Source organism: Magnolia sinica, chromosome 7 (assembly GCF_029962835.1).
Source record: "Magnolia sinica isolate HGM2019 chromosome 7, MsV1, whole genome shotgun sequence".
NCBI lineage: Eukaryota > Viridiplantae > Streptophyta > Magnoliopsida > Magnoliales > Magnoliaceae > Magnolia > Magnolia sinica.
The window spans coordinates 55,417,878-55,489,966 of NC_080579.1; the positions used below are offsets into that span (position 1 = coordinate 55,417,878).

Sequence of the window (72,089 nt, forward strand, 5' to 3'; positions counted from 1 at the left end):
TCGGCCAATTTTAAATAGTAATTTTAAACTGTGATGTTGCCCCCTGATTCCTATTGTTCAATGTGAACGCTAAAATTTTTCTTGTTGGTTGGTAAACAACCATATCAATGGTCAGAACCATCTTTGTAGGTGTGAATTTTTGAAAATAGTGCATCCAAGGTAGCACTCATAAGATGGACAACTATAGTCATCCAATCATTTTCAGTACAACAATGGACATTGCCACCATTGGTGGATGAGCTGTCGTTGTCGTCTAGAGTAAGGAACCTAATTTCTTGAGGCTAAAAATCGTGCACGCCTGAAAAAATCTACGTGAGTGAAAGAGAATAAACTTACTATTATTGGACAATAAAAAGATCTCAAAGAAAGAGTTAAAATAATTAATTTTTTCATCAGTCGTTGTCCCCCACGTACCAAGTTATGAAAACCCTTTGAATAGCCAAATATGATTCTCAATCAACGGCTATAATCTTCATATATCCTACAACAGTAAATTAGTATTTATCTAGCAACCTTTTTTACTTCTAAGCTAGACATGGACTTTGGTGATAATTTACCACCATTTAAAAATGGTGGCAGTTTATCCCATCTATGACCATACATTTGGTATACATGTAAGAAATTCAAACCCTAAACATTACGAGGTTCAATGTGAACAGAGCATAAAAGTCGTTTTCACTAATGGTGTTCTTTGATTAAATTGTAAATGATGTAACATGTAGAGGGGGTCGCGGACACTTTCATGGCCAAGGACTAGAGAATGCCCAATTGGAGGTGGAAGTGATCAGGACTATCAGAACCTCAAACCATTCATATCTCGCAAACCGGAATGAGTTTTTGGATATATCATATATGATTTTGGGGTATGATTTTGATGTTCTATTAGATCCACAGTTGAATGTCCAGTTTATTTCCATTTTTACTATAAATAATAACTTTTAATTCGATCATAACTTTTGATTCTTTGCGTTTTAGGAGTTGTGGCATACATGAAAAGGGCTTAGAAAAATTAGGAGAATAATGTGGTAAGGTAAAATTGGATACTTACTATTTTTGGCCAAAAACCATAAATTCTAGTAGGAATCATGACTGTCTATAAATAGTTTACTATTTATAGTAAGTCACATTTTTAGGGAGTTTGAATTGGAGTTTTATTCTAAAACTTCGTCCTAGGTTTGAGTTCACTACTCAAAGGATTGTAATTTTGGTTTTTGTTTTTTTGTTTTGTTTTGTTTTTTTTTTTTTTTATTATTATTTAAATCATCAATCAATTTATTTCCAATTATTAGAAATTATTTATGTCTTCATCCCTCATGGATTCAAGGAATCTTTGTGAGGATATTAAATACATACATCAATGTGAGCCCCACAATAAAGGCCACACCGTCTCAGGTGATGTTTGGGCCACCCTTAATCCGATCCCTGGATTCAAACTGTCTATCTTGTTGGTGCAGATTTGGATCGGCCAATTTTTTATTTTTTATTTTTTTTATTTTTTATTTTTAAAGAAAAACGGAATATATTATGAAAAAGGGGAAGATTTACAACCTTTTGGGTTGTCTCCAAAAAAAAATACAGGAGCCACACCTATCATATACTGACTCTCCTACTACTAAATAGAGGATTGAACAGAGGACAGCACCAGAGGGGCTATACACAGGGAGCCACACTGGGCCCAGACTCAAACTGAGAACCGAGAGGAACTGGAAAAAAAAAAACCCTACCAAAAGGGACTGCCTAAATACGCAGATTACCTAGGCCCGCCTTATCCAAAACCAGAAGGCCTCTAACTCTCCTCGGTAAATCAGATGAAGAATGATAGAAGGAATTAGTGTAGCCTGCAGATGCCAGCCTGGCTAGCATGTCTGCCACTGAGTTACCTTCACGATAAATATGCCGAAAAATGAGGTTTAGGTTGCTTTTAAGGCGTTGAATGGCCCCCAGTCTGTACCAAATGCTCCAAGGGCAATGAGCCGAAGGAGCAGCTGCAGTTTCCACCATGACTTTAGAGTCTGATTTAATGATGATTCTTGAGAACCCCAACTTGCTACATAAAATGATTCCATCCAGCATAGCCTGGACCTTCGCACTCGTGGCGAATATGACCTTGCCATGGGGGTCTCGAAGCACCCCCCCCCCCCCGGATTCCTACGAGAGGAACCGTCAACATTGAGTTTAACCCAACCTTGAAGCGGCTTTTGCCATTTGACAATCTGAGGAGCAGCTTCAGGAGGACCCCTTCTGCAATCCAGATTCAAAGCCTGAATGGAGACCGAGTCCTTAAAAGATAGAGATTTGCTGTCTGGCAGGAGGTTTCCAATTTCACGCAGTCATCTAGACACTCAGGCAATAACCAAGTTGCTTGTCATCTTGATCCCATCAAAATGCGAAGTGTTTCGGCTTAGCCATAACTCCTAGGTGATCAACGCCGGAGCTAGGCCCATAAGCTTCTTGAGCCGAGAGGAAGAAGAGGCCCTCGAAACCGAAAAATGAATCTTTTGCTTGATGGTCTGGTCGTGGATGATGGGAACATCAAACAACCTATGATAGTGGGCCCAAACCTCTGAAGCTATGATCCCATAACAAAGAATATGGTCCAAGCTCTCCACTGCATGAGAAGGGGGCGAGCTGATGCTCTGCTGAGGGCCATCAGGGGGCTGAATAATGGGATGATTGTTCAACAACGGCTGGATAGGAGCAGTCGAATCGTCTGTGATTGGCGAGTCTTGGAGGTCCCAGCTAGGCACCACAGCTACATTGGAAAAAGCTAGCGAGGGGCCAGCCACATCTCTGGCTCGAAGGATAGAGTGCAGAGCATGGTGGGGCATCCCATCAGGACTGGGAAGGCCCGAGGACTCCAGCCGGATGATTGGCTGCTGCGAGATTCTTCGAGATTGGGATGAGCGGGTCCCCAGCTGATTACTGTTTTCGATGATGCCACTGGCCATCACAGGATCATAATACCCTGAGCAACATTCGCACCTAGACGCTGGGCTGACACCTGATTTCTGCAGTGCTGAATCAACTGGAATAGCTGCATGCATTATCTTCCAAAGGAAGATACCAATTTTTGGGGGGAACATATCATTCCAAGCCCACTTCGACCGAGGGGCCATTTGCCTCTGCTGCCGAATGCTGTGCCAGGCAGAGTTTACAAAGAATCTGCCTGATGAAGTCAAGTCCCATGGCAACACATCTTCCCTGGTAAATAGGGGAACTGGATTGTCCTTGATAGGCTGAATGATGGATTTGGGGAGAATTTCCTGGATGAGGTGCTATACGGAGCTGCCGGCCTGAGCAAATAAATATTTAACCATTACTTCCCGTAAATGAGAGGGAATAGGGCCCGTCACTGCTGAAGTAAGGAAACCCTCTCCTGACCAATTCTGAGACTAGAAGTTTAATCTCCCTTCTCCAATGAGCCATTTGGAGTGGGAAATCACAAAAGGGAGAGAATTGGAGATGTCCTTCCAGACTATTGATTTAATTGTTGAATTCCTTTCGGAAGAGTGTATGAGTTTCTTATTATTATTCACCGCCATGAGTCTCACCCAGAGGGAGCTCCCTTTAGGGAAACTTCTGCCCATTTTGATCCTGCAGGCTTCCATCTTATCGATCATGCTTCTGATACCAAGTCCTCCCTCGGACGTAGGAAAGCAAATCTTCGCCCAAGAAACCTAATGTTTCTTCTTTTTATCTTCTGCGCTCCCCAAAAATAGTTGGCAAAACCAGATTCAAGAATTCTGTAAGTGGCTTTGGGGATGTTGATCGATGATAGGATATGAATTGGGATGCTAGATAAGACATGCTTAATTAGGGTTAGTCTGGCAACAAGGTTGAGAAAAGAAACTTTCCAACCCTCAATTTTGCCCAGGGCCTTCTGGACAAGCGACATCAAAAGAGAGGCCCGAACTTTACCCTTAGACAGAGGAATACTAAGGTAGGTGCAAGGAAGAGTAGCCTGATTGAATCCTGTGATTGTTTTGATTCTCTGAGCTTTAGTAGATGACGTATTCGTGGAGAGAATAAAAGAAGTTTTGCTTGCATTCACCTTTTGACCTGACACCTCTTCATATTCCCTGATAAAAGAAAGCAAGGAATGGATTGTAGCTAGCCTGGCATTCAAGAACAAAATCGCATCATTTGCAAAAAATAAATGAGTTAGCATGGGACAGTTTTAGGGAAGTTTGAATGGCTAGCAAGTGCCACACAGGAATAGGTTACGGATTCCTTGGCTCAAGACTTCTGCTATCAGGATGAACAAAGAGGGTCCCGTTGTCGTAAGCCTCTGGATGAGGGGAATAAGCCAAAAGCCCTACCATTTATAAGGACTGAGAACCAGCTACCCACCCAACAACGCTGGGCTTGTTGGATCCACCCTTGGTGAAAACTGAATTTTTGGAGGACTTGGGTTAGAAAAGGCCATTCCACTCGATCATAAGTTTTTTCCATATCTAATTTCAGGATCATGTTCCCTCCAAACGTTTTACGATCGAGATCGTGGATCATTTCCCTCGCAATAGAAATGTTTTCCACTATGTATTTGCCCTTTACAAAGGCTCCTTGTTCTTTTGAGATGATGGAAGGAAGGATGAGGGCTAGCTTACACGCTATGGTCTTGGAAAAGATCTTTAAGATGCCATGACATAGGCTAATGGGTCTATCGTCTGCGATGGTTTCAGGGTTAACCTTCTTTGAGATGAGGCAGATGTTGGTGCACTGGAATGCTCTTGGCATGGGGCCTCCTGCAAAAAAAATCCTTGGCCGCTTCAAAAATATCACTAAGAAGAGAAGAAAGCCCCACCAAAACCACCAGGCCCAGGAGTACTATCGACCGGGATGGATAACGTGGCAGCCTTCACCTCTTTAAGCGTGACCGACCTCATTATATCCAGGTTCATCTGCTCTATAACTATCATTGGGATACACGATAAAATAGCCCCGTTCACTGCCCTGTCTTGAGATGTGAGAAGGACCTTAAAATAGTCCTTAGCCGCCTTACCTATGTCCTCGCTTGTAGTCAAGGTCTCTCCTGATGAAGTTATGATTTTGTTAATCACCTATTTTCTGTGCTTCTCCTTAACTGACCCATGAAAAAATTTTGTATTCCTGTCCCCTTCTTGTAGCCATATTATTCTAGATTTTTGCTTCCAAAATAATTCTAGTTGAAGTTTAGCTAGCTTGTGATTTTCCTGGGCTACCCGCAGCTTGTTTAGATTGTCAGTGGAATTGGAGTTAATAAGGTCAGTTTCAGCTCTTGATATCTCATCCTCTGCCTTTTGCACATTGTTATGGACGTCCCCAAAAACAGTCTTGTTCCAATCTTTAAGGGCCCTTTTTAGATGCTTCATCTTGATGTACAGTTTGAACATTGGAGCGGCTGCCACCTCAGCATCCCAAATTTCCTTGACCACCCATTTGAAATCGACGTGCGTGGTCCACATTCGTTGAAAACGGAAGGGCCGAGGGAAATCAGCACTATTATCCTTGAAGCTCAAAAGGATCGAGGTATGGTCCGAGAAGGAACGAGTAAGGTGATCGATAGTGAATCTCGGAAGGGAGCTTATCCAAGAAGCATTTACTAGCATCCGATCGAGCCTTGCCCATCTGCGGCTCCTGTCAGACCTGTTGTTACACCAAGTGTACATGGATCCATTAAATCCTGCATCGATGAGAGTGGAATCGTTAATGGTTTCAATGAAATCACGCATCGATTCCATGAAAGATGGATCGACCAATTTTAAATAGAAATTTTAAACTATGACGTTGTCCTCGGATTTCTATTATTCAATATGAATGCTAAAAATTTTCCTTTTTGGTTGGTAAACAATGGTATCAATGGTTAGAACCATTCTTGGAGGTGTGAATTTTAAAAAATGGCACATCCAACAAAGCACCCATAAAACAAAGCACCCATAAGATGAAAAGAGTTAGTCATCCAATCATTTTCAAATAGAACCCCATGCAGTGGTCGTTGCCGTCTAGAGTAAGGAACTCTAATTCTTGAGGCTAAAAATCATGAATGCCTAAAAAAATCTTCATGAGTGAAAGTGACTAAACTTACTATTATTGGCCCACAAAAAGATCCTGTGAGTGCTTATACTCAAACACAAATTAGTTGTCAAATTTCGTAGTCCTGAAAGGATCGCAAGGTCTTACGAAGATTCTCATCGACAACTCGTGAAGATATATCATCGACTCGATCAAGCGTCCCAGGAAAGACTCAACATCTCAACTTATGAAAGTCCATGGTTCAAAGATTGGAACACTCCATATGAGTCAACCATTAGGTGGTATAACCTTAGATTGACCTTAGGTTAGGTGTATTTTTCATAGCATCTTTATGATCATCTTTTATATTAAAATATACTCAAGTTAGGCCAGCCCAACATCTGGTTCAGCCAGCCTAACTGTCTTCGGCTAATCTTATATTATTCAGGTAAGTTTACAGATTGAACAAGATTTTCCGTGGCATGTTCGGCCAGCCTGACCTTGGATTCGGCCAGCCGAACATGACCGTTCAGCCAGCCCGGACTTGTTCGGTCAAGTTTTCAGCAATGACATATATTTAGATTTCAGGCATATTGGTCCAGCTAAACCCTTTGGTCGGCCAGCCGAACTTGGGCTTGGGCCAGCCCAATTTTTGAAAGATCTTATCCTATGAAATCCGAGTGTCATTGGAAAGAAATCGTTGGAATTTGGCTCGCCGAACAGACACTTGGGCCAGCTGAATTTCCAAATCCTTTGGCTATAAATAGAGGGCTTCTCTCATCCATTTACACAATGAAAGTTAGTGAGAAAATCCATCTTTTCAAGTGATAAAGCCATGCTCCTCTTAAGCTTTTTGAGCATAATTCTAATATTCTATTTTAGCTTATTTTTAATTCTCTCTCTCAAGACGTTTTAACTATTTTTAATAAAGTAATCTAAACTCTATTTGAGATCTAAAGAATTGAATTTGCAGCACCTAGGGTACTTGTTTTATATTAAATATTTTATAGATCCATATATTCTTTTGGGTTGAACTCATGTACGACTTCATCAATATCCCAAGAAGAATATCGCTACATTCAAGTAGCAGCTACGATTTCGACTCGCCAATCAAAGATAAGTACTGATTTACTTTTATTTTAGTTTGGGTCTTTTCTTAAATAGAAATTGAGTTTATTTTCTTTATTATTCCACATTGTATCGAAATATTTGGCATAGTCTTATTCATCCCCCCTATAGGACATCTATAGCTTGTCCTTTTAAGTGGTATCAAAGCGAGATTGCTCTTTTTGGGATTAACTTCCTACAGCTAGATCCAGGGCTATTGAAATGTTAAATTTCGATAGTTTATCTATTTCCATGCCACCTCCATTTGATGGCTCAAACTATTCTTATTAGAAAGCAAAGATGAGGATCTTCATTAAGTCCATTGATGAAAGTGTGTGGCAAGCTACCATGACCTAATGGATCCCTCTAATGATGGAAGTAGTGGCTGAAAATGGAACCATGTCCATGAAATAAAGTGCTTATACCTTTTGGACGGCAGTTCAAAAAAGTGAAAGTAGTGCTAATGCAAAAGCCCTTAATGTTATTACTTGTGCTCTATCACCAGATGAATTCAAAAGAATCATTTCTTGTGATATAGCAAAACAAGCATGGGATATTCTCGAAATGACACATGAATGGACTAACATTGACAAAAGGTCTAAGATTCAAATCCTCATAACAAAGTTTGAGGAAATCCGTACGGAAGAAAATGAATCATTCATGGATTTCTATACTAAACTAAATGACATTGTTAACTTTATGTGGGGTCTTGGAGAAAAAGTCTCAGAAAGCAAAGTGTGCGCAAAAGTACTACGATGACTTCTTGACAGGTTCAATTCTAAAGTCACAGCGATTCAAGAATTGAGGGATATCGATGCAATGAAGGCAGAGGAATTACTTGGATCTCTACAAACCTATGAGTTAAATTTCAAAGCTCCTAAGAACAACTCCATATCCCTTAAATCTTCTAAATCGAAATCTAAAGACTCAGATTCTGAAAATGATGAGAATGAAGATGATATGACTATGTTGGCTAAAAAGTTTTATAAAAGTTTCAAGAATAAAAATAGATCAGATTTTCAAAAATGTTTTGACAAAAGAAAAGGAAACTCAAATGTTTGGAAATCAAAATCCAAAGACACCCAATGCTTCAACTATTCTGAATATGGACTTGTAGCTTCAAAGTGACCTAAGAAGGATAAATCCAAAAGAAGATGTATGATTGCCACAAGGGATGAATCATTAGAATCTGAATCCAATTAAGAAACTGACGAATCAGACCAAGAATCTGAGAAAGTGCAAAAGGCATTCGTGACTATAGATAGAATCACTTCATCAGATGATTGTGAAATTTCTGACTATGAAACTCCTGAAAGTGATTTTGAAAATGAAGAAGATCCTTAAATTGCTTATGATGCCCTATATAAAGAGAGTTGTAAGATTGTGACAATTATTTATTTATTTATTTTAAATTACTGATCTGAAATTAGAACTTGAAAAATCCATTTTGGAAAAATCCTAATTTTCTAATTGTTTTGAGAAAACCAAACTAGATTTAAATCTGAAAATTTTTAAAATTCAAAATCTCAAAACTGAAAATAAGAATTTAAAATTAGAAGTTTCTTCTCTTAAAAATTTAAAAGAGACTTGGATATACACCTGAGGTGACCAGAGACTTGAAAAGTTATTAACTGCATCTCGATGAGGTAGCGACAAACCTAGCTTGGGATATATCAAGAATCACACAGAAAAATCTAAAACTTTTACTCCTATATTTGTAAAAGGTGAATACTCAAAATCTAAAATAGAAATTATAAAGAAAATAAGGAAGAATGAAAAACCTTTCCAAAGAACTTCTAATCCAAAAACTAAGGCCAACTATCACAAATATTAAAGGAAAAATAATAACTCTTCTCTAACTGATAAAATTGTGGACTTACTTAAAGAGCTCTTGAAATCCAACTCTAGAAATAACAGAGCAAGTGGAAACAAGAACAACTCTTACTCTCAAACACAACGAATAGTAAGAGATCCTTCTAAACCCAAAACCATATTAAAATGGGTTTCAAAAGATAAGTACCTTGTTATCCACACAGCCTTCAAAGCAAGTTTGGGAAGTAAAGTTCAGGAGCATTTGAAAAAGACGGTGAGTAAAAGGGGGGGTTTACAGTTGGAAATTTCTCTTAATGGTACAAACAACAAGTGATTTTGGAGAAATAGCTTACAAGTAACATTTTTTTAAACCATACCTACGGAAATGGTAGGCCGCTCATGAAAATTTTGGAAAGTTAAAATTTTCTTAAACGTTTTACGGTGTGTTGATTGCTGGATATGGCCCACTCATATAGAACCATTGAAAAACATTAACACGTCAGCTACAATGTTCTTATTTCCCTTTTCATTGATGTTTCCACTTAATGGGAAACCTTGTGCTTTGACATAAAATGCCTGTGCACTGTTGGAAAACATGACACGTTAACTATGACATTCTTATTTTCTTTATAATTGATGTTTCTACCTCATGGGAAACTTCGTGCTTTGACCGTATGGTTCTTGGGCCTAAGGAAGATGTGAGTCTCTCCAAGGTTTGCTGATGTTCTCATGGGTGTATAACATGGCCCCATACACAAATCCACATGCACAACTATGCTCCAGCAACTTGTTCCTTCACTGGAAATTTTGGATGTATCTACTCATCCAGTCTTTAAACTACCCTGGTTTATTTATTTGTAAGACCCGACCTGAGTTCCTGTATGTGCATGTGTGTGTGTGAGTATGCATTTAATTTCTTATGGTATCGCAGTCCTACCAGTTGAATTTTGGTGACCCGTGACCCTCGGATTGTGTTTGCGATCATCCTTGAGTCTGGTCACATAGACCCAACTCGGATCGACCCGAGACCTATGCCATCTTGTTCACATCATCGTTGCGGTTCCAACAACGTGTCTTGTGCATCCATCCGATATGTGGATTAAAAGTTATGAACATTACATAGTATGTCCCTTAATCATATGACCCACTTTTGTGCAATACATGTGGACCACCTCCTTAGTACAAGTCCCTATACACACTACAAAAATTCTATGGAAAACACCACCCACTTCAACAAACACTACACAAGCCTACTCTAAGCCTAAGCATTGTAATCTCCTCCCTGGGCAATGATTATTTTTCTTACAAAACAATGATGACACCTCTCTCTCTCTCTCTATTCTCTCCCTTCCTCTCATTTCCCTCCATTGCTAGCAACACCCCACTCCAACGTCCCCTTCTCCCTCTTTTCTCTAGCCCCCTAATCCCCAACATACTCCCAATCTTACCATCAAAAATAGATCTCTACCATTAAAACCTTTTCTTAGGCTCAAGAACTTCATGGTGTAGAAGTTTGGAGGCTTTCCTTGCATGTGGGTGAATATAAATTTCTGAATTCTTTCTTGACCTTTAATCTTCTCTTTTCTTTATGTATGGATCATATGGGACCCACTAATCCATGGTGGGGATCCCATTTGATCCTATGGATGTGGCCCTTTGGCCCATCCTACATTCATGGACCCCATCATGATGTATTGTATTATCTACTCCATTTCAAGGTCATCTAGACCTTAAATACCATGTTGGGATGGCATCTCAACCATCCATTTTAGTTATGGATCATGCATGCATTGGTTTATTGTTTCATGTACAATCAACATAGTCGTATGGATGAGATTGATTCTTGGGAGGGCCCATTAGTGGCGGGGCCCTACCCCATGGCCGGATTGCCTTTTTCTTATTTTATTTTCTCTAATGTGTGAATGATGATGTGTGTGTGGCCCACTTGGTGGGCCTGGGACGTCCCAAAACTCTAACAAGGGTGGGACGCCCCTACCACCCAATCCCATGATTTTTGGGCACTTAAATCAATGCATGCAAGTGTCCTAGCCTAAGTCCATAATCTGGATATGTGTGGGGCCCACTAAGGGAGGCCACACATTCTTTTATTTGCTGTATATATATGGTTATAGGCTGATATGTCCAGCCATGTATTGCTGTCCAAAAATCTGGACAGGTTTCATGGACTGCTTTAGCTAATGTGTTGGTATGGATTTAATATATGATTCTACTATTTTTCTTGATGATTATGGGGTGCAATATGAAGGTGTGGACCCCACCTTGAAGTGTGGTGGATCACACCTCAAATGGCCCATGAAATGGTACCCAAAAGGGGGCCCAAAGAGGGGTGGGTGGTCCACCTTGCTGGACTGTCCAACCCAAAAGAATGAGGGGAAATCCAAATTCTAGATTATTTTTTGAGTGGTGGGCCACTTTTGTGGACCCCACCTTGTTTTATTTTATGGGAGAAATACTAATCATCCATCCCTCCCATCCTATATGAAGTTTGGGCCCACTTTATTGGATAAACATTGAATGGACAGCAACATTTTACTTTGGATAGATTGTAATCCTGAATTTAATTAAAATATTTTTAAGCATTCAAAATTCACAAAATTTTGTGTAGGTATGTCTCACCCATGTTAGGACCAACCTACCAATTTTTGGGGCCAACGGACCCTTGTGCATACCGTGGCAAGGGCTGGACCGGCCCACTAGGCTGGGACATCCAGGTCAAACAGATTTTCTGGACAGTCTGTATTCGTTAAATTAATTAAAATATTTCCGCTATTCCAAAAATTCTAAAAATTCATAGATAGGTGTCCCACCCATTATAGTACCCATATACCAATTTTTGGGGTCAATGGACCACTTTGAAATTCGCGGCGCTGGCTGGACCGGCCTACCAGGCTTTGACGCCCAGGTTGGGGCGTCCAGCCTTGGTTGGCCGTCTAGGCAAATTTGTGGACCCACCTTAATGTATTTTGTATCCCACCATTTATCTAAGTGGGATACATAGGGTGTGTGATCATTCTCTCCTTCAGTAGCATCCAATTGGGATCCATTTGGATGAGTTTTGGGCCAGTTACCTAGGCCCATAGGACTGCCTACCCTTGGGACGTGCAGCCCATTGGACAACTGCTAGACATCTAGTTCAGCAGCATGGCCCACCTGATTTATGTGCTTTAATCACTCCTTCATCTGGTGGGACCCTTTTTGACTTCTATAGACCACTATATATTTAAAATAATTGTATAAATAAATTTTTATTAAATTTCTAACAAGCCTAGATAGTGGGTGGGCTGAAATTTCAGCATTAGGCCTAAAGGTTGCTACCCACAAATGCACATTTTGGGGCCGCATGGCCCACCAAATTTGGAGATATTATTAGACATCTCTTACCCCATTTTTAATTAGATTTTGGGCTTAATTAGTGTATATTTAAGGCCCATTCCAGTTGGGTTCTTATTGGATTAGTCTTCATAGTTATTTGTTGGGTTTTCCTAGGCTCATTGTCTTGAAACTTTCTTGGTAGGCCCCTGACCTTTGGGCCTATATTTAATACACTATTGTGATGGGTTTTATGGGCCAAAATACTCAAGTAGTTGGGCCCTTGCTTTCCTATTAAAATAAACTCATACTTGGGCCGAGGTGTGAGGCCAAACTCACTTGTTTTAAATATAAGGATTACCCATATGTTGGAATAATGGGCTGCCCATTAGGCCCACCACAATATGTGGGTTTATGATCTTCATGGTTGGGCCCAAACCTTGCCTATGGGTCCACCATATTGCTTATGAGTTGCACTTTTTATGTTTGCCCACTAGGCCCATGATTGGTTTAGGCCTTGGGCCTTGATTTGTATTTGGTTAGAGGCGGGCTACCTCTTGGGAACTAGTTGAGGTTGGATGTCCTCCTGGGTGTTCCTAAGGGAGGCTCATGGGTTCTTCTATGGATGGTTAAAGGCCCACCATAGGCCCTAGGCTATTTTTCTAAGGCTCAATGTGAATGTATGTGGAGCCTACCTTAACGCATGTTTGGTCCAGGCCATCCAAGCCTTAGATTGCCCGATCATGGAGGCACTCTCTACCTTGGATTGCTGGTGGATTCACAATCTAGTAGCAAGCCCACTTGATCTTTTCATAATGTATACACACCCTCCATCTGGTGAGGTCCTCTGTGAATATTGTTGGCCTTCATGAGATTGTTTCCACATAGGTCCGAGAAGTCAAATGGGCCAAAAGCTTATTAAAGGGCCTTAAATGTACATTTTTATAGTTAAAACTTTATTTGGCTCTGGGGCCCACCATATTGAGAACTTATGTACGTGTTGCATGCTTATGTTTTCTTATAATCTTTGGGCTTAATCATTGCATTCTTTTGGGTCACTTTTAATGATCACATTAGGACCCCATCTTAGATCAGATTTTTGGGGCATCCCATGGACCCAGAGTGGGTTGGACATCCCAGCTTGGCCCACCCATATATTGGGTTGACTTCCACCATTTTGATGGACTTATAGGCTGAGATAAGGATATTATTGGGTCCTTGGTTGTCCACTTAAATTACTAGTTATTGGGCTAATGTAGTGGGGCCCATTTCATCCAAACTTAAACTTATTTTTGAACCATACATTGTGTATGCAGGCTGCCCACCAAGTCCAACTTAATGTATGAAATTCTACAGCAATTGGGAATTGGGCTTTGGGCCTTAATTCCCCTCTTGGGGCCCATGTTGTTGAATGTAGTATTAGACCCTTTCTTTTATGGCCCATTATGAGGGATATATGTATGTGACCACCTATTTTTATCTTGATTGTGGGCCTTGGGCCTTCTATACATTTAGTTCATGGTTGATATGCCTTTTGGGGGATAGTGGTTAAATGTTCTCATTATGGACCCCTCTAGGCCTAGTGTATCTAAGTGTGATTTGATGCCCATCTTAGACTCTTATTAGGGCCATTTCTGTATTATTTAGTCCTATAACTTATATGCTTAGTCTCATGGACTACCCCAGGTAATGGGCCTCCACTGGAGGTTGGTTCCTTATGGATATTGTCGAAATACCTAGTCTTGGTCCCCTCTTGGATACGAAGAATGTACTGCATTATATATCGCTGCATAATGCGTCTAGATTCATCTTCATGGCTCATGTGCATCATTGTATGCTTGAATGACACTGTGTGTGTGGTTATGATTGTGCCATTGGGCATTACATGATTCCTTCCTCGAGGGACATGGTATCCCCTCTTGAGCACGTTGGATGCTTGGAATTGATGCATGGTTGATTATGTGATTCATGCATCTGGCATTGCATAGCATATGAACATTATCGCCCTTGCTTCATCAGGGCTATAACCTCCACAGACACATCGTGAATGGCCATGTTTGGACACCGAAAATGTTACTTGAGCATATAGGGTGCATAGGATGCCCATGGATGAAATTTTTAAAACTTCCGTGGTACCAAGGATCTACTCTAGTGCCGTGACCGGGTGGAAACATGAGCACACGAGGGCCTTACACCTTTAGGCCGCGACTCCCACTATCATGTAGTCGATTGGATTAGGGTGTGACCTTACCTGTCTGAGGGAAAGAGGGCAATAGCTAGGCTGAGTCTGACCAGCTCATGAATGGGTCCGCTACCGTCAGGCCTTATTGGTGATTGACTGTCCACAAGTAGGTAGTGAGGTCTCCTACGCTCGTTTGGCTATGCGGATCTATAGAGCAGCAGTCATCCTGCAGTGTACTAGACCCTGGTGATTTCCTTATGATTGAAAATGTACTTGATATGTGGATTGGATATGAGCACTGACATCACTTTGCATTGCATACGCATCGAGTACTTAAGCCCCTTTATGCATCGCCTTGGTAAGGCGCCCAGTACTTATTGTATCGTATTCATGATAAGCCTTGGTAATGCTATTGATATTATTATTGATCATGTTTCCCTTCCTATATCGCCTATTATTCTTCTGTGCACTATTGCCACACACTTTCACCACCCTCTAAGCTTTCTATAAGGTTATGCACGATTGATGCGTGTAGGTGATCCTATATCAGCATCGTAGCGGTAGAGCTTGGATTAGAGTTGAGCTGAGGACCCCCAGTGTTGCAGATCTTCTTCCTACTTCTTTCGTTATCAGATGTATTTCTTTTAAGATATGTACTTGTAAAAGTTCAAATTTATAATAGATTTTGTAATGTGTTATTTTGTTATTTCTGAAATTTACTTGTTGTGATCTTGGGTACGCTCATATTGGAAATGGTTATAAGGTTATGAAAATCCTCCCTGGGGGATCATAGGATCAGAACCTGCCCAAGAGTCGAGAATAGGGTACTACAGAGGCTGTTGCAGCCAGAACCAGCTATCGGGTTCCTTGTGAGTCCGGTTATTAAGTCTGGGGCGTGACATTATTTATTTAATCCCTGGTATCTTTATGTTAGGGCATACCGAATGTAAGTCTCAGATTTCCCATTATGCTAAGTTTACACATATGAAGACATGTATGGGACTGGTCTATATGGTCTCCTAGAATTTGGACACCTCAGTTTCCCTTGTTATGGAAACTAATATTATCTAATTTTCCATTACCATAGTATATTTGTCCTGTGAGTTGCATGATACTTAGGCAGTGATGCCTAATATGAAGTTACTGAGAAACTGTAGACTCACATCCCTCAACTCAAATGTCCTTGGTGGTTGAATAGGACTATGCCAAATTTAAAATAATCACAGTGGAATAAAACAATAAGATAGCCAAGAACAGGAAAGATAATAATTCATAATACAGAATGTAAAGCAATCACAAAATCTAGTTGTTCTAAGGACAACCTTTCACCATAAAAACCAAGGGTTTATGGCAGGACAACCTTACTAGAACAATTAGAGAATAAAAGCTAAAACTGTAAAGGAACAAAAAGGAAATAGCAAGAATTGAAATCTAAACTATTACAACATTCCCCACAGTGCTTGAAATGTAAATATTACAACATTCACATCCACACATACATCCCACAATTTTGAATGATAAATGATATAGAAATTAAGCAAATATTCAAACCACAATACACAAAGAATTATAGTGGTTCACCTGTGTGTTCACCAACTGCTAAACAACAGCCACACAGATTGCTACTCCACTCCTAATATCCTCATACAGGGGATATCAGCGTTCATTATGAAAATAAGTTTCATAGGTTCACCTAAAACCTCCACAATTGTATCTTTCAATGGGCTTCCCCAATTCAAAAACCCCACTTCTGAGTTTTCCTGGCTCTCCTCAGATAACTAATAGATTGAGATTTTTATGGCTTAATCTAAAAAAAACCAAAATGAAGGAAATTTACAATATAGTAAAATACCTGGATTTCTCCTTTTGTAGGAGCCCGGAAGAACCAATTGGAGTAGAAGTTCGAATGTGGAAGTTCAATGTCCAATACTCACTTTGAAATGGTTCTAAGTTCTAATTGATTTTAGATTAAATCCAATTAGGGCTAGCTTTATTTGATTTTGGTTCCAATAAGTGGAATATCCCAATTCCTCTTTCAAATTAGATTGGAATGCAAAAATAAAATCAAATAAGAAAAGGCTAACAAAAGAGAATATTAAATATACACAATTAGCTTAAGAATGAACACAGACTTATCTCAGAGTGATGCCTTAATTTTACTTGAATTGAATTATCAAACTCTGAAATTCGTGTTCTATTTATAGTTGCAGAAATCGCATCTACGATTGGTCTTGAGGATACTACGACTAGTCATAGACTGAACAGATTTTGGAAATTTTAAGCACGATCGGATAAAACCGTTCCACAACTGGTCGTAGGGTGTCGACGACCGATCGTGAGCCCTTCACGACTGGTCATGAGCATCCTACGATTGGTTGTGAGGCACCTGATTTGTTCGCTGTAGTTTGAGTCAAAGGTGCACGGCTGGTCCTAGAACGAGTTGACACTATTCTTACGACCGGTCGAGTAGTCTCCAGGACTAGTCATAGCTCAACCAAAAAATTTTGAAAAATTACAACAACTTAAGACTGGTCTAGAAATTTTTTTGACTGGTCGAGCCAGAGTTAGGACTAGTCAAACAGAGTTCAGGACTAGTCTTAGAACAGTCCAAATACATGTAAAGTAATTCAATTTAAATTATGTATACAAAATGACCTACCCTAAGGTCAATCTAAGGTTAATCATACCTTGAAAGTGTGGTATGAACATTGAGACTTCATTTCTTCAGATGATAATTGACCTTTGAAGATTGTGAAGCTTGAGATCTTTCTACTTGATGTAACCCTGAGCTTGAGATCTTCTAGAGCTTGAATTACACTTCATCTTGCATTGTACACTAACTCGAGTCTTTAAATAAGATCACTTCTTTCGTTGTATCTGGTACTTGCATTTCTTGAAATGGTTTGAAGTAGTTCTTCGTTCTTGACTTGAAGCAAAGTGTTTAGAAAGGTAATGTAATGTCTTGAACATATATACCTATGAGCTACACAAGGCATAGATTAAGGTTTTAGCACCACAAAATTTGACAACCAAAGGAGTAGGAAACCATAGCACTTACATAGACTCACATCGATCAACTCAAATAAAACTAAATTGTAGAAGCCAATTTTTAATCCAAAATCAAATTGTTTGAATGATCCTAACATCCAATTGATGACACTTTCTGTTGTAAGAACATTTCATAATTTTCATTTTTAGCCATCCAATAAATTTTATATTAATTTGATAGCTAATGAGCTTAAGTTTTTGTTCATGATAGATCTAAACTGGGATTCATAATTTGGGTGGTTTATTTGACATCTATGTCACATATGTAATTTCAAAGTTATTTCTAAGTGCCTATTTGTCATCCATCATGCTCACCCAAACTATCAGTCTTTGTCTACTTGTGTGTGCTTGAATAAGTCAATTGTACTTTCTCTGAAAAATAAAAAAACATTATTTTGCATAGTGAGGTTTGCTCGAAACATCCCGACGTATTGCAATAACATACATAGGGAATCTAGCTGTCAGATCTCAATGACCTATCCCTTTTATGTGACAGGGCTCCAATTTGATGGGGGATGGCAAAGAAAAATATCATATTGAAATTTTAAACCTTTGATTATACAGTAATCATGTAATCATGTAAGGTGAGACTCATTTAATCATGTAAACTGATTGAATCATTGAAAGATTACTTAGATTCAAAGGGTTAACTATGGGCATACCGTATTGCAATACCTTGGGGGCATAAACATCTTTCATATATAGTTTTTAGACAAGGTTGTTATTGTGGAATTCATTTCCTAGTTTTTATGTTTCCCATAAAATGGTAAAGTTGACCCAATATTAAATTTGGTTTGGCTAACATACCAAGTTCTTATGAAAGTTGGTGAAAAGTCTAAAATTTTGTTTTAATTCCCTGTGATTTTCATTCTCTAGGTTTTTAGTGGAGCATGATTTTTAAAGAAAAGATGGGAACATAATTACTAAGGAATTTAGAACCAACTAAAGTAAAAAACCATACTAGGTTTTCATAAAAATTAGAGAATAACTTTGCTAAGAGATACAAAAACCACAAACCAAATGCCCCTTCAATGTCCTTAAAAAAAAGACTAAAAACTAGGTTTCAAATATGACATTCTATACATGTCAAAGCCACAAGTATCAATAATTGGCCTAACCTACTCTACCTTAAGTTTTGGCTATTAGCACTAAACAAAATAGTCGACAGTCGTATGGTTGTTTCCCTTATGGCTAAAAGCCATTAGTGAATCACAATAATCCATAGGTAAAAACAAGGATTTATTAAACCTTTATTGTGAGTGTTACCCTTACCTTGGGGCCCACCTTGATGATTTAATGTATATCTACAACGTCCATATGTTTTTGCAGCCCATTTTAGAATGTGATCCCAAAATTAGGCAGATCCAAATCTCAAGTGGACCACACCATAGTAAACACTGGAGATTAAGTGTAGACAATTAATATTTAGTGTCATCCACTTGGGCCTTTGATTTGCTTATTGTTTGGGATCATGCCCTAAAACAAACTTTGAAAATGAATGGATAGAGTGGATAAACCACATACATCATGGACCCTATAGAGCCCCTGACAGACCATCCATCTCTAGCTTTGTCCTCATACAAAAGAAGAGCCCGCAAGATGGCTTTCATTCTTGCGGGCTCAAGGGAAGGTTTCTGTAACGCCCCAATTTCAGGAGTCAAGCACGTACTTGATCCCCGATATTCCGGGTATCATTTATGCTTTGCGGAAGCGTTATCTTTTGATATGTTTTAATCTGATATCCAAGCCAGCATAGAACAAAGCTAGACAGTGTAATATACTCTAAAATAAATGCATCAGAAGTAAGTAAAATGTAAGTAAAATGTGTCAATGTAAAGTCCATCTAACACAAAAACATCTGACACTCTTAGTCGAGCAGCGCGTGTTGAGTGTCAAATGTTGCATATTCTTCCCTATTTATATCTTGGTCTTATGATCATGATGCTATTTATAGGTGTATTTTATGCATGTTTGTGTTGTAAGGTGAATCTAAGAGCTTGGATTGAAAAGAATGCTAAAATCATGGAGTTAATGCTCAAGAATCACCAAGGTAAAGGAGAGATCTTAAAAGACCAATAATAAAGAATTCATATACCAAAGATCCAAGGAAACCAAGTATAAAAGTTGAAAAAAGGACTTAAAGGATAGTAGAATATGTAGCAGAAAACATACAAGTTCTGTCACGCCCCAAACCCAGGGACGGACAACTTTCGTGACGCCTCGAATTCGGCACTCGACTTCCATACACCAAGTCCCGAGTTCAGCGCACCACAAGGAAGATTTTTGACTGAATTTTTTTGGGTATATATATATAATAATACCTAAGCATGAAGATCCATGATTAAGGTACCAAGCAACACTCTCCATTATAAATTCTGATGGTTACAAGTACAATGCTTTCCAAAAGGTACACAACGTCAACATTACCAAATCAAAAAATAGATGCAATACATCAAGAAAGCAAAGTCTTCCAAGCTACTCTAGCCCTAGAAAAAAATGAAAAATAGGAAGCTAGGCAAAAAGCCTAGTGAGTACACACGTGTGCAGTGTGTCCTACATGTAAGCAAGATAAACATGCCATGAGGAAATCATATATGTGAAAGGCATGTAGCATGTAAGGTATGATATCAATGTCAATGCAATGCATATACATCATAGTAATACTTTGGGTTAATGCTACCAGCATCACCAAGTCATGTTTTCATTTCTCCCACTTCATTTCTCCTATATCACGGCCATAACCGTATTACACACATCCGTAATCACATCTTCATCATCATATTATCATGCCATAATCATACAATATCAGAGTACACAATACAGATTAGCTATGCAAATGAAGAATCATGAAGAGTCAAATATCATATGCCAAGGATGCAATATACAATCCTAATGAGTTCACGAATGCTGTCAGCCGTATCTAAATGCAAAAGCACAGTAACCCAAAATATCATATGTCGTGGATGTAATGCAATATGCAATGCGAATGGAATGACCATGCTGGAGTGTGAAGTTGGGATGATAGTACGTAGTATCATAGGCTACGGGGTCTATCACAAGGGACTTCTATCCAAACTAGTCTCATACTTAATTTAGATAGTCAAACTCAATGTGGTAAACTCATGATCTCAGGTTAGTCGCGCATCCCAACCGAAATCCTTGCCATTGCGAAGGTACACGTAACAAATAGTTGCGCACTATCAGCCCCAGTGGATAGTGAATAAATGAATGAATGAGTATGCAACTCCTGATTAATAAGTCCACATATCAGTACAATTCCTCTCTGGGATCATTACTGGGGTTTAATACACTCCAAATGGCACTGTCTCTCTCCTAACAGCACAGTCCAAGTGAGAGTAAGAAACTTCACTATCTACCTGGCCAATAGTCTGTCAATACCTATCCGGCACGTCGATAGCGGACCCATTGACGAGCTAGTTAAACTCAGCCAAGTAATGCCCCCTACCCTCGGGCGGGTAAGGCCATACCCCCTCCCAACTGACCACGACACAGTGGGAGACGCGACCTCCTGGTATTTGGCACTCGGGTGCTCATGTATCCACTTGGTCTCGACGTTGGGGCGTCTCCTAGCCTTGGAGGTATAGAGATTTTCACACAGGGACATCAATGGCGCCCGTATGCTAAAACCAAATATTTTCGGTGTCCCATCTGGCCATCCACGATATGCCTGTGGAGGCTACGGCCCTGATGTCGCTAGGGCACACAATGCAAGATGCATGAGTCATACAATACAGTCATACATCAATCCTGCGCATACTGTGTACTCATGTGAGATAACCTCTGCCTATCAGGGAGTCTTATAACAATCTGCCTAATGACATATGCAATGGTCAACCACATCTCATAACAAACATACAGATGATGCGTATGGGCATGTATGATAATGCAATGCTGTCACATACTCATAATCAGTATTAATAACTAGCCTCAATAATCAGCTTCGACAATGTGGACATTTAACCAACATTGCCCCCAAGGAATGGCCCACATAAACATTAATACATACATCATGGTGAAATCACACATCACATCGGTCCTCAGATACATCGCTTCGGGTCTCACACAAGGGCTGCACATTCATCGCATTGGGCCTCACTCATGGGCCGCATATACATCACATTGGGCTGTATCATATGTGTACTACACATCACAATGGGCCTCGGCTCATGGGCCATGAATGCACCACATCAGGCTTCACGACCCATGGGCTTCAAATACACAAGAGGTGAGCCCTACACATGGGCCTCAAATACATCACAATGAGCCACAACCCATGGGCCTAAAATATATCTCAATGAGCCACGCCCATGAGTCTCAAATACATCACACTGGGCTTCACCCATGGGCCTCGAATACATTGCAAGTGGCCTTAAATCTATTTCACGGGTAGACCACATACCTGGGTCTAATACACATCACTATAAGCTGCATCACATGGGCGGAAAATACATCACAATGAGCTTCATCATATGGGCCAGAAATATATCTCAATGGGCCTTGCCCATAGGCCACGAATACATGGCTACACTAATTATGATAAGTCTTATATACAACCACTTCACACGTGTAACGCCCTGGAATTCGGGGGTCGAGCAAAACTCAGCTCCCGAGTTCCAAAACATCACTTATGCAACACATTTAATGATAGATGTCTATTGACTGTATTAGTGCATAAAACATGGAATAGATTAAGCCAAAACACAGATATGATTCAGGGATAAGTGAATAAAGCAAGCGGAAGACTTATAGGAAAAATATGTGAACAAGTGTAAATCCCTGAAGTACATATACAAGCCAGATCGTATGGAAGTATTATTTAACAAAATTATAAGTATCAATTACATCATTTCAGTTCCCAAAATAATCCCAGAGATCCCGCGTATCAGACCGAGGCTCGTTAGAACCTGTCTGAAAACTGCATATAGGAGAAGGCAGCCTCGTCATCATCCAGCTCCCGCTCTACCTCAGACGTTGCATCCACATCTGCAACATCAGGGCCTAAGACAGAGTCTGGTGGGTGTTTAACACCACCCCAGAAATGTGGGAGTGAGTGATCAACTCAGTGGAACAATAAGGCACTGGTTAACATGTTATCAGTTCAATCAAACAGTAATGATAAAGCAGGACAATTAAATAAATCCTAAGTACTCTTGTTAATGCAAGGATGAATGCAATATGATGCGTGCCCTCACGCGTACACCCTCAGCGTCTTCATCTTACGTTACACATGACATCGCCTCAAAGTGCGCCACATCTACAAAGCACATGCAAATGCAGTGCATGGATATGATTACCAAGTTGTTATTAGTCCATTTCACACAGCAGGATTGGGAAGCTAAGATACCTTCCTCACGTCACCATTCAAACAGTGATCCATACTAGGGTCGTCAATCCTAGACATCTCATACGATCATATATTTGAGGTCGTAGCAAAGGGCTCGTCACCAATAAATGCACGCCTTTCATGCCCTTACTACCACAGTTCGGCTCGTCACCTCCTTGCGGTATCCAGGTATGCTCGAGGTCACTACAAAGGGCTCGTCACCAATCAGTGTAGGCCGACAACACAAATATAGTGTCCCATACCACCATAATCGGCTCACGAGTTTAGTTGCTCACTGGTCACTACGGGGAGGCTCGTCACCCCAGCGTAGGCCGACAGCTCGACCACGGTGTCCCATACCACCATGTCCGGCTCATGAGTCTTGGCGGATCAAGTACCATAGTTAATAGAATTTCACTGGTAAGTTCGGTACCCTAGATTCAAGCAATAGCGTCCATACATGGTAAACATATATCGGACAATCGGGTTACTTGACGAACTCGACTAGCACGAGCGCACGTTGAATTGAACGACATAGAGTGCGCAAACACTCCGCGTGGCCAAACCACTGCCGATAACTCTAATACGGCTCGGGTTCGTCTAATACGTCCTACGTGGCGAAAGCAATCTCAACCACGAACATAGGATCAATTACCGATTTCTTAGACTAAGGCATAGTCCCAAACACCTTACACTACAACAGATATTCATGTGAAATGTAAAACAGTAATGGAACAACAACTCAAATCATGGTACATAGGCAATTGAAGAATATCAACTTAACATAAATGTAAGCACCAGTAGTGCTTGAATTTAAATAACATGGAATGTAACTTGCATAAAGGAAATCATGCACATCAATAGGAGTGTTGAGAATCACTTCTCGACGCTCGCAATTAGTGTAATCAGTTACACTTTAGATCATTCATGCATTTCCACAAACACTTAGCATACATGGAACAACATACATGACGTATGTTGAAATACATGCACTTAGACAATTCCTTTTACTAAGGAGTTGTCATACATGCATCTAGCATACATACATGACAAATACTCATGACAAACATAAGTGCATATTTTATACGTATACGGTACTTTATAAATACACATAGAATACACAAATCTCAATATAGCACATGCATATCAGGAAAGCAATGTAAACACAACATTTGACATGTGAAATCTCATCCATAACAAGAATAAATCACTAACTGGGATTGAAAGCCTTGAAAACCATAACCTATACACTTAAAGTCCGCACCTTAAGCAAGGAATGAACACCGAACTAATTTAGACGAGTTGTCTTCGTCAACGGCGCTAGAATACCCTAAAACAAGGATGGAAATGAGATACAACAACACCAAGACTAATCTAAGCTCTAACACAGGTTAGGGTTAGGTTAACTTACCCCAAAAGAACTCAGAACCGTCAGAAGAACGATTCAAAGTGAAGGTTCAAAGATGAAGAAGAACAGGAAAGAAACCAAGATGATTCACCAACTTATCTCTCTCACTTTCTCTCTCTTTTCCACTCTCTTTCCAAGCTAGGGTTAGAGAAAATTCGTATGGAAAAGAGGGCTAGGGTTTAAGGACTATAAATAGGCCTATTCTTGATGAAAATAACCCTAAGGACAAGGTATACTTAGGTTATAACCAAAGTAAGCCTCACTCGATCCAACGAAGCACTTCTGGTGGGCCTATAACCACGAAAGGTCGGACTTAAGCTCCTTGACCATGGATCTAGGTCAAGCTGAGTTTTCATACCGACCGGCTCTTCAGATCAGCCGTGGCGAACTACACTCAATTCAACAGTCACGGAATCTCGATCAGGTCCACAAGCACTAGGATATGCCTGGGCTAACTATCCTGATCAGAGGGTGAAATTGGGTCAGAATCCAATGGTCAGATAGCTTAAAATCGTGGCGCAAGCGACACGACTCAGATTTCATAAAAACATATTAAATTCCAACCGTTCTTACACTCTTCACTCCAAGCTCAAACAAATCGACCCAGAACATCACATGGACTTAATTTTCGAGGTGATAGTCAAGCCCAACTCGGTGACCGCAACAGCCTAAGATCATCGCCATCGGACTTTCGACGCGTGGTCTAGGTCCGATCCAGATCTTCCAAAAATTTTCCAGAACAACTGGATTTAGCGATGGATCCCAGGTTTCAGAGTAACGTAGCGCTCACTAATCTACACGTTTAGAGCCATGCAGATACAATTTAAAGTGATTGATGCGAATTTCACAAGCAATCGAGTAAAGCGCTAATTACCCCAAAACAACTACTTAAGGAAAGATTAGCACAAAAATTCCAAGGTCGTTACAATCCACCCCTCTTAAAGAAAATTTCGTCCTCGAAATTCATACCTTCATATAATCCTCGAGGATCAGAGGGTAGGTCTTTCTGACCTCAGCTTCAGATTCCCAAGTAGCCTCTTCCACACCATGATGTGTCCATACCACCTTCACAAGAGGGATAACCTTGCTACGCAATACCTGCTCCTTCCTGTCGAGAATACGCGTCGGTCGCAGTACATAAGTGGCATCCTCACTCAACTGCACTTGTTCCCAACTGATAATATGCGAAGGATCAGGAACATACTTCTTTAGCATAGAAACATGAAATACGTTATGCACGCCCGTAAGAGGTGTGGGCAAAGCAAGGCGGTATGCTACCGCTCCCACTCGATCCAGAACTTGAAATGGACCAATAAATCTTGGCGTCAGCTTCCCCTTCTTACCGAACCGCAAAACTCCCTTCATAGGAGAGACCTTCAGAAAAACATGGTCTCCCACTACAAACTCAAGTGGTCGACGCCTCGTATCAGCATAACTCTTTTGCCTGCTCTGCGCTGTCAGAAGTCGACGTCGAATGATGTCAACCTTCTCTGAAGTCACCTGCACCAACTCTGGGCCAAGCAAACTACGCTCACCAATTTTTGCCCAACAATGTGGTGCTCTGCACGGGTGATCATACAATGCCTCATAGGGATCCATACCGATACTCGCCTGGAAACTATTATTATACGCGAACTCTGCATACTGAAGACAATCATCCCAACTGTCTTTGAAATCCAAAACACAAGCTCGCAACATATCTTCCAGGACTTGATTCACGCGCTCCGTCTGCCCATCTGTTTGCGGATGAAACGCGGTGCTGAACTTCAGTTTCACACCCATTGCTTCCTAGATACGAGTCCAGAAGACAGATGTAAAATGCGTGTCTCTATCAGACAAATCTCCAGGGGAACTCCATGCAGACGCACTATCTCCTTGATATACAACCTAGCCAACTCGTCTGCAGAGTAAGTGGCTCTGATCGGTAAGAAATGTGCCGACTTCGTTAATCGATTGACGATCACCCAAATAGAGTCAAATCCCTTCCTCGTCCTCGGCAACCCAAAAATAAAATCCATAGAGATGAAATCCCACTTCCATTCAGCTATGGGCATGGGCTGCAATAACCCAGGAGGTTGGCGATGCTCTGTCTTGACCTGCTGGCACGTGAGACAACGAGAAACAAATTCAGCAATCTGGACCTTCATATTGTCCCACCAATAAGACCTCTTCATATCCTGATACATCTTCGTGCTACCTGGATGCATCGCAAGCTTAGAACTATGGGCTAACTCAAGAACCTCCCGTCTCAAGTCAGGGATGTCAGGAACACATAACCGGCCACGAAAACGTAGGCCTTGGCTTGATTTTTAATTCTATGTATGGATGAGTTTTCTCAAGTGGGACTCAAATCATGGTCCTATTATGGTCTAGTTGAATGGACTATGATTTGTGAGCCTGGAAGATGGACCTTTGACAAAATGGGCTCATGAACGATGGGCTTAATCTTGGACCTAGAAAATGGGCTTTGAAACTTGGACTCTGGGCTCTAGACATTGTGCCTGGACTATTGGGCCTTGGGCCTTGATGGGCTTTGACATTTGGGCTTTGATGGGCCTTGAACATTTGGGCTTCAATGGGCTTTGGGCCCTGACCTTTGATTTTGACTTGGGCTTTGACTTTGACTTGGGTTTTGACTTTTTGACTTTGGACTTTGACTTGGGCTTGGTAGGGAGAATGATACTTACCTGTGAATCTTACTTGCACAGCACGCCTTGCCATGGCAGGAACGATGCCGGTCCTTCTCACCAGTCGGTTGATCCCTGTTATGTACCCCAAGAGGGTTGACATTTGTCTGATGTGGCTCAGGAAGGTGGCGCCCCTATGATCCTGAGGGGGCGTGGAGTCAGGACACATTGGCTAGACTAGTTTCATGATCTACAGCCTCTATTCTTTGAGGTGTTGGAGCACACTCCATTTGCCAGTCTATTCTGGGTTCGTCTGAGTAAGAAAAACATGTCCCTTTTATTTGCCTTGATGAGCGGTGGCATGCCGAGACTCATACTTTCCATTTACCCTTTGAGGAATGGGGGATCACTCCATATGATATCTATATGCAGTTGGGCCTTAGGTATGATGGGGGATTTGTTCCTTTTGAGGAGGATCTACTGGTACCTTCTAATGATGATTGGATGAGTCTGCTGGGGATGATGTCAAATGCTTCACACTTTTCTAGCCATCGTTTCAGGCTACTCTGGCTGTCCTCGAACTTTGCTCAATGCATTCCTGAGACCGAGGTGGTGGCTGTGGTGAAGGCTCGTGCCTTGATATTGTACACCATGGGAGCGATGATCTTCTGTCACGTGAATGAGCTGGTGAGTTCCCATCTATCATTGCTTGTGGCTGATATCACCTTTCCCATGCCATACAATTAGAATGTGACTTTCCTCGCCCATTTGTATGAAGGGCTAGACAAAGCCAGACACTGCATCAACCAATCCTTGACTAGTTTTTATCTAGTCATCGAGGTACCATTCAAATCCACTACCTTGTATTCTTCTCCTTGGTGATGGTTGGTTATATTTTTTTTTAATTGCAGCCCCATGTAGGTTTGCTTTTTGGACCATTTTCCCCACCTGTCGCCCACTTTGATCGACCATTCACCTCATTTTTCGCGTATGATGCTGTGGTATAAAGACAATCGCAGCCGTACGCGCATGTTTTCCGATCTCACATGGAGATCGAATGTCCATGCCCTTGTCCCTGATGATGTGAGTGGTTACCCTGCCCTATGTCGCCCTGTGTTGTTTGATTTTCTATTTGCCCTTTACCCCTAATCTTTTCTTTTTCTGCAGTTCTAGACCAGTAGTACCTTCGGTCGAATGCAGCACTTACTCCCACAGCTTAGGAGGCTTTTCAGGCCTCATGACAACGCTGTATCCTGGAAGATCCTCACGTGAAGAAGTGGTATCTTGGAAGAGTGGCTCTTTTGGCAGTTGACTAGTAGTCCACTGGCTCCGCTTAGTCTGTTATCTGGTCCAACTGATTGGAGGTCTGTGCTCGAGTAAGAATTGGCAACCGCTTTGGAGGGTTTTGATGCCAGTGCCTTTGTCGATCCGATGAGAGAGTACAACTCATGGTGTGAGAAGTACAACATTGGCTCTATTCTACATCTTATCTATGCTTCAAGAGGTGGTGCGCGCTTTACTGGAGGGGGACTTATGGGGCCACATCTCCACCAGAAAGATATGGACGATTAGCTCCATCATACTCTATGACCATGTACTTTTGACTATATAAGCTTTTGCATATAAAGAAGCTTTTTGTCGCTTGTTGTCACTTTTCGGGTTGACTTTTGAGCATTTCCTTTGCTATGTGATTCCAAACGAGCTTTTAGGATGTGGTCTATGTTACGGGGTCTTTGTAGTGTGCCCCGCCTTTGATTTCATGATATTGTGGGCCGCTGACTTTTGGCACCCGTTCTGTCTTGTCAGGTGTAGTAGCGATGTAAGACCTAACCTGAGTTCATGTATGTGCATGTGTGTGTAAGTATGCATTTCATTTCTCTTGGTCCCGCGGTCCTACCAGTCGAATCTCGATGACCCGCGACCCTCGGATAGTATTTGCGGTCATCCTTAAGTCCGATCATGTAGACCCGACTCGGATCTAGTAGAAGCCTATGCCATCTTGTTCGCATCGTCATTGTGGTTCCGATGACGTGTCTTGCACATCCATCCAATGTGTAGATCATAAGTTGTGTGCATTTCATTTTCTAGCCCTTGATTATGGTCATGTGGCCCACCTAGGGATGGTGTGCATGGGTTTCTAGGTTGGTCCAATCTCTTGGCACCAATTTCCAACACACTACACACACACTACCTAAAACCCTATTCCTACACCACCTATCTCTAAAACACCACCCAAAGACCTAGAAAGCCTACTAACCCTACAACATTGTTTCTAACTCCTTACTTCAATCATGACCTTTCTCTACCCAAGGCAAGAAAAAAAATGATTGCTAGGCTTAAAACCACCCTCTCTCTCTCCCTCTCTTCTCTCCCTCTCATTTCCTCCCTTTCTCATTCCCATTTCATCCTTGGTAAGAGAGGGTGGGACGTCCCCACTTAGCCATCCCATTCCAGCCTCTTTCACCTTAAATTCTTCTCAATCCAACCATCCATACCCATCTCACCCATTAATACATCATCCTTGGAGGACTAGAAGCTAGGTGATACAAGTTTGGAAGAGATCTAAGGTGGGTGTACTTCTAGGATGTAGGATTTTCAATTCCATGTTCTATAACTATTAATTCTTTCATATGGGAAGTGTAGGACCCACCAATCCATGGTGGAGATCCTACACCACCCCTTAGATATGGCCAAATGGCCAATTTCATGCATGCATATCCCATGCATCGAGTTTTCCCCTTATGGGCCCCATCATGGAGGACTCCTTGGAATTCATTGCATGATAGGTCATCTAGACCTTAGAATTATGGTTGGGATGGCATCCCAACCATTGATCTTGATTCTAGGACATGCATGTGGTTGATCTATGTTGTAACATGTGAATCAATGAAATGTGTGGTGTGATTGATGAAGAGGAGGGCCTCAATGTCACGGAGCCCCTCCTCTTGTGGCCGATTCTTTTTTTTTTTTTTGATGTTAGTATTTTGATCATGTGTGTGTGGCCCACCTTGTGGACCAATAAAAAAATCTAGACCATCCATGGAGGTTGGACGCCCATGACAGTCCATCTTTAGACACATGGCCCAAAAATCCACCTAAATGGAGCACATGTTAGGGGTTCTTGATGATAGGAAAGGTTTGGACATTTGTGGGGCCCACTAGGATGGTCTACAACATGATTTTCTAGGGTTAAATCCCATTGTAAATAATGTCTATATTTAATTCCTTTCAATTACATGTTGTTGTCCAGAATGTTTGGATAGATTTTTGGGCCAACTTGAGGCTAGAATTTGGAACTTTTGGTAAGGAGTTTTATACCAAGTAATATATGATTTTTGAATTTTTAAGTCCCACCTTTGATCATGCCAAATTTCAGCCTCAACTGACCTCATTTAGGGTCCCCAAAAGTGTGGGCAAATATGGGTAAGTTACTGGATTGTTTTTTCCTGTAATTCCAGCAACATTGCAGTCTGGAAACTTAAAAATATAAAATAATTTTTGAACAGGTGGGCCACTTTGGTGGACCCTACCTTGTACTATACATATGTGGGGATGTTGAAATCATTTTTTCCCAATTTTTGGAGACCCTGGGCCCACCCCTTTTAGGTGCTCAATCAGGGTCTATCCAGAATTCTGCACTTAGCAGATTCTCTGGACAGCTTGTATTCGTTAATTTAATTAAAATATTTTTGATTATCCAAAAATCCTAAAATTTAGCAGAGGTGTGACCCACCCATGGTAGAACCTACCTGTAAATATTCAGGGTCAATGGACCCCTGTACCGATCGTGGTGCGGGCTGGACCGGCCCACCAGGATGGGACATCCAGCCTTGGTTGGCCGTCCACCCCACTATGATGCATTTGTTCACCCATCGTCCATCTAACTGTGGTCCATGTGGGACACGACCATCTCCCTCAGTGGCATCCATCTTTTAGACCCATTTGGATGTATTTTTGGGCTAATTGCCCAGGCCCATAACACTTTTCACCCTTGGGATGCCCAGGCCCATTGGACCACTGCGAGGCTTTCAGTCCAGCAGCATGGTCCACCTAATTTATGTGTGTAATCCATTACGCTCATCTGGTGGGCACCCCATGGACATATTTAGGCCACCAATGAACATAAACTTAATTTATATTTAATATTGCTAGACTCCAGCTAGAAATGGGTGGGCTGGAAATTTCAGCAATAGGCCCATATTGGCTGCCCTTAATGGCATGATTTGGGACAGCATGGCCTGGTAGATTTAAGGATGAATTATGCACATAAGCTTACCATTTTCTGAGGTGCATTTGGGCTTGATTGTGCACACTTGGAGGCCCACACCAGTTGGGTTTATCTGGGTCCATGTATATAGCTAGTTATTGGATTCTTTAGGCCTTGTTGGGCTGGAATTTTCTAGATGGGTCCATTGGACCCATGGGCTTATATTTTTTTTTACATATTATGATGGGTTTATGGGCCAAATACATAAATAGTTAGGCCTTTGGTTTCCCACTAAATTAACCTTGCATTTGAGCCAAGTTGTGAGGCCCAATTCACTTGGATTAAGCATAGAAATTGCCCATATGGTTGGAGTAACGGGCTGCCCATTAGGCCCACCACAATATGTGGGTTTGTGACCTTTATGGTTAGGCCCAACCTTGCTTGAGGGTGCACCATATTGCCTATGTGTTGGGCTTTGAGTATAAGCCCACTAGGCCATGGATTGCCTTAGGCCTTGGGCCTTGTTTCATGCTCGAGTAGTGGTGGGCTACCTCTTGGGAACTAGTTGAGGTTGGATGTCCTCCTAGGTAATCCTAAGGTAAGCCCATGGGTTTCTCTATGGATGGTTAAAGGCCCACCATAGACCCTAGGCCATTTATTTAAGGCTCAATATGAATGTATGTGGAGCTTAACTTAACACATGTTTTGTCCAGGCTGTCCAAGCCTTGGATCGCCTGATCATGAAGGCACTCTTTGCCTTGGGTTGCTGCTGGACTCCCAGTCTAGTAGCAGGCCCACTTGATCTTTTATGATATACACACCCTCCATCTAGTGGGGTCCCCCTGTGAATATAGTTGGCCTTCATGAGATTATTTCCACATAGTTGATTAATTTCTAGACCTTAGCAGGTTCAGGAAGTCAAGTGGACCGAAAGTTATCGAGGGGCCTTAAATACACATTGTTATGGTTGAAACTTATTTGGATATGGGGTCCACCATATTGAGAACTTGTGTACGTGTTGCATGCTCATATTTTCTTATAATCTCTAGGCTTAGTTAGGGAATTCTTTTAGGTCACCTTTAGTAATCATATGAGGATCCCATCTTAAATCAGTTTTTAGGACATCCAGTGGGCCCAGTGAGGGCAGGGACGTCTAGCTTGACCCATCCATATATTGGGCCGACTTCCACCATTTTGATGGACTTGTGGGCTAACATAAGGATGGTATTGGGCCCTTGGTTGCCCACTTAAATTGCTAGTATTGGGCTGATGTAGTGGGGCCCATTTCATTTAAACTTAAACTTGTTTTTGGGCCATATATTATGTATGCAGGTTACCCACCAAGTCTAACTTAATGCATAGATTCTATGCCCATTGAGAATTGAGCCTTGAGCCTTCATTCCCCTCTTGGGGCCCATGTTATTGAAGGTAATATTAGACCCTTTTTCTTATAGCCAGTATGAGGGATATATGTGTGTGTGTGTGTGTGTGTGTGTGTGTGTGTGTGTGTGTGTGTGACCACCTATTTTTATCTTGAATGTAAGCCTTGGGCCTTCTATCCATATAGTTCATGGTTGATATGCCTTTTGGGGAATGGTGGTTAAATGTCCCCATTATGGACCCCTCTAGGCCCGGTTGTATCTAAGTGTGATTGGATGCTCATCCTAGACTCTTGCTAGGCTCATTTTTGTAATATTTAGACCCGTAGTTGGTATGCTTAGTCATCGTGGTCTATCCCAAGTAAATGGGCCCCCACTAGAGGATTGGATTCCTTATGGATATTGTCTAAGTACCTAGTCTTGGTCCCTTCTTAGATAGGAGTATAATACTTTGTCTATCGCCGCATAGTGCATCTACATTCAACCTCATGACCCATGTACATCATTGTATACTTAGTTGACACTATGTGTGTGTGGTCATGATTGTGCCATTGGGTATTGAATGTTACCTTCTCCGAGGGACGTAGTATCCCCTCTTGAGCACGTTGGATGCTTGGAATTGATGCATGGTTGATTGTGTGATTCATGCATCTGGCATTACATAGCATATAAACATTATCACCCTTGCTTCATCAGGGCCGTAGCCTCCACAAATACATCGTGGATTGCAATGATTGGACACTAAAAAAGTTACTTGAGCATATGGGGTACATAGGGTGCCCTTGGGTGAAAATCTCAAAACTTTCATGGTATCAAGGATCTGCTCCAGTGCCATAACCGAGAGGAAACATGAGCGCACGAGGGCCTTACACCTTTAGGCCATAACTCCCATTATCATGTAGTTGGTTGGAATGGGGTGTGGCCTTACTTGTCTGAGGAAAAGAGGGTAATGGCTAGGCTAAGTTTGATCAGCTCGTAAATGGGTCTGCTACCGTTAGGCCTTACTGGTGATTGGCTGCCCACAGGTGGGTAGTGAGGTATCCTACGCTCGTTTGGCTGTGCAGATCTATAGAGCAGCAGTCATCCTATAGTTTACTAGACCCCGATAGATTCCTTATGAAGGAACTGTACTGATATGTGGATTAAATATGAGAACTAACATCACTTCGTATTACATTTACATTGGCTGTATAAGCTTACACTGCATCGCCTTGGCATGACGCCCAGTACTCTTTGCATTATTTAGCCTTGATATGGTTTCCTACATTTATTATACTGCCTTAATATAGCTTCTTGCATTCATGGCAGCCTTGGTAAGGCTGGTGGTGTTGGCTTTGATCATGTTTCCTTTCTGTATCCCCTATTATTCTTCTGCGCACCATGTCATACACTTTCACCACCCTCTACGCTTTCTATAAGCTTATGCACGATCGATGCATGCAAGAGATCCTAGGTCGGCGTCTTAATAGCGGAGCTTGGATAGGAGTTGAGCCGAGGACCCAAGTGTTGCAGATCTTTCCTTCCCTCCTTCCCTCTTCTGTTATCATATGTATTTCCTTAAGCATTGTATCATGTATAAAGTTCAAATTTATAGTGGATTTTGTAATGTGTTCCCTTTGTTATTTCTAAGATGTACTTGCTGTGATCTTGGGTATGCTCGTATTGAAATGGATACTTGGTTATGAAAATCCTCCTTGTAGGATTTTAGGATCAGAACCTGCCTTAGGAGCAGAGAATGGGGTACTACGGAGGCTGTTACGGCCAGAAATGGCTATCAGGTTCCTTGTGAGTCTGGTTACCGAGTCTGGGGCATGACAACGATGTAGAGATGTCAGAACCCATGGCGGTACTTAAACTACCGCTAACAGTAATCCGATTATCGCTCTCATCCATCTTTTCTTCCAGCGATTGCCCTTCTTCTCTGTTCATTCTCCCAGTGCCTTTCTGGATATTCTCTTCTCCGTTCAATCCTTCTGATCATTCTGTTTGTCCCTTTCTTCTTCCTTTTTGTCCCCTTTCTTTGCCTTCGTCTTCTTCTTGTCTTTTCCTACTCCTTATTCTTATTATGGTTGGCCATGATGAGAATGTTGGTGGGTCCAACGTAAATGATGGAGGGGTAGGTGGTGACCTTTTCATTTATGATGGTGAGAGCTCATTTATGGGTGAATTGATGGGGATTGCTAGTGGTGTGATGAGCTCTTTTAGAGAGGTCAATGCCTTCTTCCACCAATAATGGTAGCCATGTGGTGGGATTAGATGGATTTGATGGTTCCATGTTAGGTGGGCCATCGAATGTTATGGATGTTGAGATGATTGGGCCATTGGATGGTGTGTATGGTGTTGGAGAGATGGTGGACAGTTCGGATTTTGGTAGGGCATACTTGGACGATGGGGATATTATGTCGATGGGTTTAGTGGTGTGGATGGTATGAATCAGATCCAGATGGATGGTGGGCCCCATTTTGATGGTTCGAGCGACTTGGATCTGACTAGTGATGGGCCTCTCGTGGGTGGCTTGGGGGAGATATTTGGCATGGATTTCGAGGTGGTGATGGGACATGCTGCCGTTGCCGAGGACCAGGGTGCTAGTCTAGTCAGCTGTTGGGGTTCTTTATGTGTGGCAGCTCCTGGTGCATGTACTTTTCAGACTGCTCCTGGTGCAGTGATTATTGGAGATTTGGGCCCGCCTGCTGCAGCTTTTCATGATGTTCTTCGGGATGCGATGGGGGAGTCAGGATTTTTCCGACACCATGAGATTGACTTGTTGGATGAGGGCATGCCTATTTTTGATAACTCATCTTGCCAGTTCAGACTTGTCGGTTGCAGCCGCGTAACACATGTTCTGAGATGTTGCATATCTGGATCGACAGTTTGACCGAGTCTGAGATCTTTGAGTTGGGTTCCTTGGGTTTTCCAGAGATTCTATTTCTCCACAGAGTTCACCTAGACTGACGATTGAGCATGACTTTATATGATTGGGTTCCAGCGTTAAACCTATTTTCCTTTAATGATTTAGAGCTGGGCCCATCTTTGGAGGAGTTTGCGCTCCTTTCTGGTCTTCCTCTTACTTAGGAGCCTTATATTCCTTCATATGAGATGGTTCACCCTGCTATGATGATCTCCTGGTTCAAATTTTTGGTTGCATTCCCCACTATAGAGAGCGGAGCTGATGGATTTTCCCTCAAGCTTCTATATGATCGATGTTCGACTACTTGTGGGGGGCCGAGGTCTGACCGCCAGATTCAGTGCTTGAATGTGCTAATCTTTTGTGTTCTAGTGGAGTTACACTTTTCAAGCTGGTGGCAGTCGTCGTTGATGGCTTTGCTTGATGTGTTCCGCTATGTCCTGGGTCGTCGAAGCATTGTCTCTGTAGTGATGACGGAGCTCCTTTTAGGCGTGACTAAGTGGTCGCTTGGACACACCCGCATCCTCCTAGGCTATTGCTCATTCCTTCAGGTATATTTTGCTACTTCTTTTCTCTTTTTCTCTGTCTTGTTATTTGCTTGCCCCTTTGCTTGACTTGTACCTTTCCCTAGGTATGGATGTGGGAACAACTTTGTATGACTCCTCTGCTTGTGTGGCCTGACTCCCGCTGTGATGATGTGCTCTCTCTATTACTTGATGGCCTTCCCCTTGGTGTCGAGGCCACTAAGTTACTATTATTGCCACAGGCTTTCCTAGCTCCGAGGACCGGAGATTAGCTGGGAGGCTCCATGGCTTTGTCGTATGCCCTTGATTTGTAGCGCAGTTCGCACACCTCTGTTATTGTTAGGCTTTCGGAGGTATTGCTCTTATCATCCAATACGCTTTCTTCGACAGTTTGGCTTTTGGTAGGATATCTCTGACTTTGCCATCTCTGGATTTGGACATTCTTCTCTTCCTTCTAGCCTGACTATTATGTACCAATGGGTTTGGATTTCCTGGCAAGGTTGCTTGGATGAGGCGGCCTTAGAGTTTGAATTTTGGGCTCCTCCTTTAGCGACGGTGCCTTATCAGTGATGGGTGATAGAGAAGTCGCTATATCGTTAGGTCCCTGGTTGGCACTTAGCAGACGAAGCTGATGATCGAGATATGGCTGGCGATACTGCTTCATCTTCCTCGTGTGTTGATGATTCATTTGAGGCCTTCGAGGAGCGGCCCTTCATTGATCCATCCTTCTTGCTTACCACACATGGCCACCTGATTTCCAAGCTTGCCGTCTTCACCACGCATGTGAGGATATGGCCCATCAACTGGCAGTAGGGCGGTGGTACGATAAGAGCATGTTTGCGGCGCATTGCCTGGAGCGGGACAAGGTGTTCTACCTACGCATGGAGGTAGAGCGACTTAGGCAGAGATTGTCAATGTATGAGGGATAGGAGGGTCACTTGGGATCCTTGACCTGATCACCCGCTTGTCCTGTATGCATGGATGTTTTTGTCTTTTTTGTTTTCTGTAAAGAAAAGAAAATAATGTACTTGTAAAAGGAATGTTTGAAAGAAAGGAATGATGATTTTTGTTTGTGCCAAATTTATCAGTGTTTGCTCTTGCTTGGATTTGTGCTTTGGATGACTAGGATTAGAATATTGGGCTTAGCCCACATTGTGTTCAGTAGTCTGGGTTGTGTACTGGAGATCTTGGTTCCCTAAGAGTGTGTTTAAGATCGCGTCCTTTGGATTTGAACCAAGTCTGATAGAATACTGATCCGAAGTTGGTCCTTTCCTTGTATCTCACTATTACTTGTTGCCTTAGCCTCTTCTGTATTGTTATTATTATTATTATTATTATTATTTTATTATCATTATTTTTATTTCTTGTCGTTTTTGCCTGTATTGCCTTTTCAGGTTTTCACTACGACTAGCTTTTCCCATCATTTTTGCCCATAACGTCCTTTCAAAATTTTCACTATGTCCCGGGTTTTTGATCTTACTCGCCCCTTAGTAGCTGTGCTGTTTTTACCCTTGGCACCTTTTCAGGTTTTCACCAAGTCCACTACATGCTTGCTGTTTTTACACGAGCCGCCCTTTCGTGTTTCCAACTCGCCCTTTGTGCTTAGGCATGTTTTTTTTTCTTTTTGAAATTCTAGGAGAGACAAATACGAGAAGACAGAAGTTGCAGGGAGAGGCGGAGAGATCTCCTTCATAGCTGGCCGACTGGTTACCTTCTTGTCCTTGTCTTTGATCATAATCGTAAGCTGTTTTGTGTTGGTGGGAATGTTTAGGGATGTGGGATGATCTTAGTTTCTTCTCCCTTTTGAGGTTTTCCTTCTCTTTTTTCTTTTTTTTTTCTTTGTTTTTTTTTTCTTGTTTGGTGGGGGAAGGGATGGATACCTTTTTTTTAGGAGGGGAATGATGGGTACTTTCCTTGCTTTTTTTTATTGGTGTTTTGTGGGAGAGTGGATGAATTCTCTTTTTCCCTTTTTGTTGGGAGAAAAGATTTTATTTTATTTTTGTGGGAAGGGTGATGGATACAGATTTGTGATTATAATCATTGACAAGGTTAAGTATGGTTACCCTTGATAGATTTTCACGCTATCGGTGTTGATGGGCTTGGGAAGATCCTCTCCGCTCAAATTGGTAAGCCAAAGAGCGCCTCCTAGTAGTACCTCTCAAATGATTAGCGGTCTATCCCACAAGGGTTTGAACTTCCCTCTGGAGTCTAGCAAGTGTGGCGGTAAGATGTGCTTCATGACCATGTCATCGACTTTGAAGCTCCTCTTCCGGACCCTCTTGTTGTAAGCCCATGCGATCCTTCTTCGGTAGCATTGCGAGTGACTTAGCGTACGCATGCGCTTTTCATCTGCCAGGTGCAGTTGATCGTATCTTACTTGTTACCATTCGCTTTCCTCCATTTTGCTTTCCAGCAATATTCGGAGTGATGGGATTTTGACTGGTAATACTGCTTCTATTCTATACGTGAGTTCATGTGGAGTTGCGCCTGTAACAGACCATACAGACGTCCGATAAGCCCAGAGTGCGCATGGGAGCATTTTCGACCAGTCACGATATGTCTTAACCATTTTCTCCAGAATGCGGATGATAGTCTTGTTTGCAGCTTTGACCCCACCATTCATTTGAGGACGATAGGGGCTAGACCGATGATGTTGAATCTTAAATTTGTCGAGGAAGTCACCCATCCTTTTATTGACGAACGGAGTTCCTATAATGATGGCCTGAGGAATCCCATATCAGCTAATGATGTTGTTCTTCATGAACTTGATTACATGAGATGTTGTGATGGTAGTGTAGGATGCTGCCTCTATCCATTTAGTGAAGTAATCTATTGCCACTAGGATGTACTCATGCCTGTTTGAAACTTTGGGGTTGACCTTGTCGATGATGTCGAGTCCCCATATAGAGAAGGGTCATAGTGTTATCAGATTGTATAGTTCGAAAGCAGGCGCATGAATCTGGTTTGCGTGCTCCTGACACTTGATGCATTTCCTGACGTGTTTGCAGCAATCTGTCTCCATTGTTAGCCAATAATAACCAAGCCGTAGGATATTCTTCGCCATCATATGTCCGTTCATGTGTGGGTTGCATAGTCCTTTGTGGATTTCTGACATGATCTGAGCTACTTTTGTTTCATCCACGCAGTAGAGAAGGACTTGATTGAAGGATCGCTTGTAGAGGATGCCCCTGGTGATTGTGAACTAGGCCGCTAGCCATTAGATAGTGCGACGATCGGTTGGTGTCGCTCCTTCGGGGTATTTCTGATGCTCGAGATATTCTTTGATGTCAGTGTATCATGGCTGATCGATCGAGGAGATTTCTTCTTGGTCAATTTATAGGCAGAATTCGGGTTATTCATGGAGTTTGACGGTGAACTCCCATTCAGCAACTCCTTTAAGATTTCCATCATTGAAGTGGGGGTAGTGTAAGTGCTATGGTTTCTAGCTCCTATTATTGTCAAATTTTGTAGTGCCAAAACCTCTTAGAATCTATGTCTTGTGTAGCGCTTCTACAAATTCAAGACAGGGCATCTCATGTACAAGGACAAAGGTCTTTACTTCAAGTACTTCAAATGCAAGATTACATGTTCAAGTTCAAGTACAACACTAAGTATAAATTCAATCGTTCAAGCTTCAATAGTTCAAGTTTTCAACACTTCGTCCAAGTTAAGACAAAGTTCCTATACTTTGAATCTCAAGCTCAAGCTTCGATGTTAGTCATATTCAAGCTTTAGAAGTCTCAAGTTCAAGCTTCATCATATGACAAGATATCTAGCTTCGTAAACTTCAACGATCAACTATCAGCTGAAGCATATGAAGTTTCAATGTTCATACATCATGCATAAGGTATGAATGACCCTAAATTGACCATAGGGTAGGTCATTTTGATTACATAATTTAAATTGAGTCACTTTATAAGTGCATTGACTGTTTCTCGACTAGTCTTGTACTAAGTTCGACTAGTCCTAGCACTAGCTCAACCAATCTAAGAATTCCTCGACCAGTCCTAAGTTTATTACTGATTTTAGGAAAATTTTGTTAAAGCCTTGACCAATCTAATAATTGCTCGACCAGTCTTAAGTTGTCGTGGAGGCCACTCGACCGGTCGAGCAAACCCTATGACCAGTCGCGGAACGACCTTATCTTATTGCGCCTGAATTTTTAAAATGTTGTTGATCCTACGACCAGTCGTGCCGACCTCATGACCAGTCGAGAGTGCGATTTCTGAACTTATAAATAGAGCACGAATTTCAGAGTTTGATATTCAATTCAAGCTAAATCAATATGCCACTCTGAGAGATAAGTTAGTGATATTCTTAAGCTATTTAGTGCTCATTTTATATTCTCTTTAATTAGCTTTCTTTGTATTTGATTTTGTATTCTACATTCCAATTTTATTTGAAAGAGGGATTGAAGTATTCTCATTTCTTAGAATCAAAATCAAATCAAGCTAGCCCAAGGTGATTTAATTTAAAATCAATTTAGAACCTAGAACCATTTCATAAGTGAGTGTGGACATTGAACTTCTACATTGAACTTCTACTTTGAATTGGTTCTTCCAGGCAACATCAAAAGGAGAATATCCAACTAAGTATTTTACAGTTTTGTAAATTCATTATTTTCGTTTCATTGAGATTATGCCAGAAAAATCGTTATTTTGTTTTTTTCGAGGTGATCTAGAAAACTCAGAGTGTTGGGTTTTTGAATTGTGTGAGCCCACTTGAAAGACACAATTGCGAGGATTTTAGGTAAACCTTGAAAAACCTATTTTCATAGTGAACACTAATATCCACTGTGTGAGGATATTAGGAGTGGAGTAGTTGTGTGGCTGTTTTTCTAAACAATTAGTGTACACACAAGCGAACCACTATAATTTCTGGTCTTGTGGTGATTGATTGAATATTTCATTTTGTGGATGTTGTAATTTCCCTTTACGCATTTATGGAGAATGTTGTAATTTCTTTTATGCAAGTGTGGGAATATTGTAATAGCTTAGTTATTTCCTTTGCTATTTATTTCTTTATTTCTCTGTATCAGCTTGAGTTTTTAATACACAGACTGTTTTAGGAATCAGGTTGTCTTACCATAAACCATTGGTTTTTGGTGTATGGTTGTCCTTAGAACAACATCTGTATCAACCTCCCAATACTTGTACAATTGAGGTTGTTTTACATTTCTGCATTATGGATTGTTTAATTGCTATCTTTTATTTATTTGTCTAAATTTCGCTGTTAATTTTTAATTTGGCATAGTCCTATTTACCCCCCCCCCCCCTCCCCCCTTCTCTAGGACTTTAGCTCAGCCTTTACAAGTGGTATCACAGCCTAATAGCTCGATTTAATTTTATTTTCTTTTGAGTTAATTTCCTAAGATAATCGATCTGAGCTTTATAAGATGTCAAATTTTGATAGCCTTTCAGTCACTAGGCCTCCACCATTTGATGGCTCCAACTATGCCTATTGGAAAGCCAGGATGAGGATTTTCTTAAAATCCATGGATGAGAGAGTGGCAAGCCACAGTGACTAATTGGACCCCTCCTACCACTGAAGTAATTGGTATCGATGGATTCAAATCTTTGAAAGCTACACCTTATTTTTCTTGGACCACTCTTCAGAAAAGTGAGTGTAGTGCCAATGCAAAGTCTCTAAATGCAATCACTTGCGCACTATCACCAGATGAATTCAAGAGAATTATATCGTGTAATACTGCAAAGCAAGCCTGGGATATTTTAGAAATGACACATGAGGGAACAACAATTGTTAAGAAATCTAAAGTCTAAATCCTCACAACCAAATTTGAGGAAATACGTATGGAAGAAAATGAAAACTTCATAGACTTCTATACAAGATTGAACGACATTGTGAACTCTATGTGGGGTCTCGGTGATAGAATCCCATAAAGTAAAGTCTGCATAAAGATACTACGCTCGCTCCTTGAACGGTTCAATTCAAAGGTGATTGCGATCCAGGAACTTCATGATATGGATAATAAGAGGGTAGAAGAATTAATTGGCTCATTACAGACTTATGAGTTAACTTTTAAAGATCCTAAAGGTAAATCTATTACCCTTAAATCTTCTTAATGTATTTCTCAAGAAAATAGTAGTAATTCTGATTTAGAAGATGATATGGCCCTTTTAGCTAAAATGTTTTATAAGATTTTTAAAAGTAAAAAGAGGATTGATTTTCAAAAACCTAATGAAAAGAAAAGATATAAATCTAAAAACTGAAAATCTTTAAAAGACAGTCAATGTTACAACTGGCATGAATATGGGCATTTAGCAAACAAATGTCGTAAAAATGATAAACCTAAAAAGAAAGATATGTTGGCTACTTGGGATGAATCTTCTGGCTCTGAAGCCTCTTCTAAATCAGAAGATTCTGAAATAGAATCGGATAAGAAATCAAAGCCCATATGACTTTAGCCAAGTTCACTTTTTTAGATCATGATGATTCAACTAGTCAAGAAAATCTGAATAGTGATCATGAAAATGAAGATCTTCAAGATGCTTATAATGCCCTATACAAGGAAAGTTGTAAAATTGTTGTCAAACTAAAACTTCAGAAAGAAAAGTTTTCAAAACTTAAAGAAAATTTTGATAATCTTATTTTAGAAAAATTCCACATTTCAGATAGTTTTGAAAAAACTAAGTGTGACTTAGATTTCAAAAACTCTCAAGTTGAAAACTTAAAATCTGAAAATGAAAAGCCAAAACTTGAAGTCACTTCACTTTTGAGTTTAAAAGACACATGGAGGTATGCCCAAGGTGATAATAAGTTAGAAAAACTATTATCCAAATCCAAAAAATGTGGCAACCGATCTGGATTGGGCTACGACAACAATATTCCTCCCAAACATAAGAATACTCCTCTTAAGTTTGTGAAAGGTGTAACGTGTCGGATTTTTCCCAATTTGGTGATGGACGTCCTTAGGCAATGAGTCAATCATAACACCTTATTGACTTCTCAGAACTCAATTCCAAAGTCTCAAATCCCTTTTCAACCCATTTTCTTCAAAAATCTCACCTTTCACCACCTTATTCTTCAAATTTTTCTAAGTACTTTCACATTAGATACTAATCTTAAAGTTTAAATGATGAAGGACAATACTTAAACTAAAATTTACTACAAATAGTAAATATATAAATAAAATAGGTTTTTGAATATTAAAATTATTGAATCGGATGAAATAAATAGGTTATTTGGATAGATCAGCTTCTCCTACCCCAAAATCATATATTGCACATTAAATAACTCATTACGGGTTGCAAAATACACCTATTTCAAAAACACTGGGTGGTAGGCACCACAGAAGGGAACAGCGCCACCGCCCAAGCAACGGCGCACCGCCCGCCTTTACAGCAGACCGTAGCGCCACCGCTCTGACCGCGGCACGCTGCCGGTGCACCGAAATTCGGTGGACCCTCACTGCAATTTCCTACACTTTTCGATCGACTTCAAAAAGTCATATCTCCCTTAATATAACTCCAATTTAGTTGATTCAAAAGGCATATTAAAGCTTGATAAGTCTAGTTTTATATAAAAATAAGTGAAAAATATAATAAAAATTTTAATATATAGGTTGGTGTGACAACTATCTAAAAATTATTAGTTCAAACAGCTGCTACTTCTAGAATTTTTCAATTTTTTCTAGAAAACGAAATCTACTGAAATTTGGTGGAGATAAAGTATACTTGATGTCAAACTATTAGAAAAATAATTAAAATAATATACTAATTAAAGGCATTAAAAAGGGACATGAACTACCCTAGGACCTTATTCTGTCGTAATTAGGGCAGAATTTAGTTAGGTACTAAACTAAATAATTAATGAATTTGGCTCGAACCACTTTCTATACAAACTACAAGATCCATTGCCAAGGAACTTACTCTATGAGAAGTAACAGACAGTTAACCTATTATGCATATAGCTAACTTAGTTCGAGAAGTTTATTACTTCGCCTTTGAGAAGTATTAAGAACATATAGCTAATTGGGATATTTTTTCTGTAGGCCCAAGAAATTTCTCAAATGGGTAACAGACAGTTAGGAATTAGGTCCCGAATCACAGACCATTCTGGCATACATATTGTGTATATGAACTTAGAAAGATAGTCTGCCTATTAACCTATTTTGTCCAAATTCCTTTTGTACTAATAATGTATAGATTATCTTATAGTATTAAACTAGACATGATTAAAGAAGGTAAGTCGGGACCGTGGCAAAAGTCCTTCTTTGTTAGAATTAGGCATCTTGCCACACACTCACCCCCGTCCCTGAAATCAACCACAACACCCATCATTTTTAGCTCATTTCTATAACCATAGGTACCAATGCTATAATACACATCATCGATGAAAGGAAGACTAATGTATTGAGAGATCGTTTCTCATTTCATGCTAAGGATAGGTCCTAAATTACACCTTGTTCCGACATACGGATCAGGTCATAGATTTTTGAGCCTTGAGAGTAGAAATAATTTTTAAGGGGGGTAGAACATTATGAGCCCAATTTCGTTAGGTCAGCTAATACATCCATTTGATCAAAATGGCACAGCAGAAGCGTGGCAAGCCCCTGCCTCACTGGCCCAGGATCGAAGAAAATTGATCCAGGATACACGTAAGGGTAGGTCACTAAATAGGATCCGAATCTTCATTATAATGTCAATAATGAAGTCATTGAAAGAAAGCAATTAGGGTTCAAGTGTTAAACCAATTCATATTAAAGAATAGGCCTAACAATGTGTACGAGCCGAATTACAATAGCCGAGGTCAGTGTATCTACAAATGTGCTCGTTGAATATGAACCTAATAGAAGCCTTAGCCAATTTCAAGGTGAAAAAGTTTTAAGGGAGGTAGACTAAAATAAGCCAGACTAACATAGATAGTATACACCCTTCTACGCATATAAATTTGAAATTAATAAACTTAGGTAAATGAAATAATAAAATCTTTACTTATTACCCTTAGGCAATTTCAGGGATGAAATTGTTTTAAAGGGGGGGTAGATTGTAACGTCTTGAATTTTTACCAACCTGAAGTTAGACGTCCTTAGGCAATGGGTCGATCATAACACCTTATTGACTTCTCAGAACTCAATCCCAAAGTCTTAAATCCCCTTTCAACCCATTTTCTTCAAAAATCTCACCTTTCACGACCTTACTCTTCGAATTTTTCTAAGTACTTTCACATTAGACACTAATCCTAAAGTTTAAATGATGAAGGACAATAATTAAACTAAAATTTATTATAAATAGTAAATGTATAAATAAAATAGTTTTTTGAATATTAACTATAAGGAACCTTATGATATAAATAGCTTATTTGGATAGATCAGCTTCTCCTACCCCAGAATCATATATTGTATGTTGAATAACTCATTAAGGGTTGCAAAATACACTCGTTTCAAAAACATCTGGTGGCAGGCACCACAGAGGGGTGCGGCGCCAGTGTCCGAGCAGCGGCGCACTACCCGCCTTTACAGGGGATAGCGGCGCACTGCCGGTGCACCGAATTTCGGTGGACCCTCGCTGCAATTTCCTGCACTTTTCAATCGACTTCAAAAAATCATATCTCCCTCAATATAACTCCGATTTAGGTGATTCAAAATTTAGATTGAAGCTTGATAAGTCTAGTTTTATATAAAAATAAGTAAAAAAATATAATAAAATTTTTAATATAGTTAAATCTAGGTTGATGTGACAACTATCTAAAAATTATTAGTTCGGACAACTGCTACTTCTAGAATTTTTATAAGTTTTATAGAATACGAAATCTACTGAAATTTGGTGGAGATAAAGTAGACTTGATGACGAACTTCTAAAAAAATAATTAAAATAATATAGTAATTAAAGGTACTAGAAAGGGACATAGAACTACCTTAGGACCTTATTCTGTCGTAATTAGGGCAAAATTTAGTTAAGTACTAAACTAAATAATCATTGGATTTGACTTGAACCACTTTCTATACAAACTACAAGACCCAAAACCATTAAAATCGCTAACTCAACATTACTTAAAATCCTAGGAGCAATCTTAAAACCCAGTTGCTCTCGGGAGCACATTGAAACTCCGTATCGGGCCTGGACCACACGTTGAAAGTTTGCTTACCGCGAAACTATAGGCTTATGACCGTCTTATTGGGCTTGAAAACCATTGTGGGAATCGAGCCCAGATAGTGTCTAGAAATGCACAACTTGAGCCCTGAACGAAGTGTGTGAGAAACGTGAATATAGTTAGAAAATGAACCAGAACTTAAGTGAATTGGGCCGTTCGCTTGTAGGTGAAATTGAAGACTTAAAACCGTCAGATTTTGACTAAACTTCACCCATGGATCAGGGATATTTCCCTACTCTTGTCCATATACCTCTGGCCCTGATCGAGTGACAACGACCGTTGATCTGATATAGGTCCTCCACCATCGATCCACTAATCCGATCGTACCGAAATCATATCCTGGCCTAGATCCATTGTCAAGGAACTTACTCCGTGACATAGACAGCTCATGGACCTCCAGATGAGCCCCATTCATCAGAAACAGGTGCCATTTAGATACAAACCAGGTATACCATGGCCCTGGGGCCATTTGCATCAGTTCTGGGCCTATATAAAGCCCTTATCTCACCCCACCTCTCTCATATACGAATTTGCTCGAAATCATGAGGGAGAGAGAGAGAGAAAGAAGAAGAGAAAAGAGGAAGGAGAGAAGAGTGGTTCTAGGAGATCGTCGCAGGAATCCTCCCATACGACTCTACGTGCTAGATCGCCGTTTTCTTTTACTATCCATGTAAGACCCATATCCTAGCCCGTACAGTCCCGTATGCCTCCGCGGTCCTCCAGGTTGAATTTCGACGACCCGCAATCTGCTGTCGGCATTTGCACGTAATCCTAAGTCTTGTCTCGTGTATCAAAGTTGACTCGACCCGAGACTCGTATCCTAGCGACCGCGCCGTCACCGCGATTCCAATGCCGCGTCTCGCACGCTGAACTGATACCCAGGCCAGGAGATGTAGGCCAGCATTTAATTCGAAGAAACGCCGTGTGTCACGAATTACGAGAGAATCTCTACCACATGTCCCATCAATCAATCAATGTACAAGTCAAGTACATATCCCATCACACCCATCCCTCTGATGACCCACAAGTCAACAACACCCATACTTATCCCATCCCATTCTTACCAAAAAGTCAAGGCAACCCATACATTACCATATCATGTCCCTTACACCACTCCTCTCTCCCTCATTTTTCTCATTTTTCATTCCAAGCAAATCCCATGAGTCTAACGACCAAGCTCTCCATGAGAGAGCTAGTGTGGCCCACATCCCTACCTCCAATCTCCACCATCCAATGATCATCTCCACCGTCAAAATACATCCCTCGGAGCTCTAGGAAGCGTTGATGGAAGAAGATGTCTAAGAAGATCTAAGGTGGGTGATTTTATTTATTTGATTTTTGATTTGAGGGGCACATATATGGGACCCATCTTGATGTATGTGTTGTATCAAAGAGGGACCCATAGTGGCGGGGTCCCTCCACCAACCGATTTTTTCTCTCTCTCTCTATCCCTTTTGTGATGATCGTGTGGCCCACCTATTTTTTTTTGTGTTTCATCCAGTCGTCCAGCTGGGACGGTGGAGCCCACTTGATGGGTGGTTGTGTGGGGTGGCCCACATGCATGGACCCTACTTTGGTGTATGTAGTATACCCTCACCATCCACCTTTAGCTCATGTGGTACTGCCTGTTGGGCAGATGTAACGGCCAGGAAGACCACCTGCCATCGGGCCTGTTTGAACAGGAGTTTTAATACCCACTTAGTTCTTTGAGTGGGGTGGCCCACTCACGTGGACCGCACCTTGGTTATGTGCTGTACCCACACCGTTCATTAGAGGGTGCTGCTGGACATCAGTCCAGCAGCCATGGAGCCTACATGATGTATGTGTTCATACCCACGCTGTCCAGCTGCATGCCAGGCCCACGTGATGTATGTGTGATATCCACACCGCCCAGTAGCTGGACGCTGGGACCCACCTGATGTGTCTGCACATCCACATGGTCCCACTTTCTGGACAGTGAAATCCCTTTGCACGTGTGCAGTCCACTGGATGTGGGACCACTCTGATGTATATGCCTTATTCATGTAGTCCATCATTTTGGACGGTGAAGCCCACCTGTATGTGTGATTCCACACCATCCATTGCCTAGATGTGGGGCCACACCTTAATGTTTGTGTTGCATATCCAAATCGTCCATCCATTTGGCAAGCTCATCTTGAGGCTTGGGTCAAGAAAAGAAGCAAATCTAATGATCAGGTGGACCACACCGCAGAAAACAGTGTAGAGAGTGAACGTCCGCCATTGAAACTGTGGAACCCACGTGTGTGTGGACTCACGTGATGCATGCGTTGCATCAAGGCTATCCATCTATTTTTACTCCCAGCCGTCCGTTGAATAGAGGGGCTGGACGTTTAAAATTATATTAATATAATATTAAAAGATATTTTATATATGACGTTTGAACTTATATTAATATAATATTAAAAGATAGTTTATATATATACATATATAATCGTTGTATATGTGTGGGACCCACCTCGTTGTATATCCACAGGGCCCATTTGGACGGTGTGGACCACACCATGCTACACACCCACATCTTCCAAATGGTGGAGCCCACCTGATGTTTTTATGTGTTGCATCTGTACCGTCCATTGCTGGACGATGCCGTGCAAGGGTCACCGTGGTGTATGGGTCTTAATCCATACCGTCCAGATGGATAGGACAGTGGGACCCACTAGAGTATGCATTTTATTCACACCATCAAGGATCCCTAGATGGTGGAAATCCACCCTGATGTATATGTGTTCTCCACGCCGTTCAACTGATCAACCAGGCCGTCCATCATGGCCCACCTTGATTTATGTACTTTATCAGCTCCGTCCATCTGTCCAGGATGGTGGGTCTACCTTGATGATGTGTTGTATTCGCATTGTCTGTTCATTTTAATGGACGTGTGGTCCAACTTGGTATATGATTTCATCCACACCGTCTAAGGATGGGGGACCACTATGATGTATGTTTTATCCACTCTGTCCATGAGACGTGTGACCCACCTTTGATGTATGCATTATATATCCACGCCGACCATCTGGTGGGGCCCATTTGCTATGAGGGCCCACCTGTGATGGATATACGGCCCATTAGTGCGGCCCACATGATATGACCCATTTGATGTATATGGGCCCAATGGTGCGGCCCGTTGCGGTCCACTTAGCGTATATGAGGCTCACCTTTGATGTGTTTATGGCCCATCCATAAGGCCTACCTTGATGGGTTTTGTGGCCCATCCATGAGGCCCACCTTGATATATTTGAGGCCCATCTTGCAGGGTCCACCCGTTGTATATTGAGGCCCATGGGTTGAGACCCATTGTGATGTATTTGAGGCCCATGGGCAAGGCCCATTGTGATATATATTAGGCCCATGAGGCATGGCTCATTTGATGTGTATGAGACCCATGTGTAGGGCCCACCTATTGTGTATTCGAGGCCTAATGGGTTATGGCCCATTGTGATGAATTTGAGGCCCATGGGCGAGGCCCGATATGATGTATGTGTGGCCGTCACGTTACGTATGAATCCCTTATGTGGGCCACTCCTTGCGAGCAATGTTGGTTAGATGTCCGCATTGATAGGCAATGATGGTTAGACGTCCTCATTGTGACCTTCCCTTAGGCCTTGTTAAGCTCATTCTTACCGATTCTGATTATTGATCGATTCCGATTGACATGACCGATTGTTGATTCCGATTGACTTGACCGATTTGCCTATTTTGATTATCGATCGATTCCGATTGTCATGACCGATTGCCGATTCTGATTGACTTGACCAATTTGCCTATTCTGATTATCGATCGATTCCGATTGTCATGACCGATTGCCGATTCCAATTGATGTGACCGATTTGCCGATTCTGATTATCGATCGATTCCGATTGTCATGACCGATTGCTGATTCCGATTGACTTTACCGATTTGCCTATTTCGATTATCGATCAATTCCGATTGTCGTGGCCGATTATTGCGGCCGATTGCCGATTCTGATTGACGTGACCGATTTGCCGATTTCGATTGACGTGACCGATCTGCCGATTTCGATTATCGATCGATTCTGATTGTTGTGACCGATTACCAACTCCGATTGACATGACCGATTTGCCAATTCCGATTATCGATCGATCCGATTGTCGTGACCGATTTGTCGATTCTGATTATCGATTGAGCCAAATTGTCACGACCGATTGCCGATTCCGATTGACGTGACCGATTTGCCGATTCTGATTATCGATTGATCCTGATTACCATGGCCGATTGACGTGACCGATCTGCCGATTCCGACTATCGATCGATTCTGATTGTCGTGACCGATTACCGACTCCGATTGACGTGACCGATTTGCCGATTCCGATTATCGATCGATCCGATTGTCGTGACCGATTTGCCGATTCTAATTATCGATTGAGCCTAATTGTCATGGTCGATTGCCGATTCTGATTGACGTGACCGATTTGCCGATTCTGATTATCGATTGATCCCAATTGTCGAGGCCAAGTATCAAGGTCGGCTCCGATTGTCGAGGCCGAGTTCGAGTGTCGATTTTTTCATTATCGAGACCTATATGGTGTATATGCGACTTGTAGTTGAGGCTCATTATGTTGCATTTGAGGGCCAGGCAGTGGAGCCCATTATGATGTATGTTAGGCCCATGAGAAAGGCCCATTATGATCTATTCATGGCCCATGATGCATGGCCCATTTGATGTATTCGAGACCCATATGTAGGGCTCACATGTCATGTATTTGAGGCTCACGAGCAGGGCTCGCCTGTTGTGTATATGTAGCCCTTGCATAAGGTCCACTGTGTTGTATATCAGGCCTTTGTGTGAGGCCGTAGGCCCATTATATGTTTGGCTCTATGTGGGTCATTCCTTGGGGGTAATGTTGGTTAAATGTCCATATTGTCGAGGTCGATTGTCAATGCCGATTGTTGATACCAATTATGAGTATGTGACAGCATAGCATCACGATACATGCCCATACGCATCATCTACATGTTTGTTATAAGATGTGGTTGATCATTGCATATGTCATTGAGCATGTTGTTATGAGACTCCCTGATATGCGGAGGTTATCTCACATGAGCGCGCGTATGCGCAGGATTGATGCATGACTGGATTGTATGACTCATACATCTTGCATTATGATTACTGTACGCCCTAGCAACATCAGGGCCGTAGCCTCCACAGGTATATCGTGGATGGCCAAATGGGACACCAGAAATGTTTGGTTCTAGCATACGGGCGCCATAGATGTCCCTGGGTGAAAATCCCTAAACCTCCGTGGCCAGGAGACGCCCCAACGTCGAGATTGAGTGGATACATGAGTGCTCGAGTGTCGAATACCAGGAGGCTGCGTCTCCCACTGTGTCGTGGTCAGTTGGGAGGGGGTGTGGCCTTACCCGCCCGAGGGTAGGGGGCAATACTAGGCTGAGTTTGACCAGCTCGTGAATGGGTCCGCTATCGACATGCCGGATAAGTATTGGCAGACTATTAGCCAGGCGAATAGTGATGTTTCTTATGCTCACTTGGACTGTGCGGCTGGGAGAGCGGCAGTGCCATTTGGAGTGTACTAAACCCCGGTGATGATCCCAGAGATGAATCGTACTGATATGTGGACTTAGTGAGTAGGAGTTGCATACTCATTCATTTATTTATCATTCACTATCCACTCGGGCTGGTGATGCGTAACTATTTGTTACGTGTACCTTCGCAATGGTCAGGATTTCAGTTGGGGCGCGCGACTAACCTGAGATCAGGAGTTTACCACATTGAGTCTGACTATCCAAATTAGGTATGGGACTAGTTTAGATAGAAGTCCATTGTGATGGACCCCATAGCCTGTGATACTACGTACTACCATCCCGACTTCACACTCCAGCATGGTTATTCCATTTGCACTGCATGTTGCATTACATCCGTGGCATATGGTACGGCTGACGCTGTTTATTTTACTTATCAGGAATGTATATTGCATTGCATCCTCTGCATCTGATATTTGGTTCTCTACGACTCTTCATTTGCATAACTGATTTGTATTGTATATTTTAATATTGTATGATTTATGCACTTATCAATATTTCCGCTTACTCTGTTATCGTGTGATTTATGACTTTGTCAGTATTTCTGCTTGCTCTGATAATTCATGATCTTGTTCGTATATCTGTTTATTCTGATATTGTACGATTTATGGATCACCAGTATTTCCGGTATTGTATGATGATGGCATTGTATTGAATACTTGGCACTTATCTCGTGCACATACTTACATCACCCTCTAAGCTTTCTATAAGCTTATGCACGATAGATGCGTGCAGGAGATGTTAGGTTGCAGCATTGTTGAGCTTGGAGCGTGCAGCGGTCTTCTGGAGCTTGATTTTTGATTTATGTATTTTCCTTTCAGCATTGTACTCAAATTATTATATTAGTGGATATGTGTTGTTGATGTTGCCTTTGTGAATTGGGTGATCTCATTGTTATGCTTATTACGAGTTAAATGTACAAAAAAAATCCTCCTTGTAAGATCCCAAGGTCGAAATCTGGCATATGGATGCTAGGAGCCGGGAATGGGGTACTACAGAGGCTGTTGGCACTGGATTCGGTGATCGGGATTCCTATGAATCCGATTTTCAGGTTTGGGGCGTGACAATCTAACCCTCTTCCGGCTGCGATTTTGGTAAGAAACCCTAACCCTAATCTTGTTTTAGGAATCCAAATAGAAGAATCGTCGAAAGCTAACTTATTTTATGACTAAGGTAACCATTGTTCTGTAAACAGGAGCGTAGGTTTCGAACCAAGTTCGAAACGAGCAATCCGACGGAAGGTGTGGACTATAAACGTTTAGGTTATGGTTTTCAATGCTTTCAATGTCAGCTAATGATTTACGTCTAACTTGATTGCTGCCATGTGATCTTAGCTACGATGTATTCGAAAAATTATACATATGTGTGAACTATGTGAATATATAATGCATTCCATGTGTTTTGTTGAAATGTTCGAATGAATATGAAATCATGATATGTGCTTGCCATGACTATTAACCTAGAATACATAATTGTTGTATGTATGATAACTCCTCTGTGAAAGGATTTGCCATAATATATGTTATACTAAATTTAGTTCATATATGTGGCAATGTGTAGTTTAAGTGTTTGATAAAATGTCTGAATGAGAAATTGTCCGATGAATTGTATTTATTAAGGGCGTTAGATAGGATTCTTAACTACCTTATCTAAATGTATAATTTCCTTCATGTAGTCTTAATTTCAACTATGTGATTTATGTATAAAATGCATATGTATAATAACATGTTCTATGTGTTTGATAAAATGTCTGAATGAGATAATGTTTGATGAATTGTATTTAATAAGGGTGTTGAGATAGAATTCTCAATTACCTTATCTATATGTATAATTTTCTTCATGTAATCTTAATTTCAACTATGTAATTTATGCATGAATTGAAATGTTCGGTAGCATGTTCAATATGTTGATAAAATGCTTAAATGAGTGTTGTACTTAGATTATTTATTATATACCTAAATGATTATCACATGTCTCCACATGCTACATTTGAGTATGATTGGGACTACTACCTAGTCCATGCAATCGGTAACAACTCCTATTTGAGTGGCCGAATTAATCTTGCCACATTTGATGCGTTCAGTGAATCCGAGTCATATGATGATTGTCGACAGTGGTTAGGCCACGTGGAGTGCTTATGCGCTCCATGTTGATTAATTCAGGGTACGCTCGTACTAGTCGAACTTGTCTAATAAACTGATTGGCCTATTGTGTGTTTACCATGTATGGATTTCACTGCTTGAATCTAAGGTACCACTTACCAATGTAAAATCCTGTTTCAACTATGGTATCATAATCCTCTAAGACTCATGACCGGGCATAGTGCTATGGGACACCGTGGTCGAGCTATCGACCTACGCCGGGGTGACGAGCCTCCTCGTAGTGACCAGTGAGCAATCCAAACTCATGAGCCGGGCATTGTGGTATGGGACACCGTGTTTGAGCTGTCGTCCCACACCGGCGCAGCCTGGCTGCAGTCCCAGCATGGGTTGGGGTGAACCGTCTGATCCAAACTCCCTTTGAAAATTGTGCTCTAGTTAGTAGGGTGTTAGTGGAGTGACCTCTAGTATAAACTTTTGAACTTGCCTATCCACTGCTTTTCATTAGGGGTGATGTTGCCCTATAACTTGCCTATCGTATATGATTGACTAGGATCGATGACCCTAGATGGATCCTTCGCTTGGGTTAATGATATAAAGGGAGATACCTTAGCTTCCCAAATCTGCTGTATGAATAAGCCTAATCAATTACTTGGCTAACATGACCATGTACCGCATTGCATGTACTTTAGCGAGGAAGCGCACATTTAGGGAGTTTGTCATGCACGATCGTGAGATGAAATCGCTGAGGGAGTGCAAGCGAGGGCATGCATCATTGCCGCATATCATCCTTACATGAACAAGAGTAGTTAGAGATGTTTGTTGTATTGCTATATCATTACCGCATAATTGAATTGATAACATGTTAACCTTTGCCTTATAGTACCACTGAGTTGGCCACTCATTCCCACCCCGTGACGGTGTTTTAAAACACCACCTAGACTCGGGTTTAGATGCAAGTGATGGCAAAGTCTATACACCGGAGTTGAACTTCACAGGTGAGGAGGAAGGATTCTCCTACGTTCAACTCTTAGACGGGTCTATGTAGACCCCGTGCTGGTTCGATGGGATTACAGGGACTTATGGATTAGTTGGACATTTACACTTTGATATTTTGTAAATTTTGGAACTATAAATCTAAATATTCAGCCTGGTAACATACTCATACTCTAGAGGTTATGAAACGCATATATACTTTATATATCTATCTCAGTCTTTCGCTTGCCCCCATTTATATTAACTCTGGAGTATGATATGCTGAGTTAGTATAATCCCACTCATGTTTAAATGCACTAATATGGATAACATTTAATCATCATTATTTATGTTGCGTAAGTGATGCGTTGGATCTCGAGAGTTGAGCTTTGCTCAACTCCCGATTTTCGGGGCGTTGCAAGATGGTATCAGAGAATGATTTGGATTAAACTAGACTTGAGTTATAGGTAACACGGCGCACTCTTACGCACTCTGACTTAGGAAGGGGGCGATGGAATCTAAAAACCACATTTGAATCATAAGTTTCACCAACGGGCGAGATTGACTGCTGTAGTTTAGCCCGTATGCATCCTAGATCATGTGAATTGATCTCAGTCTCTTTTAGGCTGTCAATTGACAAGTTTGAACCATAAGTCAGCAAATTCCAAAACTGAAATATGTTAGATGGTGTGAATATCTGCGCTTAGGATCGAGGAAATGCACCCTGCGAGCCTAAGGACCCTGTAATGACCCAGAAAATTTCGTGCTAAGACCCGAGTACTACCTCTATTTTCCTTAGAAGTTATTTGTGGGTTAATTAGTGGTAAACTCGATTGCTTGTGAAATTAGCATCAATCACTTTAAATTTGATCTGCAGGACTCAAAACCTGTAGAATTATTAGTGTTATGTTACTCTGAAATCTGGGATTCAACGTTAAATCCAGTTGCTCTCGAAAATTTTTAGAAGCTTTGGATCGGACCTGGACCGCGTGTCGAAAGTCCGATAGTGATGATCTTAGACTGTTATGGTCACCATGTTGGACTTGACCATCACCTCAAAAGTCAAGTCCAGATGATGTCCTGGGTCGATTTGATTGAGTCCGGAGTGAAGAGTGTGAGAACGGTGGGAAATTAAATATGATTTTATGAAATCTGAGTCGTGTCGCTTGCGCGACGATTTTAAGCAATCTGACCATTGGATTCTGACCCAATTTCACCCTCGGATCAGGGAAGATGGCCTAGGCATGTCGTAGTGCTTGTGGACCTAATCGAGTTTTGGTGACCATTGAATTGAGTGTGGTCTGCCACGGCTAATCTGTGAATCCGATTGGTACAAAAACTTAGCCTAACCTAGATCCATGGTCAGTGAGCTTAACTCCAACCGCACATGGAAAAAGGACTACCGAAAGTGCTCCGTTGGATCGAGAGAGGCCTGATTTGGTTATAACCTAAGTATACCTTGGCCCTGGGGTTATTTTCATCAATGTTAGGCCTATATAAAGACCTTAAAACCCTCACTCTCTTTTCCATACGAATTTCCTAACCCTAGCTAAGAAAGAGAGGGGAAAAGAGAGACAAAGTAAGAGAGAAGTTGGTGAATCATCTTAAGATTCTTCCCTATTACTCTACATCCTTAAACCATCACTTTTGAATCGTTATTCCAACGATTCTAAGTTCCTTCTTGGGTAAGTTAATCAAACCCTAACTTGTGTTAGAGCTTAGAATAGTCTATGTGTTGATGTATCTCATTTCTATTCTTGTCTTAGGTTATCTAATCGCCGTTGACGAAGACATATCATCTGAATCAGTTTGGTGTGCTTTTTCTAGTTTAAGGTGCGGACTATATTCGTATAAGTTATGGTTTTCAAGGCTTTCAATGTCAGATAATGGTTTATTCTTGTTATGGATGCAATTTCACATGCCAAATACTATGTTTATTTTGCGTTCTTGATATGTATGTGTTATATTGAGATTTGTGTATTCTATGTATATGTAGGAAGTATCATATACGTATAAAATATGAACATGTGCTTGCCATGATTATTTGGCATGTACTTGTGCTAGATGTATGTGTGTCAACTCCTTGGTAAAAGGAATTGTCCAAATGCGTGTATTCCAACATACGTCATGTATGTTGAACTATGTAGTCTAAGTGTTTGTAGAAATGTCTGAATGGTCTAAAGTGTAATATATTATCCTATTTGCGGCCGTTGAGAAGCAATTCTCAACTCTCCTATTGGTGTGTATGATTTCTACATGTAAGTCACATTCTTTGTTGTTTAACTTCCAGTATTACTTATGTGTAAATCCATGTTAAGTTGATATTCTTCAAATGCTCACATACTACATGATTTGAATTGTTGTTCCATTACTGTTCTAAATTGTATATGCATATCTGTTATAATGGAATGTGTTTAGGACTCTGAAATAGTCCAGGAAATCGGTGATCGGCCTTGAGTTTGTGGCTGAGGTTGCTTTCGCCACGGAGGACGTGATTTGATGAATCCGAGTCGTATTAGAGTTATCGGTAGTGGTTTGGCCACACAGTGTTTGCGCATTTTATGTCGCTCAACCCAACGTGCGCTCGTGCTAGTTGAGTTCGTCAAGTAACCCGATTGTCCGATGTATGTTACCATGTATGGACGCTATTGTTTGAATCTATGGTACCAAACTTATCGATGAAATTCTGTTAACCGTTGTACCTTGATCCGCTAAGACTCATGAGCCGAACATGGTGATCTGGGACACCGTAGTCGAGCTGTCGGCCTACGCTGGGGTGATGAGCCTCCCCGTAGTGACCAGTGAGTAACCAAACTCGTGAGCCGATTATGGTGGTATGGGACACTATATTCGTGCTGTCGGCCTACAATGATTGGTGACGAGCCCTTTGTAGTGACCTCGAGCATACCTTGATACTGCATTAAGGCGACGAGCCTTAGAGTAGTAACGGAGGTATGATAGGCCTGCATTGATTGGTGACGAGCCCTTTGCAGCGACCTAAAACCATATGATCATATGAGATTGCCTAGGACTGACGACCCTAAAATGGATCATTGTGTGGAAATTGATATGAGGAAGGTACCTTAGCTTCCCAATTCTGCTGTATGAAAAGGACTAATAACAACCTGGTAATCATGTTCATGCACTGCATCTGCATGTGCGTGGAAGTCGTTGGCACTACGGGAAGATGTCATGCGTAACGTAAGATGAAGACGCTGAGGGAGTAAGGCGAGGGCATGCATCATTCTATATACATCCTTGCATTAACAAGAGTAATTAGGACATGTTTGATTGTACTGCCTTATCATTACTGCTTGATTGATTTGATAACATGTTAACTTTTACGGTATTGTTCCACTGAGTTGATCACTCACTCCCACGTTCTGGGGCGGTGTTTAAACACCAACCAGACTCTATCTTAGATGTAGATGTTGATGCGACCCCTGAGGCAGAGCAAGAGTTCGAGGATGATGAGGCCGCATTTTCTTTTATGCAGTTTTCAGGCGGGTTCTTGTGAGCCATGTCCTGATATGCGGGGATTCTGGATTTTCTTTTGGAATAGATAATGTCATTTGATGCTTGTATTTTTGATAGCAACACTCGTAAGTATGACCTGGCATGTATACGTATTTCAGGGGCTTGCACATGTATACATATATTTCTTTAGGTCTTCCGCTTGCATCCTTCACTTATCCCTGAATTATGTTTGCAGTTTGGCTTAATCTATTCCATGTTTTATGTACTCTTACAGCCAACATACATCCATCATTAAATATGTTACATAAGTGATGTTTTGAAACTCGGGAGCTGAGTTATGCTCGACCCCCGAATTTCAGGGGGTTACAAGTTGGTATCAGAGCATGAATTAGATTAAACCGGACCTGGGTTATGGTCACACACCGCACGCTGTCGCCACCTTAGTGTAGGAGGGTGTGAGATTACTCTAGAATTTGTGTATGTGTGTCCGTTACTTTTATCGGTGGAAGTTTATTGAAAACGATCGCCGAGATCGAGTTTGTGCGCACTCCTGATCACACATAGTGACCCAAAATCTCTTCTAGACTGTCCATTGACGAGTTTAGATGGTTTATATTCCCATCTCAACCCTTAAAATGTCAGTAAACCTGTGTTTGTATTAGATTTTAACCCGAGTGGCCCGATAGGTGTCGAATCGAACTAAGGGGCCGATCGGGACATTTCCAGGGGGACCCAGGGGGGCCCACATCATTTTGCAGTTAGGGGGCCAGGAGGACCTCACTCAAACGGTGAGTCATCACCGGAGTGTCCAGAGACCGGCGATGACCTCGCCGGTTCGGAGAGCCCTCGCCGCCCAGTGGGCCAGGCCGGCTCGGGCCGACGCCGTTGGGGCCTAGTGTGGCTCACTCCTCCATGGTTGCTCGATTTTAAACCCTCCTAAACCCTATTTCCTTCACAAAATACCCTCCCAAGCTCTCCTTTTCTTCAAGTCTCTCTCAAAACTCCACCAAAATCCCTCCCAAATCTCCTTCTTCTTCCATTTTCGTGCACACCCATCCAACCCATCTCAAAAATCCATCCCTATTGCTGTCTTCACTCCTTTTACCTCTCATTTGAGCTCTCAAATCCTTCTTTGGGATCTCAAGTGTGTGGAAGCCTCACCATTCTTCCCATTTCTCCCTTTTCTCTCATTTTTCATGGCCCTATTTGAGTTTGTCATGGCCATATTTTTCATCTCCACCTTTCTCTCTTTGATGGGGAAGAAGAGAGTGCCCATGGATGAAGGTGGGCCTAGCCGCCCAACTCGTGCAAGGAGGCCGAGAGGTGCCGCCGCGAGCACGACTGCCACCCGTGAATTTCAGACCAAGTGGGACATTGATCCTCAAGCTCCCATTGGAAGAACCTTATTGGTGGAGCTATCTCATGGAGTCTATGAAGGTCGTAGGGTCCTTTTTGAGGCTCATGTAGATCCGCGACTATTTGGCGAGTTTCTGTTGTTGGAGCACCTAGAAGGGGCCGGTTGGTGTCTCTTGTTTGAGGACGAATATCGCGCCAATGCGAGCACTGTTCGAGCTTTTTATGCCATCATTCGTGATCCTTCGTTGTAGCTTCTTCAGTTCAAGATCCCTTGTGGTAGCGGTCGGGAGGCCACGGTCAATGTTGCTTTGATATCTCGACTCCTGAATGTGCCGCTTGGTGAGGTGCATGCCAGTGAGAAGAATTTGAGTAGTGCGGGCGAGAGGGATCGCCACACGTGGCTCCTGTGTGGTCGTCTGGTCGAATGGCAGCCAAATAGAAGCCTTCTAGCTACCAACATGACGGATGACTTCTGCTTGCTTCACCACATGTGCACATTCAATGTATATCCAAGGTGGAGCAACCGCAGCAGTGTATGCGCCTGATGGTAGATTTTCTGTATCAAGTGGGGCAAGGAGAGAAGCTATTTGTGCCAACGTACATCTTACGCCAGATTATCCTTATCGCTCGTTCGAATAGGAGGACCGAATCACTCCCATTTGTCCGACTCATTTGTAAGCTTGCACATGAGTTTGGCTATAGGCTTGGGGCAGAAAAGCTGGTACCTTTTCGCTACATTAATGAGACGACCCTAAATCAGATGGACATTAGGCCTCGTCGACAAGCCTCAGAAAGTGAGGATGAGACAGAGAGTGATGAGGAAGAGAGTTACGATGAGGGAATTATATAAGGGAATTAGTAGAAGAAAAAGTTATATCTCTAGAATATATTCCTACTGAAGATCAACGTGCTGATATTTTCACAAAACCTCTTGATAAAAGCAGGTTCAAAAAGATGAAATTTGATCTTGGCATGTGCATTTTAAATTGATAATTTATGCCTTCTTGTATATTATTGTATATATTTGCTAGATTAAATTTCAATTTTTGTATAATTTGCAAGAAATATGAAATTACATGAATCTTTGTGTCTAATTTGTATCCTCGTTCGGGTAATAAATCTGATTTAACTTCATTTATGGTTCGTGTTATTCATGCTATCTCAAATGGTACTCAGATTTGTTTACCTTCCTTAATCTGTCATTTCATTATTCAGTTTCGACTCCATCCTGGTCATAGTGACATTCCATTTGCATACTTTATGACTGTATTGGCTACTCATATGTTAGTCGATATGCCTGTTGATGAAGCACCTATCCATCATCTGATCTTCAACAATACAAATATTAATAAGATGAAGTTGGATCTGCTTCCTGAACAAGGTGGTGGTGGTGGTGGTCCTGAAGAAGCTGGTGTTGATATTAATATGGATGATATTTTTGAGGAACTGGATTCTGACTCAGCTAATGATCCAGATTTTGTACCATCTGATGTTGATGCACGTTTGAGTGCATTAGAAGGTAGAGTTGAGAATATTAATGTTAAGTTGGAGAACATGTCTGTTGCTCATGATTTGCAATTCAAGTATATGCGCAAATATCTTAGGGGCTTGAACAAAGGCATGCACCAACTTGATCCTTCTATTCCTGCTCCATCTTCAAGTTCTAATTCTGACTAGTTTCTATGAGACTTTTGGTATGTAATAACTTTATTACTTTGCTCTTGTTTGATTGAGTTTGAGTTGGATTTTATGCTGGATATTTGTTCTTAATGTAATATTTATGCTGGATATTTGTTCTTAATGTACTATTTATGCTGGATATCTGTGATGCTATCTTGAGTATCTCTATGTCTCTTTTGCTATACTCTATTTCCTCCTCATGTTTACTCTCATTCCTTTATTTAGTTCTCCTTTGTCATATTGTGACAAAAAGGGGGAGAATGGTTTGTTGTTAATGTGATTGTGAGAGGAGTAGCATTGGTTATGTTACTCAGGGGGAGTGGGGTGTCAAGAAGAATATATGTTTGATCTTGTTTCTTGTTGAATGTTGAAACTGGTTGAATGTTAAATGTTGATTATTGATTTGCATGTATTAACCAGTTGTTTTACTTTTGTTATGTGTTTTGTCACTAATTTGACAAAGGGGGAGATTGTAAGTGCTATAGTTTTTATATCCCTGTTTGTTGTCAAATTTGTGGTGCCAAAATCACTGTTATGTTATATATAACCTGCTTAAGTGAAGCTCTCTCAAGGATCAACATACATGAACAAGCTAAGCTCACATCAAGCAAAGCTCTCAAGTACAAGACTCAAGATCTTGAATGCAAGAGCTGCTCACAAAACAAGACTCAAGCCGAAAAGAAAGTACAAGGCAAGACTCAAGTTGAGACTCAAGCTGAACTCAAGACTCAAGTTGAAAGTCAAGCTGAAATCAAGACTCAAGCTGAAACTCAAGCCACTTTCAAGATTGAGCTACTTCAAGGTTTAATCTTCATCAAGACTTCAAGGCTCATTCTTCATGGTCTCTTGTTTCAATGTCCATACTTCATGATTGAGGTTTGTTTGACCATAGGATGACCTTAGAAGTAGGTCATTTCGGATACATAAACCGAATGTTATTTTACATGTGATTGGTCTATTCTTTGACTAGTCCTAGGGCTTCTTCGACTAGTCCTAGACTTGCTTCGACCGATCTAAGAAATTCCTCGATCAATCGTAAGTTTGTTACATATTACGGATAAACTGTTAGCCTTCGACTAGTCCAGAAATCTGACCGGTCGTAGGAACAGTGTCGACCGATCTTCGACCAATCGTAGAATCTACGACTCGAAGTCCGGTGAACTTTGCAGACCTACGACTCCGAAGGAAACCTACGACCGATCGTAGGTGACCTACGACCGATCGTAGGAGAGCTACGACTTGTAGAACGGCGAGCTTATCCCGCCTAATCTTTCAAATATCTTATGGCTTCGACTAGTCGAAGAGCACTCTAGACAGTCGAAGACCTGATCTTCTCACCTATAAATAGAGCACGAATCTCAAGAAATCATCGATTTAATTATAGTATTCAAGCCAATCTTCGTCGAACTTCCGAGATAATTTTGTGCTCCATTTAAGCTAAGTGTGCTTATTTAATATCTTCTTTCCTGAGCTTTATTTTAATTGATTTTATTTCTGCTAGTCCAATCTGATTTGAAAAGAGGAATTGTTATTCCCTTTCTTTGGAATCAAAATCAATTAAGGCAAGCCCTATTTGGTTTAATTTAAAATCTATTAGAACTAGAACCATTGTAATCAAGTCTTGGACATTGAACTTGGACATTCAATCATCTACTTTGATTTGGTTCTACCGGGCTGCTACAACGAAGAAGATATTCGGGTATTTTACATATTGTAAATTCCTTTCTATTATTTTGGTTTCTTTCAAGATTTGCCGGAAAAATCTTGTTATTTTGGTTATCTGAGGAGAGCCAGAAAACTCAGAAGTGGGGGTTTTTAATTGTGTAAGCCCACATACAAAGACACAATTGTAAGGGTTTTGGGTGAACCTGGGAAAACCTATCTTTAGTGAACGCTAATATCCCTGTGTGAGGATATTAGGAGTGGAGTAGCTTTTTGTGTGGCTGTTGTATAACAGTTGGTGAACACACAAGCGAACCACTATAAATCCTTTGTGTTGTGGTTGTTTATTTTATTCTTTTAATTTTTCTCTTTTTGTGGGATGTATGTATGGTGGTGAATGTTGTAATTATTTCAAGCTTTGTGAGAATGTTGTAATAGCTTAGAATTTACTTTCTGCTATTCCTTTATAAGCTTGTTTTTCAATTTCATTTGAAAGTTGTTCCAGCAAGGTTGCCCTGCCATTTTTATGGTGTATGGCTGTCCCTAGAACAATACATCTTTAATTACAAGTTATTTCAATTCAGTTCATATTTGTTTTTGTATTCCTCTTCGATTTGAGACTTGATACAAAGACCTTTCTAGAAATAAGATTGTCCTACCATAAACTCTGTTTTTGGTGTAAGGTTGTCCTTAGAATAACGTTTGTATCAACCTCTCAAGATCTGAATTTTGAGGTTGTTTTTCTTTCCTGCATTATTATTTAATTTGGCTATCATTTTCTTTATTATTTCGCTGTTATAAGTTTTTATTTGGCATTGTCCTATTCACCCCCCCTCTAGGACATATAGCTTGGCCTTTTCAGTATGCATCTTCGTCTGCTCCGCCTCCTGATAGGTTTGAGCAGATGATGCTGTTGATGCAGCAGTAGCAGATTCAGCAGCAGCAGAAGCAGCAGCAGTTTCTGTCTTTCATGGCTGACATCTTTACTCAGTCAGTGGGGGCAACTCCACCTGCTTCACCTATGCACCCATCTGGGAGCGCTAGTGCGAGTGGCACATTTGAGCAATTCCAGCGCTTATGACCTCCCACATTCACGGGTTCTCGTAGACCCGAGGAGGCCGAGTATTGGATTGATCGCATCTCTAAGATGCTGAGGCCGCTGCACTGTTCTGAGGTTGAGCAGGTCGAGCTTGCCTCCTTCATGTCTGAGAAGGAGGCCAGTTTATGGTGGGATAGTGTTCTTCGCACTGTTGAGGAAGGGTATGAGTGGTCGTGGCAGGCGTTTGAGGCATGCTTCCACGAGAAGTATTTTCCGGTTACGTACCGACACGAGAAGGAGAGTGAGTTCCTTCGCCTCTGTCAGGGAGGGATGTCGGTGACGGAGTATGAGAACCGGTTTACTGAGCTAGGTCGCTATGCTTCTTTGATTCTGAGTGATCAGCCGATGCGGATGCAGTATATTTCTAAGGGATTGAGGCCTAAGATCCGATCAAAGATGTGTTGTGCTAGCATATCTTCCTATGCGGAGTTGGTGAGCATGTCTCTGTGAGCTGAGCAGGACGGGGACAGGTCATCCTGTATGTAAGCACCTATGGTTCCCAAACCACGACCTGACTTTCAGAGTGCACCATTTCTCGGCAAGAGGCCGCGGGCGGATTCTCCTCCGAGGCGTTCAGCGCCGCCCGCTCAGCAGGTGCGAGCGGATTTTCGCTGTTCGTACTGTGGGAAGATGGGGCATTTGGATCGTACTTACTTTTCGCGTATGCGAGATAGTGGATTTACTCCACCATAGAGGATCAGTCGTCCGATGCCTCAGGTTATATCACCTCCACCTCTTCGTTCAGCGCCACCTCATCCATCCTTCAGACCTTCTGTACCTAGCTTCAGGCCACCTCAGCGGCCCATGGTTCCTCCACCGAATCGCCAACAGCAAGCTCGAGTTCACGCACTCTCAGTTGAAGCGCCTGTGGCTGACCTGGTGCCGAGATCCTTCGAGATTACAACTCACATTGAAGGTATTCCCGTTTCTATGTTGGTGGATACAGGGTCCACTACCTCTCTTATATCGTATGCGGCAGTTAGGCGTCTGAGTTTGGGCACTGTTACTATGAAGGGAGTGACACTCACTACCGCTACAGGGATCTCCTCTGCTATGTACAAGCATTGTATGGATTGTTTGATTGATCTAGGGAGTGGATCGATTCTTGTTGACCTTTTTATCGCACCTCTTTACCATTATGATGTCATTATGGGTATGGATTGGCTCATGAAGATGCGTGCAGAGATTGATTGTGAAACTAGATCGGTGACAATCCATGGACCTGAGGGCGAGACAGTTACTTTTCCAGTTCAGGTTAGTTACCCTTTTCGTCTTGGTTATTATACTTCTCTGTTGGAGAGTATCGTTGGATCGGTGTTTGAAAGCACGCCTGTAGTTCGGGAGTTTGAAGATGTGTTCGAGTCGATTCCTAGATTACCCCTTCAGCGCGAGATTGATTTTACTATCGATCTCATGCCTAGTGTGGCACCCATTTCTTTGCCCACCTATGATATGCCTCCGAGTGAAATGGAGGAATTGAGGAAGCAGATAGATGGCTTGTTGAATTTGGGTTTTATTCGGCCTAGTGGGTCTCCTTGGGGAGCACCTGTCCTGTTTGTTAAGAAGAAAGATGGTTCCTTGTGATTATGTATTGATTATTGCAGGTTGAATCAGGTGACTGTGAAGAACAAGTATCCTTTGCCCAGGATTGATGATCTGTTTGATCAGTTAAAGGGGGCACGGTACTTTTCGAAGGTTGATCTGCAGTCAGGGTATCACCAGTTGCGCGTCAAGAATGAGGACGTGCAGAAGACATCTTTCAGGACTAGTTTTGGCCACTATGAGTTCCTTGTGATGTCGTTCGGTCTTACGAACGCACCGGCCGTGTTCATGGATCTGATGAACAGGGTATTTCGGCCATTCTTGTTCTGATTCATCATTGTCTTTATCGATGACATTTTGATATATTCTACGAGTCGGGAAGAACACGAGGAGCACTTAAGAACGGTCTTGAATACTCTCAGGAAGAATCGACTTTTTGCACAGTTCAAGAAATGTGATTTTTGGAAAGACGAAGTCAAGTTCCTGGGACATGTGGTGTCCAAGGAAGGGATAACTGTCGATCTTGCTAAGGTAGCTGCAGTTCAGGACTAGAAGCAGCCTGGTTTAGCTACTGAGGTGAGAAGCTTTCTGGGTCTAGCAGGCTATTATCGACGCTTCATACGAGACTTCTCGAAGATAGCCAGACCGTTGTCTCAGTTGACGCGGAAAGATTTGAAGTTTGCTTGGAATGAGAGGGCAGAGATAGCTTTTCAAGTGCTGAAGGACAAGTTGACGTCTGCCCCTGTGCTAGTATTGCCAGAGCAACGGGTTAAGTATACGATATATACTGATGCCTCTCGCATTGGTCTGGGTTATGTCCTTATGTAGAAGGACAGGGTGATTGCATATGCTTCGAGATAGTTGAGGAAACACGAAAAAAATTATCCTACGCATGACCTGGAGTTGGCAGCTGTCATTTTTGCATTAAAGCTCTGGAGACATTACCTCTACGGAGAGGAGTTCGAGCTCTTTTGCGACCACAAGAGCCTTAAGTATATTTTCATGCAACGTGACTTGAATATGAGGCAACACCGATGAATGGAAACATTGAAAGACTTTAAGTTTGATGTTTCTTACCACCCGGGTAAGGCAAACCTTGTGGCAGACGCGTTGAGTCGCAAGAAGACTATAGAGTTTGTGGCTCCGCTAATGATAGCAGAATGAGACATGTTGGAGTTTGTGCGAGACTTTGAGCAGAAACATTTGGTGGAAGAGCCGTATGAGGTTATCGCAACATTCGTGTACAGCCCCTCATTGACTAGAGGATCGTTGTAGCTCAGGTAGATGATGAGCTTTTGGCGAAGATGAGAAAGTGGGTTGGTACAGATGAGAACTCTAAGTGGAGTGTTAGTTCAGATGAGGGCCTACGATTTCGTGGCCGGTTATGTGTCCCAGACATTCCTGACTTGAGACGGGAGGTTCTCGAGTCAGCCTATAATTCTAAGCTTGCGATGCATCCAGGTAGCACGAAGATGTATCAAGATATGAGAAGATCTTATTGGTGGGACAACATGAAGGTTCACATTGCTGAGTTTGTATCTCATTGTCTCACGTGCCAGCAGGTTAAGGCAGAGCTTTGCCGACCTCCTGGGCTACTTCAGCCCATGCCCATAGCAGAATGGAAGTAAGACTTCATCTCTATGGATTTTATTTCAGGGCTACCGAGAACGAGGAAGGGACATGACTCTATTTGAGTGATCATCGACCGATTGACGAAGTCGGCTCATTTCTTACCGATCAAAGTCACAAACTCTGTAGACGAGTTGGCTAGATTGTACATCATGGAGATTGTATGTCTGCATGGAGTTCCCTTGGAGATTGTGTCTGACAGAGACACGTATTTCACATCTATCTTCTGGACTAGTATCCAGGAAGCGATGGGTGTGAAATTGAAGTTTAGCACCGTGTTTCATCCGCAGACAGATGGGCAGACGGAATGTGTGAATCAGATTCTGGAAGACATGTTACGAGCTTGTGTTTTGGATTTCAAGGACGGTTGGGATGATTGTCTCCCTTATGCAGAGTTTGCGTATAATAATAGTTTCCAGGCGAGTATCGGCATGGCTCCCTACGAGGCATTGTATGGTCGCCCGTGCAGAGCACCACATTGCTGGGTAGAAGTTGGCGAGCGTAGTTTGATTGGCCCAGAGTTGGTGCAGGCAACTTCATAGAAAGTTGACATTATTCGACGTCGACTTCTGACAGCCCAGAGCAGGCAGAAGAGTTACGCTGATACGAGGCAGTGACCACTTGAGTTTGAGGTTGGAGACCATGTATTTCTTAGGGTTTTCCCTATGAAGGGAGTTCTGCGGTTCAGTAAGAAGGGAAAGCTCACGCTGAGATTTATTGGTCCATTTCAAATTCTGGATCGAGTGGGAGCGGTAGCATACCGCCTTGCTTTGCCCACACCACTTGCGGGCGTGCATAACGTATTTCATGTTTCTATGCTGAAGAAGTACGTTCCTGATCCTTCACATATTATCAGTTGGGAGCAGGTGCAGTTGAGCGAGGATGCCACATATGTACTGCGACCGACGCGTATTCTAGACAGGAAGGAGCAGGTATTGCGTAGCAAGGTCATCCCTCTTGTGAAAGTACTATGGACACATCATAGTGAAGAAGAGACTACTTGGGAGACTGAAGCTGAGGTCAGAAAGAGCTACCCTCAGATCCTTGAGGAATATGAGAAGGTACGAATTTCAAGGACGAAATTTTTCTTTAAGGGGGGTAGATTGTAATGACCCGAAACATTTCGTGCTAAGACCCGAGTACTACCTCTATTTTCCTTGGAAGTTATTTGGGGGTTAATTAGTGCTAAACTCGATTGCTTATGAAATTAGCATCAATCACTTTAAATTTGATCTGCAGGACTCAAATCCTGTAGAATCGTTAGCGTTATGTTACTCTGAAATCTGGGATTCAACGTTAAATCCAGTTGCTCTCGGGAATTTTTAGAAGCTTTGGATCGGACCTTGACCGCGCGTCGAAAGTCCGATAGCGATGATCTTAGACAGTTATGGTCACCATGTTGGACTTGACCATCACCTCAAAAGTCAAGTCCAGATGATTTCCTAGGTCGATTTGATTGAGTCTGGAGTGAAGAGTGTGAGAACAGTGAGAAATTAAATATGATTTTATGAAATCTAACTCGTGTCGCTTGCGCGACGATTTTAAGCAATTTGACCGTTGGATTCTGACACAATTTCACCATGTCGTAGTGCTTGTGGACCTGATCGAGTTTCGGTGACCATTGAATTGAGTGTGGTTCACCACGGCTGATCTGTGAATCCGATCGGTACGAAAACTCAGCCTGACCTAGATCCATGGTCAGTGAGCTTAAGTCCGACCGCACATGGAAAAAGGACCATCGGAAGTGCTCCGTTGGATCGAGAGAGGCCTGATTTGGTTATAACCTAAGTATACCTTGGCCCTGGGGTTATTTTCATCAATGTTAGGCCTATATAAAGACCTTAAAACCCTCACTCTCTTTTCCATAGGAATTTCCTAACCCTAGTTAAGAAATAGAGGGGAAAAGAGAGACAAAGTAAGAGAGAAGTTGGTGAACCATCTTAAGATTCTTCTCTATTACTCTACATCCTTAAACCATCACTTTTGAATCGTTATTCTGACGATTCTAAGTTCCTTCTTGGGTAAGTTAATCAAACCCTAACCTGTGTTAGAGCTTAGAATAGTCTATGTGTTGATGTATCTCATTTCTATTTTTGTCTTAGGTTATCTAGTCGCCGTTGACAAAGACATATCGTCTGAATCAGTTCGGTGCGCTTTTTTTTTGGTTTAAGGTGCGGACTATATTCGTATAGGTTATGGTTTTCAAGGCTTTCAATGTCAGATAATGGTTTATTCTTGTTATGGATGCAATTTCACATGCCAAATGCTATGTTTATTTTGCGTTCCTGATATGTATGTGTTATATTGAGATTTGTGTATTCTATGTATATGTAGGAAGTATCGTATACGTATAAAATATGAACATGTGCTTGCCATGATTATTTGTTATGTACTTGTGCTAGATGTATGTGTGTCAACTCCTTGGCAAAAGGAATTTTCCAAATGCGTGTATTCCAACATACGTCATGTATGTTGAATTATGTAGTCTAAGTGTTTGTAGAAATGTCTGAATGGTCTAAAGTGTAATATATTATCCTATTTGCGAGCGTTGAGAAGTGATTCTCAACTCTCCTATTGGTGTGTATGATTTCTACATGTAAGTCACATTCTTTGTTGTTTAACTTCTAGTATTACTAATGTGTAAATCCATGTTAAGTTGATATTCTTCAAATGCTCACATACTACATGATTTGAATTGTTGTTCCATTACTGTTCTAAATTGTATATGCATATTTGTTATAATGGAATGTGTTTGGGACTATGAAATAGTCCAGGAAATCGGTAATCGGCCTTGAGTTTGTGGCTGAGGTTGCTTTCGCCACGGAGGACGTGATTTGATGAACCCGAGTCGTATTAGAGTTGTCAGCAGTGGTTTGGCCACACGGAGTGTTTGCGCATTCTATGTCGTTCAACCCAACATGCGCTCGTGCTAGTTGAGTTCATCAAGTAACCCGATTGTCCGATGTATGTTACCATGTATGGACGCTATTGTTTGAATCTAGGGTACCAAACTTACCGATGAAATTCCCGTTAACTGTTGTACCTTAATCCGCTAAGACTCATGAGCCGGACATGGTGGTATGGGACACCGTAGTCGAGCTGTCGGCCTACGCTGGGGTAACGAGCCTCCCCGTAGTGACCAGTGAGCAACCAAACTCGTGAGCCGATTATGGTGGTATGGGACACTATATTCGTGCTATTGGTCTACAATGATTGGTGACGAGCCCTTTGTAGTGACCTCGAGCATACTTTGATACTGCATTAAGGCGACGAGCCTTAGAGTAGTAACGGAGGTATGATAGGCGTGTATTGATTGGTGACGAGCCCTTTGTAGCGACCTGAAACCATATGATCATATGAGATTGCCTAGGACTGACGACCCTAAAATGGATCATTGTGTGGAAATTGATATGAGGAAGGTACCTTAGCTTCCCAATCCTACTGTATGAAAAGGACTAATAACAACCTGGTAATCATGTTCATGCACCGCATCTGCATGTGCGTGGAAGTCGTTGGCACTACAGGAAGATGTCATGCGTAACGTAAGATGAAGACGCTGAGGGAGTAAGGCGAGGGCATGCATCATTCTATATACATCCTTACATTAACAAGAGTAATTAGGACATGTTTGATTGTACTGCCTTATCATTACTGCTTGATTGATTTGATAATATGTTAACTTTTACGGTATTGTTCCACTAGTTGATCACTCACTCCCACGTTCTGGGGCAGTGTTTAAACACCAACCAGACTCTATCTTAGATGTAGATGTTGATGCGACCCCTGAGGCAGAGCAGGAGTTCGAGGATGATGAGGCCGCATTTTCTTTTATACAGTTTTCAGGCGGGTTCTTGTGAGCCATATCCTGATATGCGGGGATTCTGAATTTTCTTTTGAAATAGATAATGTCATTTGATGCTTGTATTTTTGATAGCAACACTTGTAAGTATGACCTGGCATGTATACGTATTTCAGAGACTTGCACATGTACACATATATTTCTTTAAGTCTTCCGCTTGCATCCTTTACTTATCCCTGAATTATGTTTGCAGTTTGGCTTAATCTATTCCATGTTTTATGTACTCTTACAGCCAACATACATCCATCATTAAATATGTTGCGTAAGTGATGTTTTGAAACTCGGGAGCTGAGTTATGATCGACCCCTGAATTTCAGGGTGTTGCAGACCCAAAGCAAGAAGGTCATAGTGGAGTAATGAGATAACTGGGACCTTGGGAATGTGGATTATATAAACAACAATGACCATCAAATGTTGGGACATTTAGAGTTTTGGAACCTAAAGTGGGAACTCCTAGATTTTGAAAAATCTGACAAGTTAAGAAATCTAATAAATTAGTAGCATGAACCAAAGGACCTCCTTAGCTGATATGGTCATGTGTGAAGTGCTCGAGCGCAGTTAAATTCAAGTTCAGGCAACTCAATTCCAATCAAACAACTTTTGACCCTAAACGATAAAAGAAATTCTTGTATTAATAATGGTATGAAATCATCTAGCATATAAGCATAGACTTTGGATTACAACTAGTGGAGTACCGCTACTCATAAGTTAAGACTAGGCTACTGGTTATACAAAGGAATGTAAAAGACTGATTATGCTAAGATAATTGAAAGATAGACTTAGTTAGTTGGCTTGATTAGGTTGGAGTGAGACCTCATTCATTCGTTGAATCCCCCTAATACTTATATGCTTCTTTAATAACTCTTAGGAAAGTTGTTTTGACTTAGAAACTATTCACGCTTAGAGAAAACTTATATATCCCTTAGATTTAACGTTAAGTCAAATCAATACACCCTCTTAGAATTTTCTTCCCAAGGACTTATTACAATCGGGAACACGAAGTATAGAAACTATATATAAGCGAAGCATTCGCAGTTTGAATTGAATTCTCAATCCTCGTAGTTACCAATGAACTCAATGCTCTGATCAAGCAGAAGATTGGAATCAACTAGGATCAAGAATTGATACGATAAATTTTCTGGCATAGCTAGGCAGAA

General features: G+C 41.5%; 1 protein-coding gene across 1 annotated transcript; it reads right to left on the minus strand.

Moving 5' to 3' along the window:
• Nucleotides 1–5,060: 5,060 nt before the first annotated feature.
• Nucleotides 5,061–27,012, minus strand: LOC131250636 (uncharacterized). The gene is made up of 2 exons (XM_058250920.1): nucleotides 26,910–27,012; nucleotides 5,061–5,662 (listed from the first exon to the last, which is right to left on the minus strand). The coding sequence occupies exons 1-2, from the start codon at nucleotides 27,010–27,012 to the stop codon at nucleotides 5,061–5,063; spliced, it is 705 nt and encodes a 234-aa protein (XP_058106903.1).
• Nucleotides 27,013–72,089: the final 45,077 nt, after the last annotated feature.

Bases quoted from the DNA above. Each gene is read 5' to 3' on its own strand.
- LOC131250636 (XM_058250920.1), bottom strand. From the start codon at position 27,012: ATGTCAACCCTCTTGGGGTACATAACAGGGATCAACCGACTGGTGAGA. The intron at 5,663-26,909 runs GTAAGTATCATT...TCATCGATGCAG, and splicing joins TGTGCAAGTAAGATTCACAG to GATTTAATGGATCCATGTAC.